General features: G+C 47.6%; 2 protein-coding genes across 2 annotated transcripts; both read left to right on the plus strand.

Annotated features, from left to right (window-relative positions):
• The first annotated feature begins 991 nt into the window (after window positions 1–991).
• FATE1 (fetal and adult testis expressed 1) lies at window positions 992–7,853 on the plus strand. Its single transcript, XM_006216215.4, has 5 exons — window positions 992–1,194; window positions 2,189–2,316; window positions 6,162–6,268; window positions 6,633–6,711; window positions 7,459–7,853. The coding sequence occupies exons 1-5, from the start codon at window positions 1,089–1,091 to the stop codon at window positions 7,588–7,590; spliced, it is 552 nt and encodes a 183-aa protein (XP_006216277.1). The 5' UTR covers window positions 992–1,088; the 3' UTR covers window positions 7,591–7,853.
• Window positions 7,854–20,920: 13,067 nt separating this feature from the next.
• On the plus strand, window positions 20,921–27,206 carry CNGA2 (cyclic nucleotide gated channel subunit alpha 2). Its single transcript, XM_006216202.2, has 6 exons — window positions 20,921–21,055; window positions 21,275–21,367; window positions 21,921–22,091; window positions 23,227–23,334; window positions 25,091–25,197; window positions 25,545–27,206. The coding sequence occupies exons 1-6, from the start codon at window positions 20,946–20,948 to the stop codon at window positions 26,948–26,950; spliced, it is 1,995 nt and encodes a 664-aa protein (XP_006216264.1). The 5' UTR covers window positions 20,921–20,945; the 3' UTR covers window positions 26,951–27,206.
• The last annotated feature ends 43,646 nt before the right edge of the window (window positions 27,207–70,852 follow it).

Raw genomic sequence — 70,852 nt, forward strand, 5'->3', positions numbered from 1 at the left:
AATGGAACCGATAGTATGTATGTGTGGGTCTGTATATGCATATGCTATATGTCTGTGTAGATAGACATTTATTTTTAAAAATTGGCTCAAGCCATTGTGGGGCTAGTGAGGCCAAAATTTGTAGGGAAGGCCAGCAGGTTGGCATCCTAGGGGGAGTTGATGCTGTAGACTTGAGCAGAGTTTCTCTGCGAAACCTCAGTCTTTGCTCTTTAAACCTTCAACTGATCGGTTGAGGCCCACCCACATCATTGAGGATTAGTAATTTCTTTGACTTAAAGTACATTGATTGTACATGTTAGCAACAGCTACAAAACACCTTGATAGGAATACCCAGACTAGTGTTAGATGGAATAACTGGGGACCTTAGGCTAACCAAGGAGACACATAAACCTCACATTGGTCTAATCAGTAGGGAAGGTGAGGGAGAATTTAGACCTAGAGCAGGGAGTGTAGGGCCTGGGGGTGCTGGGGGCTCCAGTGGTTGTAGACAGGACCCTCCTCTCTTGCTCTTTCTTCCTTTGATTCTCATGATTCCTGTCCAGGCTGACAGAGGGCATCAAAAGGCCCTCTCCCCTGTTAGGGAATTCTGGATTGGAGGAGGCAGGGTGTGCTCTGCAGAGGATGCCTTCTGAGGGGCACTGTGGCCAGAGCTGGCTTTGCAGAAGCCTTGACAGGCCTGGGTCTAACCTTGCTTCAGCCCCTGAGTGATTCTGGGGTCCTGTGCCAGTCCCTGCTTCTAGCCAGAAATGATGCAGAGTGGACCTACCAGGTCCCCAGTGGGGCCAAATCAGGTGACCTGAGAGCAAGGGCAGTTCTTACAGGCAAAGCTTCTGTGGCTTATCTCTTCTCTTAAGTTGCTTACAGAGTAGCAGGGGAGAAGGCCTCGAACCCAGCCAACAAGATACAACAGGAACAGAAGGTGCTCGTCCAAGGCCTGAGCCCAGCCAGGGAGTGTGGCTCCACCTCCACGTTCAGATATATCTTCCTTGAGTTTCTACCTCTCAAAGTGCTGATTTTCCAAGTGCCTCCTCTGGGCCCTGCTCCCTGTGCATTCTTGGCCACAGCTTACAAGTGAAGAACTGGTTGTGATGTCAGGAGCTCCCCCTAGCATCAAGGAGGACATAGAAATGTCTGTGGCCGAGGAGCTGGATCCTGGAAGCCAAGGGCCTAGCCAAGAGCACCTGGTGAAGGCAGGTGAGGATCTCCTGAAATGTCCCTTCCCTTGGGTGTCTGCACCTGTGCATGTGTGTTGGAAAATGTGAGTGTGTGGTTGGGCAGACACTCACATGAATGTATGTGTTTGCATGTATATGTGGGTATGTATGCGTGTCTGTCTTGGTGTGCATGCACATATATTTGTGGCTTGAGTGGCAGATGAGCTGGAGGGAAAGGGACTGATGAAGTGAGAATTTGCAGCCTGTTTCCCCTCCCCTACAATCCAAGCCCCCACTGTGTCTATTGCAAAACATTTAGAGAGCTCAATTTATAAAATCAATCCAATCAATTATCTCTCCTAACCCTCCAATGTCTTCTCCTGCCCTTTAGAGTAAAATCCAAACACCTTACCATGGTCTATAAGATCTAGTCAAGGTCAGCTCCTCAATATATTTCATGCTGTGGCATGGTGACCCACACCACACTGCATTTATACCTGTACTTATAACATCCCAATACTAGGTCTTCCTCACATGTGTTCCCTCTGCCTAGAATACTCTTTCTTTAGATTTTCCATGGCGGGGCTCTTTTTTCTTTCAGGTCTCTGTCTCAATGCTTTTTTTTTCCTTCTGACTTTTCTAGGAACAGCCTCTCCATCCTGTCTTGTTGCCCTGTTTTGATTGTCTTGGGAGTATGCATCTCTCAGTCTGAATCTACACTGATGGATTATTTTCTGCCCCCCATCCTTCTACCTATACACACCATCAGTTCCTTGATTGCTACAATCTTGTCTCTTGGCCATTGTTCTCTCTTCAGTAACCTAGCCCTGAGCTTGGTCCTCAATAAACACTTGATAAATTTTGAATAGATGAACAACTTGAGACCTGGGATTGGCCAGTAGACATCAGTGAATGGGTGTTGAGTGATTCCTAAGAAGTTGGGGGACCCCATCCTTTTTCTGGTGTGACCTGTACCCATGAAGTCTTGGTACAGCCTCTGTGGGTGTTCCTGGGGACTCTGTTCTTCTCCCTAGAAATGATGGAACATGGATCCCGCTACTTTGGTGCTTTCCAGCGGCAACAGAAGTTGGATCCAAAGGCTGTTGGCTCTGCTGCAGGCCAGCCAGTTTGGAATATGATGGCTAGCTGGTCCAAGATAGTGGTACTGTATGGGGTCTTTGGCACTTGGTGGCTGGGTTTGGCTTGGGAGTACTGGCTGTAGGGGCTCTAGTCTGAACATGGCAGACCAAACAGGGCAAGATGTTCACTTGGGGGAAGGAAGAAGCTCCTGTGTAGTAGGCAGGCAATAAGTGTAGCAAAGTTTGGCAAGAGGTTAGTGCCATCCTTTGTTGGGTTGGGAGTTAAACCTCAGGGTCCAGAATGCCTGAAGCACATATTGCTTAGGGAGTACATATACACTTTACTCTGCAAAACTCTAGTGTGCATAAAATGACATTTTTCTTTATTAAAAAAATGTACCTATGTTTATGTCTATGTATAGCTATATATCTATATTTTCTCTGCATGTCTATATTTTATATCTATTGGTATATATGAATATATATTTCTACATAGAACTATATAAAATACAAGCATAAATATGTATAAGTATATATAAATTTAGAAATAGATATACATAATCTATATCTATATCTGTATCTCAGGACTGGGACAAAAGTAAGGCAAGTGAGGTTCCTATGCACTGTGGCTATTAGGAAATCCGGTCAGCTGCATCTGATCATTTTGTAGCTGATCCTTTAAGCTATACTCAATATAAGTGATGGAATGTTCTAGGAAAAAATTGCAAAGATACTGGGAAAAGGCAGCCATTTTAGAGAGGAGGGAGACTTAACTGTTCTAGGGAATCATGTGAGTCCTTGAGTTCTGTCATTATGTAGCCAATCTTTTAAGCTACATTCACTTTGGGTTAGGGAATGTTTTAGAAACATGGTTGCTATACTGTTGGAAAAATTATTGGGAAAAGGCAACCAGGTTGGAGAGAAGAGAGACTTGACTGTTGGAGGGAATCACGTGAGTTTCATTTCCTGTAGCCAGTCGTTTAAGGTACTTTCACTGTGGGTGAGGGAACGTTTTAGAAATATGGTTGTTATACTGTTGCAAAGCTTACTGGGGAAAAGCAACCTGGTTGGAGAAAGAGGGAGACCTGATATTATAGGAAACCACCTGAGTCCTATTGTTCTGCACTGAATCCTTTTACCTACATTCACTGTGTGAAGGAATGTTCTAGAGAAAATGGTGGCCACATTGTTGCATAAGATACTAGAGGAGGCAGCCATTTTGGGGAGGAGGGAGAACTGGCTGTTCTAGGGAGTCACTTGAGTCTGATAGTTCCATGGCCGAGTCTGTTAGCTACATTCGTGGATGAAGGCACGCTTTAGAAACATTGGCTATACTGTTGCAAAAGTTGCTGGGAAATTCAACTCAGTTGGAAAGGAAGGAGACCTAACTATTCTAGGGAATGGGTTACAATAAATGCTGAAATGACTCTAGCCCCAATGAATATAGACAAAAAGAACTCCCAGGTCAGAAACCTCCTGGGAATGAAAATAAGCCAGAAATATTGAATTAGCTTCATGTGTTCAAAGGCTGAAGCCAAGTCAAGTTGCTCCAGCAAGTCGGGCTCCAGCTAGCCACCCATGCCCTGAGACTGAGGTGGCAGGTGCTGGGGGCACTTAATTAATCTCTCTTTATTTATTAAATCTAGCTCTTAGGACCACAGGAGTACACTTTTAAAAAATAAAATCATTATATTGAATTTAGAAATTAAACTTAGACATTTAGAATTAAGACATTTAATTTATCAATTCTATTTATCCATTGTTTATTTTTGAGTAAAAAAGGTAACAGAGCTGTTATTGCCTCTGAGAAAACCACAACATGAAAGGAAAAAATATTCATAATATTGTTCTGCTGATTTGAGGGTAAAAAAGTAGTGTGGCTTAAAAAGTAAATGAAAATAAAAACAACATTTTATGAAATAATTACGAGAAAAAAGTTGGGAGTTGTTGCCTTTCATTGATTTTCCTAATCTCCATGTGTATTTAAAAAGTTTATCTTTTATTATGTGTATAATTCTAAGCAGTTTCTAAAATGAAGAACAAAAGAGCAACAAGACAATTTTCTTTGGACTGTTAGACCTGTCTTATGATGGGTGATCACAAACTGTCATCAAATTGCAGATGTTGCTAAATTAATTCTTCTTACATTGATGAGTTAAAAACAAAATATGTTATCTCAAATAAACAAACAAACAAACCCCAGCCACCAGCCACCAGTCACTCATCTTTATTTCGCCTTCAACTCTCTCAAAAAGCTTTTTGTCTTTCTGACCCCAGTCATAGGAAAATCAAGAGGATAGTGTGGAAATTGTTCTAGGAGAAACTCTCCACCAAATTCCCCTTTTATAGTCTGGGAGTCTTCTTGACACCCATTGTCCTTTTAATGTTATTTTTGCAGTATCTTGAGGAAGAAGGAAGAGGAGGGGGAGAGGAGGGGGGTGGGAGGGGGACAGGGGTAGCAGGAGGAGGAGGAGGAATGGAAGGAGAAGAGAAAGAAGAAGACAAGGAGGAGGGGGAAGAATACAAGAAAATAGTATGATTGTGAAGTACTACTGTTCCCTAAAACAGAAAGAAAGAAAGAAAGAAAAAAGGACAATCACACTAGTATCTGTGTGCACTTTTGGGGCAAAAAAAAATCCCTATTACAACAAATGGAGCATGGTGGCAATGTTCCTATGAAAACCCTTTAGACAGAAATTGTTCCACCTTGCAGTTCAATGTTGTCTTAAGGACAGAGGAAGGCTACGGGTCTTTCTCAGGTGACAGGTGAGCCTTGGTTGTCTTTTTTTTTTTTTAAAGAATGGGGTAAATGGAAGAAGCAGCCCAGAACTCTGAGTCTCAGGCCTGCCAGATGGCCGGTTCTACTTCAGCTGTCCTTCTGGGCATCCTTAAACATAGGAATTAAGAGTCTTCTCCTTTGCGTTGCTACCACCTCCGCTTTCCCGCTCATTTAGCTCAGGTTTAGGTTTGAGGGCAGTGCCTGGCTATGAGCCAGGTGGGATGAGAGGGCACGATGACTGTTCTATGTCCAGACCTTCAGTTAATGTCCCTGTTTTCCACACCAGTCCTCAAGACCACCCCAGTGGCCCCATGGACTCTGGGGCTGAGTCTTGTCTGAGTGCTGCTGGGAAGAGGGCTCCCTCCTCAGCTGCTCCCTGTCTGCTCCGCACCTGTTTCTGAGCTACCATATCTTTCAAAATGTGGTGACAGGAATCCGCCTTTCAAAGGGTCTTAATGAGATGTAATGACTTGTTGTTGCTAAGGGCATGGAGGAGGGCAGGGTCTCAGCACGTGGTAAACTCGTGTTAAAGGAGCAGCTTGTGAAATAGCTCATCTTGTGATGTGAACCTAGGCAGCTTTAGCATGTTCTGCTCCCCTGGCCCATACTGGCTCTCCAAGACACCCCTGATCCCAAAGCTCCGGGCCAAGGACCCCTGCTCTAGGGAGCCACTAGAAGATAGATAAAAATTAAGGCAGTGGGGATGATTGGGCTCTCCTGGAAAAGGAGGCTCTGGTTTTCCAGTAGCAAGCATTCTATCCTGAGCTCAGACTCTTACTGTGTGTCCTTCAGAAGTGTGGTCACCTGACTAGGCCTTGATTTCCTTGGTTCTGCAATGGAGGTTTTCCTTTCTCCTTCAATGGTGGCTCAGACTCAGCTGATGTCTGCATGTGACAGTGTTGGCAGAGGACAGGGACCCTGGTTGGCCAGAAGCTACTGAGGAGCATGGTGCACGTGGGGTGGTGGCTGGCAGCTCATGGATGGGCTTCCCAGGCTCTTCTGGTGCCCTGAGGCCACCAGCTTCTGATTCCAGAATATCAGGCACCAAGTGACTCCCGATGGGGTGCACTGTTGGTCCTAGACAAAGTGTGGGCCAGCCACTCAACTGTGCCCAAGGAGCCTACTTTGACGGACTGTTTCCTTCTTTAGGGGCCCCAGCTGCCAACAACCAGAATGCTGAGAGAATACGGCCATGGCAATGCCCATGCCCAGGAGTATCCTGGCAGCTTCCAAAGCATGAGGTTCCAACATGAGCGGTAAGAACAATCCCAGGGACCCTGTGGGAGAGAAGCTGGAGCTCTTCAGGCAGAGACCAGGGCTATAACTAGACTGGCCAGGAAGAAGCAGTCAGCAGCTGGCTTAGTGGCCTCCTCGCCCCAGCCCCTGAGCCTTCTGGCCCCTCACCCATTTGGGGCCTCCTAGCATTCTGCAGCTGGGCCAGCTCCCAGCCCTCAGGGTCCGGGACCTGCTTACCAGGGAAAGGAAGGACTCTAGGCTGCCATTCACTGTCCAGAGAAGCCCCCGACCTTTCCTGCTTGCCTTCAGGGCCCCACTGTGCTCCCTGGCAGGCCCAACCTGGGACCACCAGGAACTCTGACTCTCTCTTTTCTTACTTCCCAGCAACCCAGAGGCAGATATGATTGCTGAGATTGGCCTGGAAGAGCTCACTGGGCTGGAGATGGAAGTCATGAGAAGACAGGTGAGTGTCTGATGTGCCAGGGATACACTTGGAGGGTGGAGGCACAATTGTGGGGCCTTGGGTTGCATGGGCATCGACAGTGATGAGGCCATCCACCTTGAGGATGCACAGGCTTTCTAGTCCTCTTTCCTTCTAGTGGCAGAGGCGAGGTCAGGCTCGCCTCCCCTTCCTCCCAGTCCTCTTGGCTCCTCTGTCCCATCAATGCTGCCTCTCTCCCTGAGATAAGGGGAGTAGGGGAAGAGAAAAGGCAGAGGAGGAGGGAACAGAAGATGATAGGAGAAGTCTATGCAGAGAGAGCAGAGTGGTGAGAAGAGACTGGATGGAGCCAGGGGTCACCTTCTTTCAGACCAAGTGCATGTTTTCTCAGGAAGAGACCCCAGCAGGCATGGACATGGAGGAGCATCTCTCCTCATGGCCCTTTCTGGTCCCTGAGTGTCACCCTACACTGGGGTCATCACTCTGGTGCTGCTGCTACCCCCATGGCAGCCCACCCCAGGACTGAAGTGCCCTTCTCTGGGTCCTGCTGGGCCTGGGAACACAGGCATCCCAGCGCTCAGGTCCCACCAGTCCTGCCCCAAGCCCCTGGTCTCCACTGTTGCTCTGTTTGCTTCTCACCTAGGGACACTGTGGCCCCCCAAAGGACAGCAAAGCCCCTCCCCGTTCTAACGTCATACTTTCCCCCCACTGATGTGCCATTGGCTTCCCTAGAAGAGCCTTGCCCACCAACCAACTCTCATCTCTTTGCAGCTGCAGGTGATCACTGAGCGTCTGCACGCCCTGGAGGACCAGGATGCCACCTGGCGCCACAGGGAAGCCCTGTTCTTCACCATGCTGGTGTCTGTCTGCGTCGCCAACCTGTGGCTGTGGATGCGCCAGTGATGCTTAAGGCCGCCCTACTGTGCAGCTGGAGCCCTCCACTCCTCCCCTTCTTCCCTTCGCTCCCTCAGCCGCCCCTGCCCATCCTCCTTCCAACTCTCAGCAGCCTTTGGCAGCATCAGAGCCATTTTCCAACTCTGCCTGAGTGAGGCCCTGGAGGCTAGGAGGTGTGAGGGAAGTATGGCATTCCAAAGGTCTGGATGGGCTGAGATGCAGCCCCTCTGGAGGGTGAGGAGGGTGGCATCCAGTCCACACAATAACACCAGTGGTAGGTGCTTCCTGCTTGCCTGTCAGGGTTCCACGGTGACCATCTTGGAGCTAGACTTGGCCTCTGGGCCCTCAGTGTCCCTTCTGTTCCATCCTCTGTTGCAGTGGCTTGGCTGCATTTTCCCCATTTTTCTTCAATATTGTGCACAGGGCTCTGCACAGATAATGCTGTCAATAAAAGTTATGTGATAACAGCAAACCCTGGTGGCTGAGCTTCTTGCATCCAGAACTCATGGGGAACAGTCCCTCTGGATAAAGATCCTGGCTCTCTCCCTGCCTCTGCCCCTTCCTCCTCACCATCCCCAGCCCAGGCAAAGGCCCTCCTTAGGGGCAGGATTTGGCCGGGTCCTCCCTGTTGGGCTCCTGTCAGCCAGCGAGGACTCCTGGGGAAGTGGTTCTGCAGCAGCTTGTCCAGGTCAGGCACTGCAAGGACTCAATCAAAGGAAATCTCCTCTTAGACAAGACCAGAAACTTTCCCACTTTCCCAAGAGGAAATTGAGTCACGGAGAGGGGGATCATGGCCCTGGGGTCATCCAGCAAGACTGACAGGGCTGGTTTGGGATGGGTCCTCCTGAGTCCCAGCTGAGGGCTCGGCCTGCCTCCTATAGCCTAGCTAGGGGACAAGTCCCTGACTCAGCTCTGGAGGCTGGATGGGAGGCCACACAGAGGGGTTTTGGACTCTTCTCCTCTGAGTCTACAGCCCTGTTATGTTCACCTCATATAGGGCAGATTGCTGGGTCGGGCAGTGGGACTTGGCCTGAGAGGACAGAAGTGTCACTGCTTGAGGCCTGGCCTCAGGGCAGAGGTGCTGGGCTGCAGGAGGCATTCAGAAGGGCAGCTGCCTTTTCCCTGGGACCCAGGGAGAGACACACATCTCTCAGGGGTGGGGGCTGGAGCAGGGGCCAGGTCATTACACCATCGTTGGCTTTAGTGGTGAACTGGTCCTTACCCAATCCCCCAAGTCTGCCAAGTCTTCTCCATCTATAAAGGTGAGGGAGTATGTTAGTCATTAGATATAAAATAAACATGACTCTGAGTATGTGTGTGTGTGTGAGTGAGAGAGAGAGAGAGAGAGCACACACGCAAGGCTGCGCGCGCACGCAGGGGGGATGGGGGATGGGGGAGGGAGAAAGACTTGACTCCTAGAGCCTGCTCTGCCCCTGCCCCGCCCACTTATGGCCCTCATTGGGCCCCATCAAATGGGAAGAGTCTTCCTCTGCTGACAGTCTGGGGCCTGAAACACTTCTGAGAGCATGGTGTGGGGCCCCTGTCATCCCTGTGCAGTCCCACACACATGGCTGCTGGAGCTTGGGCTCTGCTGAGAGCAGAGACAAGGACATGTGGTGAAGAAACAGTTGGAAGATTCCCTCTCTGGCCAGAGCAGAGAGAGAATGGGGGCCAGAGGAAGGCCCCCTGCAGAGTGGGGAGGGAGCAGTGCCCAGAGCCAAGTGCTTCTAGTCAGGAGGGCCAAGAAGCCCAGGGAGAACCTGGAGCCTCCCTGAATGCTCCAAGTGGGCTCTGGAGGCCCGGAGCCACCCGAGGGCTAGGGGGAAGCCTGAGCCACCTCTGCAGACCACCCCTCTACTCCCATGCCCTTGAGTGCCTCTCCTGAGGCTGCTTTTTGCCCTTTCTTTTGCTCCAACTGGCCACACAGGAAAGCTCTGAGGAAGGGAAGGCTGCTCCAGGGCGGGGCGAGGCCGGGCCTCTGGGACTTGGCTGTGCCTGTGCATGAGCCGATGCAGACATGTTTGCAGCAAAAGATTGGTTGAAAATATGTTGTGAAACAAAGGTTCACCCTGGAGAGCAATTTAGCTGAGATGCAAACAAACAAGGCAGGGGCCCTTGGAGAAATGCCTCCTGGGCTAGGTGAGCAAAGGTGGAAGGTGGAGCCCTGGCCTTGGCCCTGGCCAATGACCCTCTACCCGGGCCTGCAGTGTGTCCGCTGGGCTGCTCCCAGACCTACCTGTCTGCCTTATCTCCAGAGGTCTCCTGCAAGGAACTGAAGCCCGAGCTGCTCTATGCTGGCCTCCAAGGCAGCGAGGGCACCAGGAGGCGGGGGGAGGGGGGTGGCTGTTGTAGGGTCAGTGCCTTGTGCCAGGCCCCTGGAACATCTGTCCCTTTGATGCTCTTTCCCTGCCAAGCTGCCTTGGCCTTGCCTAAGTGCTCAAGCATGAGCACAGCCTTTCTCCCAACAAGCCTTCACCTTCCCCATGAACAAGTTGGGGAGGGGAGGGACTCCTTCATAGCTGGGGGGAGGGGAGGGGGTGCTTCTGCCGCCTCTTGTTTAGCTCCTCTGTGAGACTTCCCATGGGTTGCCCAGGCTTGGTATTAGAGGGGTGCAGTACCTGTCCCCACGCTGGATTAGGAGCTGGTACCCAGCAGAAGTAAAGGGCTGGTAGGATGGTCTCTGACTAGGGTACCCATAGAGCAATTCTCTGCCTAATGGCCTCCTGAAGAGAGGGATGGCCTTGCCTTGGTTATAGGAGCTTGCCCTTCAGGGCATGCCTTCTGTGGAAAATCCTGCAAAAAATGTAAGTACATTCTGACCATTACTTTCTCTGGCATACCCGCTATGGGCCAGCACACTGCATTTTAAAAATGTTTGATAATAAATACTGGAGAGGGTGTGGGGAAAAGGAATCTCTGCTACACTGCTGGTGGGGACGTAGTCTGGTGCAGCCACTATGGAGAGCAGTGCGAAGATTTCCTCAGGAAACTGAAAACAGACTTACCCTCTGATCCGTCAATCCCACTCCTGGGCATATACCTGGAAGGAAGAAGGAACTCTAATTTGAAGAGATACATGCACCCCAATGTTCATAGCAGCACTATTTACAATAGTCAAGATAGGGAAGCAACCTAAATGTCCACTGACAGATGACTTGAAAAAGAAGTTGTGTTGTGTGTGTGTTTATGTGTGTGTGTGTGTGTGTGTGTGTATATACATATATATATATACACATATATCTACAATGGAATATTACTCAGCCATAAAAAGAATAAAATAATGCCATTTGCAGCAACATGGATGGACGTGGAGATTATCATATTAAGTGAAGTAAGTCAGACAGAGAAAGACACATATCACATGGTATCACTTAAATTTGGAATCTGAAAAACAATACAAACTAACTTATTTACAAAATAGAGACACACTCACAGACATAGAATACAAACTTATGGTTACCAGGAGGAGAAGGGGCTCTGGAGGGATAAATTGGGAGTTTGGGATTTTCAGATAGTAACTACTATACATAAAATCCTAATAAGGTCCTACTGTCTAACACAGGGAACTACATTTAATACCTTGTAATGGCCAATAATGAAAAAAATATGAAAAGAAATATATTTATATGCTGTACACCAGAAATTAACACAACACTGTAAATTGACTATAATTCAATTTAAAAAATGTAAAAAATAAAAAATAAAGATGTTTGATTACATAAGTCTTTTTTGACACTGTCCTCCTGAAACAGGCAAAACCATTACAGGTGTAGCTAACAAACCCCTTGTCCCCCACCCCCTGACCTTCAAGCCCATGCACAGAGCTAAGTCCTGTGATTGGCTCTGTGCACATCCTTGCAAACTTTCGATGTGACATGCAGATATGTGTACCTGTATGTGCCCTGGGCTGTGTGCACAGGAGCCATGTAAGCCACCTCACACAGCTCCCAGAGAGAGGGGAGGGCCCCCCAAGCCATGAATGCAGGTAGGGAAAGCTGTGAGCCCCTCGTCCTGCTTGTTCCGCTAGCCAGGCCTCCAAACCCCTGCCAGCCCTGGCAGAAGCTGAAACTTTATACTCCAGTTCTTCTGTTTCAGGTCAGCCTCCCAGCAGCTGGAAGAGGGCAAGCAGGTGGGGTGGGAGATAGGAGTGTGCACAGAGGGGGGTTCTGTTGTACCTGGGAGCAGCCTGAAATACCAGCCTCTTGAGAAGGAGCCTCCTACCTCTTTCCCTTCCCCAGCCCCGCCCCTCTTGGAGACCAAGTCCAGAGAGCCCTGGATGGGGAAAGGAATAGATTGCCAGCAGGTCCCTTCCCCAACCTGCCCCACCCTAGGGACCTCTTGTCTCTCCCAGGTTTCCCACTGGCTTGTTCTCTGGCCAGTTAGGCTGGCCGCGACTGCAAACAAGGCCAGGAGGCAGGTGCACGGGGCGCTGAGCTGGTGGCTTTGAGTCCCCAGACACAAAGCCCTGAGCGATGCATGTTCCGTGGAAGGGAGGGCTCCTCAGGGAGCTTGGGAGGGGCTGGCTCCTAGGTCTGGGCAGACTTGCAGCTTCCACGGCCAGGCAGCCCAGTATCCAGCCCTCTCTTGATGGCAGCCTGGGGTGCGTGGAGCCCACAGTGAGAGTGGCATCCAGCCAGCAGCCAGAACAGCTTCTCCAGGGGGCAAGTGCTACCCTAGGCCAGGGTCTCGAGTTTGTCTCAGCTGTGGGCATGAGCTCCTCTGGGCCAATGCCAGTCTCCCCTGCTGGCCTCGAGCAAGGCGGGCAGCTCTCTGACTGAGAGGCTGTCTACTGTGTTGGGGTTCAGGGACCCCACGGGTGCGGGGACAGGAGCATCAGGTGCTGATGAACCCCGAGGGCTCGTCTCTGTTCGGAGGTTTCACGGACGGACCAACAAATGCTGACTGTGACCAGGGGACACCCTGCCTCTGAAGCCATCTGATTGGTGAGGAAGGGAGCTGACATTGGTCTGAGATGGCCACTGATGGAGGGCTGACACATTCCTGTGGCCACTAGCTGGTGACCTCTGTGGGTTTGGGATGGGAGGCCCTGTAAGTGTGCAGGCCTCAGAGCTGGGCTTGACACGAGCCCCCGTGTGCGTCATCTGCCCAGGGAGCCAAGGGAAAGGGGTTGTGTGGGGAAATTTTCCCCTTGTTGAAGCAGTCAAATGAAATCCTGGGGGTTTAGGAGTGTGGAGGCACTGAGTAAGGCACTGGGTTTGCCTCAAGGCAGCTGAACCTTTGCTCCAAGCCTTTCCAGTCACCCCCCCGCCACCCTCCTAGGAGACAACAGCGCCTGCCTGGCCAGGTGGGGTTAGGTGGGAGAGAGGGAGGAGCCTGTGGGCCTCACCACCTGCATCTGCCTCCACTAGTGGCCTGGCCCAGGGTCTTTCTGGGCATCCAGTCCTCAACGCATGGGGACCATGCCCGTTGGAGCTCCTGGGCTCTCTGCAAATGAGAAGTAACAGATGTAGGGATGTAGGTCATGAACCCCGGCCCCCTCAGGAGACCCTCAAGGTTGGGGGGTCTTGCTGCAGGCCTCTCAGGCTTTGGGAACCAGCCCCTCTGCCATTTGGGCAAATGGATCTACAGTGAAGCTGTTAGAGCTTCTGGCTGAGGGAAGATTCTGGAGCCAGCCAGTGGGCCTGGGACGTGGAAAGGCTCCCCATTTTGACCCTCCAGCTGAACTTGCTCTGCATCTCAGCTTGAGCCCAGACCGGACAAGTGTCAGCTCCATACATGTCAGGCTGTGGCCATAGGAAGCAGCTGGTGTCGTGGTAGCCTTTTCTGTAGACTTCCTGCTGGTGTCCAGTCCCTGCTGTTGGCGGAGCACAGGCAGGGCCCTTAGTACCGCTTGTCAAATGAAGGACTCCAGGGTGGTGGCTGCCTTCTCCAGAGGGAAGGACACTGAGTGCTTATACTGGGCACATGTGCTTTGAGATGAGTCCCAAACAGTGGCTGAAAGGGTGTGGACCCTTAGGTATCATGGGACCTCAGAACTGCCAGGATCAGCCCAGGCCACCCCCTGCCGGGCTCCAATGTGAGATAATCCCACAGAGGGTGAATCTGCAAAGATGGGTGTGGTGAGACCCAGAAAGGGTTTGGATGCTCAAATACAGAGTTTGGAATTGGTAGTGTAGATGATCTCTCAATCCATCCAACCTGTACCTGACACTCTCCTTAGCGCTGGGACCCAGCAGGGAACCAGGCCCAGCTGGTCCCAGCTCATGCGGAGGTGACCATCTTTGCCCGCCTCGTGAGTACCAAGCCTTCTCTCCATCTGCAGCTTGGGGCTGCCTGTCCTCAGCTCCTGTGACTCTCCTTCACTCTACAGTCGGGCCCCCTCCAATTGTCCCTCCAGGCCTGGGGCACAAGGGGTCACTGTGGCTTCAGCTCCACCCTCCAAAGTCAGTCCCAAGAGTCAGCTGCGCCTGGTTAAGCTCTGACCTAACTCTCCTCTTGGTACTCATGCCCAAGTCCCTGGTTCTGTTCATCTTCCTGGCTGGCCCTGTGTTGATGGTGCTATTAGAGTCAGATTGCATAGCTGTGAATCTAGGCAACAGTGGAGTAAGAGCAGCAGCCTGGTTGGGTTGCTGGGAGCATTAAATGAGTTAACTTAGGTCAAGTGCTAATAGCATGTGGCAGCTGCTCAAGGAATGACAAGCTGCCCCCCTGCACCCCCAGGTTCTAGCTTCCTCTTGGCTCTCCTTTTCGCCATCTACCTGCCCGCCCACCTCCTGCTTTCCTGTCTGCCTATCCTAGTGCCCTGCCACCTATGGTGCTCACAACCCTCCCTTTGGCACCATTTTGGCACTTTTCCCATTGCAATGGCCAGAATTAAATATTTAGGGCAGTAGTTTCTGGCTGAGACTTCAAGTCTGCCTCTCTGGGCTGTCAGTCATGGAAGAGTTCCCTTCCCAGTCACAGTGGGAAAACATTGGCTGGTATTAACTTGAATCTGAGGTCAGGATGGCCTGGACTATAAAAGAAGCTGGGACATCTGGTCACCTGGAGGGTTTTATGTGCCCTTTGGGAAGACCCGCTAGAGACAGTCTCACCTACTAGCAGTTCCTTCCTCTGAGCTCTGTCTTCTGAGATTACTAGGAACTGCACCAACGTGTAGTCTTTATGTCTTCCTTGCCCTCTCCCTCCCTTACCCTCTTCCTTCCTTCCTTCTAACAGTATGTACTGAGTGCTTTCCAGGAGCCAGCCCCAGTGCTGTGTGGGGCTGCAGAGCGTAACAACGCAGACACACACAGCACATACGCTTGTGCAGGGGGTGCTGGCAAGAAGGCTGGTATAGCCTCAACTCGGGTGTCACTCCAGGACTTTGGGAACCTGGCAAAGTGGTGCACAGAGAGAATGTGTCTGGAAGTGCTCACCAGGGAGGAGTTTGAGTGTCAAGCCACCCTGAAACCAGAAGCTGAAGGCTTTGAGGCTCAGTCAGTCGTGAATGTCTAAAGGCTGATAGTGGTGATGAATTCAGTGTGACTTGGGACAAGGTGAGCTGCGCCTGTCCAAGGGCAGCCAGAGAGTAACGTCTGACTGGAAGTTGGAAGGAAAGCCTCAAGCTCTTCAAAGAGGCCTTGTTATCCTTATCTTTATCACTGGGCATTTGATGTCATCCTTACTTTTTGTGTGTGTCTGATTTCTCTGGCTACTTCTTTTAAGACTTTCCCATTATCAGTGGATTTGGGCAATTTGATTATAATGTGCCTTGGTACAGTTTTCTTCATACTTCTTGTACTTGGATGTCATTGAGCTGCTTGTATCTGTGGATTTGTAGTTTTTTTTTTTTTTTACAAAATTTGAAAAAATTTTGGCCCCTATTTCTTTAAATATCCTTTCTACCACCTCCCTCCTATGGGAACTTCAGCTGTACTTAACTGAGCCACTGGAAGTTGCCCCACAATTTGCTGATGCTTTATCCTTTCTTTTTCTGATTTTTTTTTCTCTGTGCTTCCTTTTGGACAGTTTTATTGTGTCATGTAATCTCTTCTGTAATATGTGATCTGCTGTTGGTCTCGTCTAATGTATTTTTCATCTCACAATTTGTAGTTTTCATCTTTAGAAGTTTGATGTGGGTCTTTTCATATATTCCATACCTTTACTGAACTTTTTGGGCATATGGAATATAGTTATATTAACTGTTTTAATGTCCTTGTCTGGTAATTTTACATTTGTGTCCGTTCTGGGTTTATTTTGATTGATAGATTGCTTCCTCTTCATTATAGAGAAATTATTTGTATATCTGGTAATTTTTAAGTGAATGGCACACATTGTGAGTTTTACCTTTTTGGATGCTGGATTTTTTTTTATTTCTAAAAATATTTTTGAACCTTGTATGGTGATAAAGTTAAATTACTTGGAAAGAGTTTCATCCCTTTGAGTCTTGCTTTTCAGATTTTTTTCAGTGGGACCAGAACAGTTCTCAGTGTCAAAACTAATTATTCCCCACTTCAGCAACAAGACACTTCTAGATACACTACCCAGTGCATGAACCAGTAGGTTTTCTAGTTGGTGGCATCAGGTACTATTCCAAGCCCTGCGTTAGGCATGGGGATTGTAACCTCTAATTTGGAGAGATGGCTCTTTCCCCAGCATGGATAGCTTCCGCATAGGTGTGTTCTGATAAATGCTCAGCTGCATACTTGAGTGGGGCTCTCTTCAGATCGCCAGAGTTCTCTCTCCTTACAGCTCTCTCTTCTCCAGTGTGTTCTGCAGGCTCTTATCATCTTCCTTGGTCTCCTTGGATTCTCTTCTCTGTTTTCTCAACCCTGGGAATCCACTGGGCTCTACCTGGGTTTTCCCTCTCTGTGTCATGGTCTGGAAACTCTCACAAGAGAGCAATCTGGGTCATTGTAGGGAACACATCATTTGTTTCCTGTCTCTTAGGGATCACTGTCCATTGTTGCCTAATGTCTACTATCCTAAAAACTGTTGTTTTGTATTTTGTCAGAGTTTTTTGTTTCATTCTGGAGGGTATGTCCACTCCCCCTTACTCCATCTTGTCCAGAAGCAGAAGTTTCATATGTTCTTTTAAAATCAACTAATTGTGTAGCGGAGGTCTAAGCTGAGTAATGGAAGTAGAAAGAGAGGGAATAATGAACTGAGAAAAGTACAGTCATTCATTGACTCTTCATTCAAAACTTACTTATTAAGCATCTACTGTGTGCCAGGCACCGAGACAAGATGGTACCTTGGACTAAGATGTTGATGGTGGAGACAGTAAGAAGTGACTGGATACAGGGTGTGTTTTGAAGATAGAGTCCACATGATTTGGACATGTAAAGCGTGAGGGTATGGAAGAAAGAGAGAAGTCAAGGATGACTCTAAGGTTTTTGACTTGAATAACCAGTAGAAGACCATTGCCTTTATTGAGATGCAGATGAGTGCTAGAGGATAAGGTTTGGAGGGAAAGATTGAGAGGTCAGTTGTAGACACATTTAGCCTGAGATGCCTATTCAGCATCCAAGTGGTCAGGTGAGGGAGACAAGCTGGAGTTCAGGAAAGAGGCTGGGCCGGGCTTAAAATTTGCAAGTCATAAGCATATAGATGTGTTTAAAGCCAGAAGGCTGGATGAAGAAATGATGAAGAGAGAAAAGATAAGGAATCTATCCAAACATTTGAGTTCAGGACATCCAAATTTTAGAATCGGGAAAGAAGAGGATGCTGCTTTAGAGGACACTAAGAAGTGGCCAGTGAGGCAGGAGGAGAACCAGGAGAGTGGAACCCATGATTTCAAGAAGGAGAGATTACATAAACTGCATCAAAGGCTGCTGAGAAACAGAATAGACATGGACAGAAAAGCGACTTTGAGGGTGAATTGTGTTCCTGGCTTTCTCTTTTATTCTGGGAGCAACACTGGGGTCAGAGATTCTGCCAGACTCCTGTCTCTAACCTCAACACCTATCAGAGGCCAGTGCACAGCAGGTGCCTTGGGAATGTGCATGGAATAGATGCAGCAGTGAGATGTGAAAGAGGCACAAACTGGAAGGTAGCAATTTAGCTTTTCAGTCCTGTCTTGTATGGCTAACCTGCTCAATCTTAATATTTAATCTTAATGCTTAATATTTCTGGAGGAATTGTCCTCAGAATGCTTTCAACCAGGGTCCAAGAGAGTCCTTGGACAAGGCTGGCTTTTCAACTTGAGAAGCAAAGAGGCCCAGAAGTACAGCATGATTGATGTCAGGCTTTTTACACAATTGTGTCTTGATTTGAAAGTCTCCCTCCTCGAGGATCCCAATTTCAATCTAGGGTCCCCTGCCCATCTCCCTTCTCTTTGCCAACCATGTGGTCCACTGTCTTCATTATCCAGCCTAGCTCTGCCCTCACACTTGCCTGGTTGCCCCTGTGTATCCTTGCAGCAGCGATTGCAAACTTTCTGGCCTCCTCCCAATTCAGCATCTCTGCTGCCTGATGCCTCTGAAGATGAAACCCCCTCCCATTTCAGTAAAAATACTGGGTGTGGCATGAGTGAGCCTCTTCAATTGTCTCTCACTCTCCCCTACCCCCATCTAAAATGTCTGCCTGTCCCCTATTTCCTTCCTGGCCTGCTCTTCAGTAGCCCCTCCCACTGTGTTCCTGCTAAGTCCACTCTCACCTCTCTGGTACCTGGACCCATTACATTCATCTTTCATGAGCTCCAGACCGAACTGGCCTTGGTCACCAGCACAGATATTTTCATTATCTCCTCAATCCCTCCTCAAAACCTTCACACTTGCTTTACTATCTCCTTTCTGTAAAAGAATAACAACAGTGCAACACAAAGGAACCTTCACAATCTCACATCCTCCAGCTCCCACTCTCTTGGTCAAGCTTCTAGCAAGAGTCAGCTACATTCTTTTATCTATCTCTTGCCCCTCACTTCCTGCTACTCACTCCAAAACCCTGCTAACACGCCCTCTCTACTAACACTCCTTGAGTCTGGCCTTGATATGGTCATCACGGGGTATTGGACGTGGGCCCCATCCAGGTCTCATCTCAGAGGGAGGAAGGGTTAGGCTCTGTGAGCAGCCCTTCTCTTCCGGGTGTGGGGGTAGGGCATTGGCCTTGCAGACTCCTCCCTTCCTGAGATGCTCCCTCTCCTGGGGCCTGTCCTCCTCAGACTCCTCCACTTGGTCCACTCCTTCCGCCATTTGTCACCTTTGCAACTCCTCAGGACTCTCCCCTCAGCCTCCTCCTCTGCTCTCGTGCTACGAGGGGCCGCTCATTCCCACTGAGAGGTTAACTCCCAGCAACCTTGATGGTGTCCATGTCTCCCCTCCAGTCCAGACCGCAGTGAGCGCTGGGCCAGTCAGAGTCAGCTGCTGCAAGCCTGGAGAGCAACAGCGAAGGCTGGAGACCAGGCCAGTGCCTTGGGGACAGAGGGCAGTGAGTGGAAAGATTTTTGACCCTTTGTGGGGGTGACAATCAACTGAGGACAGAGGCTACTTGGATGTGATCAGTGAAGCAAACAAGGAGTCATGGTGACATCAGGGTTTCCAGCTTGGGTGATTGGGAAATTGGAGGAGAAGCTGATTTGTAGGAGAAGGTATCAAGTTCAGTTTTACCTAGGTGTGCAGCTTGAAAGCGATACCTGGGCTGGGACGTGATAGTAATGTAGGGCCACTGCTACTGGGGAGGATCAGCAAAGAGAGGAGGGGTCCAAGTGATTGCAGTCTCCCTGGGCTGCCCTGGGCCTCCTCTGCCCCATTCCTGTAACCATAGCTCACTCTGCACTCCGGGTCCAGCCTCCCACACCAGTGTTCCCTCCATCCCTGTAATGGACTTGACTTTTGCTGCCCCTCCTCTGCCCCTGCCATTCATCCACTGAAAGTGCTCTACTGAGCCCCACTCTGGGTCTCTGTTACAGGCCCTCTTCATCTCCAGGCTTCCAGGAGGCCAGCCCTGAGACCCTGATCAATGCAAGGGGCCCCAGCTTTGTTTGCATTGCCTGGAACTTTCTGTCTCCATGGTCTGCCACCTCCAGGGTCCAAGCCGGGACTCAAGGATGCCGGTTCCTCTCCCTCAGGTGCCCTCATTAGCATCCCGGTGTCGTAGTCCCGCAGAGAGCGGAACCAGGTGAGCGGCTGTGAGGCTGCTTGTTATTACCACTCGCCGCAGAGCTTGACGTGCCTGCCATTCACCATGGTGACAGCTTCAGAAGCTGGAACAAGCTGGGGTGGGGGTGGGGGGCTCCAGCAGGAGGGACCACAGGTAATTACTGGGGCGTGCTCATCATTTGTGACTGAATCTGGCGGGGTGTGCTAACCAGCCTCAGCAGGGAAGAACTGTCCCAGCCCCCCTGACCCCATGCAGGACACACAGTAGAACACAATCTCCTGTCTCACTTCTGGATTTTTTCCCTCTCAGTATGCTCAGCTCTGAAGTGTTGGGGCTCTCCAAGGTTCTTCTGCATGATCCCACCCACTTGTTCTCTCTACTTCCCACACCCAACCCATTTCCAAGCCCCGTCCATTCTGCCACTTGTTTCAGGCTCCATTGGCACCATCTTCTCCAGACTCCTCCACCTCACCTCCACCATTGCTTGCCCGCTAATCCAGTCTTTACCCAGCAGTCAGAAGGCTCTTTCTGGAATATAATGCTGTCTTTGTCATGCTCCTACTTGGTCCTTCCAAGGCTCCCCATAGCCCAGAGGAGAGAGTCCTGACTTGGACCATTGCTTACAGAGCCCATGAGAGCTCTTCCTTCTCTCCTCCTCACTCCCTGCCCCACCCACCAGACTACTGTTTGTTCCTCGGGTTGGATGTGCTGGAGGAAATGTGATTGATGCTGAAAGGAAGGGACCCCAGAGACAGTGCCCCTGGTGAAGGTGTCAGTCAGACATGGGGCTCCAACTTGACAACCATGAGCTCTGAGGTGGTCTCAGGTGAGGAGAAGCAGAGAGATGGGGGCAGGGTGACAGTTGCTTTGGGCCAAGGAGATATATCACCTGCCATGGGGCAGGAGTCTGGAGGCAGCATAAGTATGTGCCAGCGATCTGCAGAGCAGGGACACCATAAGATGGCTTAAACAGTTTTTTGTTTGTTTTGCTTTGTTTTACCTTCGATAGTTCATATGTCAAAAAAACTCACTGGGGTAAAAGAAAAAGAAACACATTTTGCAATTTAGCACTGTATGCCTTTTAAATTAGCTGCCAGGGTGGGTGAACACCATCATCTCCTTGGTGCTGGGAGCAGGCCACCTAGGCAATGCAGATCCTCTTGGCCTCCATGGCCAGGGAAGCTTGGGTTTGCCATGTGGGCCCTGGTTCTGTTCTTTGTGCTCATCTGCAACTCTCCTGCCTCATATGGGGACCAGGGTCTTCTGTTACCTTCCTCTTGGACATCTCCCTGGCAGGTGAGGGTCCTGATCATACATGGAGGATGACAGAAAAAACCAATGGTGTGAAGAGCTCCCCAGCCAATAACCACAATCATCATGCACCTCCAGTCATCAAGGCCAATGGCAAAGATGACCACAGGACCAGCAACAGGTGAGTCTGCTGAGGCTGGGTCATTTCAGAGATGGCCTTGAGGCAGCTACTTCCTCCCAGCTCTGCCTCACTGGCACAGAGCAAATGATCTTGGGCTCCAGGACACCCTCTAAAAGGACCACGGTATTTCTAGGCATCTCCCAGGAGGGGAGAGTGCTAACAGGAGACAAGGCATGCCCAGAAAAAAAGCCTTGATTAATTCTGCTCCTTCCTCTGCAGGCCACAGTCTGCGGCTGATAATGATACCTCTTCAGAACTACAGAGGCTGGCAGAGATGGATGCCCCCCAGCAGAGGAGGGGTGGCTTCTGCAGGTGGGTTTCACCACTGCCCTGCTGCTACCCCCTCCCTCCCAAGGGCCTGTCAGATCAGGGACCTTCTCCTCTCAATCCCACTGGGCCTTTCTACCAAGACCTCTGTGAAGCACTGTCAGCGCTGTCCTAGCTCAACATTTTCCTTTGGAGGAGGCTCCTGTGAGCAGGCTTGGAGTGGCTGGTGGAGGTTTCCTTTCAGACTTGTCTGTGGCAGCGTCAAGAGGAGATCCTTCCCAACAGCGGGGCCTGGGTAGAGGGCTCTGTGGTCTGCATCCCAGACTCACAGGCTGAATGGAGAAATCAGGAAGCCTGAGCCAACTTTCTTCCTGACCTGCCCTCTCTTAGCACAATCTCCATCTTGCCCCAGAAACCTTCTGTTTGTTCTTCACAATCAACTGACACTTCACCTCCTCCAGAAAGTCTTCCCAGACTAGCCCTTTATCTCTCAGGCTGCATTCAGAGTCACGCCCGAGCCCCAGCCCCTTGCCCTCTGTGCAGGTCCTCTCCACACAGCACAGTTCTCTCTATCTCATGCTTCCTCTCTCACCTCTAGGATCGTCCGCCTGGTGGGGGTCATCAGAGAGTGGGCCAACAAGAATTTACGTGAGGAGGAACCTAGACCAGACTCATTCCTTGAACGTTTCCGTGGGCCTGAGCTCCATACTGTGACAACACAGCAAGGGGATGGCAAAGGCAACAAGGACGGCGAGGGCAAGGGTACCAAGTATGGCCATCCAGCCTTTGGGGCTGGAAGGGCTTCCAAGCATGTGATTGAGGGCTTCCTTATACCGCAGCTGGGGACTGACCAGGGGCTCACCAGCCCTGTCCTGGCAGGAAAATGGGTGGGCAGGGGAGACCTGCTATGGTTTTAACTTGAGAAAATTTCCATCATTCTCCATGCCTGCCTCCTTTCTGTCAGTGGCCCACCTGCCATGGGAGCCCCTGCTGGCTTTTATTCCCTTAGCTGCCACTGGCCAGATGTCCTCTTGCTGCTGCTCATGAAGCAAGTGTCAGGGCACCCGAATGTGGGCTGGAGGGGGGTGCTCAGCCAAGGCTGCTCCAGCTGCAACCTTGGTTCTAGCAGTCAGTGGATGCAGAGGAGGGTGCAACCAGGGAGTGCGGTCCAGGGGATGCCAATACCAGAGCCCTTGTGGGTGCAGAGGTGGGTCTCTGAAGAGGCCATACAGAGGGCTGCCTGGCAGGGTAAGTCCCAGGAACAACTGAGCTAGAAGGAGGTGGGAGGGCAAAGAAGGCAGAGCTAGTGAACCTGCTCTTTGAGGAATGAGTAGGCGACTGTGGATGTCTGGCCAAGCTGACATTCCCCACTTTGGCCACTAGAGGAAGAGAGCTCTTGCCAAGGCAGGACACAGCATCTGGGAAAGTGATTTGGGGGCTGGAGGCGGGGAGGATCAAGCAGGGAGGGTGAAGGGGGGTTTGGGGGGAAAGGCAGTGCAGGAAGCACATGGTGGTCACTTGCTTGGAGTTCCTGTCTCTTCCCAGGAGGGAGGGGTGTGGGAAGGGGCCCTGAGCCCTCATTACCATCTTGTGGAAGCCCCTCCCTGGTGCCTGAGGGCCCTCTTCGTGAAAGTGCTGCCCCCTCTCTGTGCTCTCTTTGCAAGAGGCCTCCAGAGGGTGTAAGAGCCAACAGGCGCATGTGCGGTCAAAATGGGATGAGGGATATCTCTTACCCATCTGAGCTCTGACGCCCAGTACCACGTTGTGGCTTCCTAAAAAATGAGGCCTTAAGTCAACCCACTCTTCACCCTGCACATTCCCTCAGGGGTTGCTTTTTTAGGGCCTCTTGGAGCTGGGGTGCTGACAATCTGGTTTCCCAGCCTGTCCTCTGTCTATCTCCTCAGGAAGAAATTTGAACTGTTTGTCTTGGATCCAGCTGGGGACTGGTACTACTGTTGGCTGTTTGTCATTGCCATGCCTGTCTTCTACAACTGGTGCCTCTTAGTGGCCAGGTGAGCAGGGGGTAGTCAAAGCAACCCAGTCCACAGGTCCTGGGGTTGAGCGCATACCAGTCCCAGTTGTGGGCACACAATTCACTCCAACCCAGTCCTCTTTCTGGATTCCCTGCTTGCCAACAGCACCCTCTCTGCCCTATTAACCCCCAACTCCTCCTACCCCAACGAGATGTAATATGCTGCTAAAGCTTCATGTCTACCCTTTTCCTGGTGTCTGTAATCTCTTCCTACCTCCTCCTCCACATCAGTACCGTCCCAGGTGAGGTAGCCCTCCTCTCTCCCTGGAACAACTGCTATAGCCCTGCAGCCGTTCCTTACAGACACTCTTGCCCCATCCCGTGCACCCTCCACACTTGCAACCAGCATGGCTGATAGAAACTGGGATTTGATGGTGTCACCCCTCCCTCACAAACCCTTCAGTGGTCCCTCATTGACCACAGGATGAAGTTCAAGAGCTCAACACCGCCTTCGAAGTCCTCTGGACCCAGCCTTCTCTCTAATACCACCTTCTGGACATACCCCAGCCCCAGCACACAGTACTCTTGGCTCATAACATGCTGTTCCTCAAGAGAAAATTCATTTTCCCCATTTTCAACCTATGGAGATTCTTCTTGCTTTCCCATTTCCGAAGCCACTCTACCTGGAGCTTTTCTTTACAGCATTTCCCACCCTACACCATCCCCCCACCTCAGTCATTCGCTCAACAAGGATTTGACTGAGCACCTGTTCGGTGCAAGGTTCTGTTATCAGTGCTGGGGATGCTGTTGTGAGCAAGACACACGTGGTTTCTGTGCTCCTAGAGCTCTCAGGCTAGTGGTTGCCACTGACAGTAGACATGAAAAAACCAATGCTCAAGGTGACCCCAGGGACTGAGGCAGGGAGCTACTAGATAAAGGGAAGTCTGGGAAGACCTCTCTGAGGAGGTGATACCTTAGCAGAGACCTGAGTGGTAAGAGGCAGTTGCCTATTTATATGCCTGAGGTTGGTGGAGGGAACATGCTGGAAAGAAGGAACCACACAGCGCAAAGACCCTCTTTCAAGATGGCCTATTGTGGCTGGGGGACTGCAAGTGAGGCATCAGAGAGGTCAGCACAAACCAGTTATGCAGACTTTGTGCACCAGGGGAGGGCGCTGGGGCTTTGTTCTAAGTGTATCCAAGTAGTCAGAGTCATCATCCTGGGTTCTACCTCTTCCTCTGCCGTCTCCGTAGACCCCTACCCATTCAGTCACCAAGTCTTGGCCATTCCTCCTAAAACCCTCCTGCAGCCCCCAACCTCTCTTCGTCCCCACTGCCTCTAGTCTAAGCCCAGCTACTGCTCTCAGCTAGGCTGGCCAGAGCTCCATGTTGGGTTCTCAGTAGATATATGTTGAGGAGATGAGCGTGGAGGCTCTTTACTTGTGTGTTGTAGGTCATTCTTCCAACAACTCATTTTTTATTCAGCTCATACCTGTTGAGCACTTGAATCTTGGTACTCTGGGCTAGGACACAGGGCATGCAGTAATGACTAAGTCTCTATCTTCTGGAAGGTCACAGTTTAGTGGCTGTGACAGACAAGCAGTGGTCCATGATGCTGTCTATGTAGTGAAGTCTGTGTGATAATATAGGTTGGAGTAGTAGTTGCTTGTATCTCCTTGGTGTGTCTCATCAGTGCTTCTGGTGGCCATCCAAAACCCTGCTCACAGTGGGCAGTTTGGGGACTTCAGAGGATTCTGGCTGGCTTTGAGGGTAAAGCCCAGTCCTGTCTTCTTGCAGAGCCTGCTTCAGTGACCTCCAGAAAAATTACTACCTAGTGTGGCTGGTGCTGGACTACTTCTCAGATGTGGTCTACATCGCAGACCTCTTCATCCGATTGCGCACAGGTAAATAAGCAACCGGGATGCACAGGCAGGAGCATCACTCATAAGTCCAAAGGCTTGAGTTCAAATTCTCAGGAAATCATCTTGACATGATGTTAGCCTCAACTGTCTGGCTGGGACACAGGTTGGTGCCTGTCCCTTTTGAACCTCATGTTCCCTACATGCTTAGTGTGTTTCAGACCTGGAGGTGATCGTTTAGGGTACTTATGGCCAGCCATGCTATATGAGTTTCCTATACCCCTCCTTGGGAGTGAGGGTTGAGTAAGCAGTTTGTTCCTCACTGAGCATTAGTCTATCCAGAAGGACAGGCTTGAGGGCAGAGGTGATATGTTGGCTTGTGTCTCCACTAGGCTTCCTGGAACAGGGGCTGCTGGTCAAAGACACCAAGAAGCTGCGGGACAATTACATCCACACCCTGCAGTTCAAGCTGGATGTGGCTTCCGTCATCCCTACGGACCTCATCTATTTTGCTGTGGGCATTCACAGCCCTGAGGTGCGCTTCAACCGCCTACTACACTTTGCCCGCATGTTTGAGTTCTTTGATCGCACTGAGACACGCACCAGCTACCCCAACATCTTCCGCATCAGCAACCTCATCCTCTATATCTTGGTCATCATCCACTGGAATGCCTGCATCTACTATGCCATCTCCAAGTCCATTGGCTTTGGAGTTGACACTTGGGTTTACCCCAATATCACTGACCCTGAGTATGGCTACTTGGCTAGGGAATACATCTACTGTCTTTACTGGTCTACACTGACCCTCACCACCATTGGGGAGACACCACCCCCTGTAAAGGATGAGGAGTACCTATTTGTCATCTTTGACTTCCTGATTGGTGTCCTCATCTTTGCCACCATCGTGGGAAATGTGGGCTCTATGATCTCCAACATGAATGCCACCCGGGCTGAGTTCCAGGCCAAAATTGACGCTGTCAAACATTACATGCAATTCCGCAAGGTCAGCAAGGAGATGGAAGCCAAAGTCATTAGGTGGTTTGACTACCTGTGGACCAATAAGAAGAGTGTGGATGAGCGGGAAGTTCTCAAGAACCTGCCAGCCAAGCTGAGGGCAGAAATAGCCATCAACGTCCACCTGTCCACACTCAAGAAAGTGCGCATCTTCCAGGATTGTGAGGCTGGCTTGCTGGTGGAGCTGGTATTAAAGCTCCGTCCTCAGGTCTTTAGCCCTGGAGATTACATTTGCCGCAAAGGGGACATTGGGAAGGAGATGTATATAATCAAGGAGGGAAAACTGGCAGTGGTGGCCAACGATGGTGTCACTCAGTATGCTCTGCTCTCAGCTGGGAGTTGCTTTGGAGAGATCAGTATCCTTAACATTAAGGGCAGCAAAATGGGCAATCGACGCACAGCTAATATCCGCAGCCTTGGTTACTCAGATCTCTTCTGCTTGTCCAAGGATGATCTTATGGAAGCTGTGACTGAGTATCCTGATGCCAAGAAGGTCTTGGAGGAGAGGGGCCGGGAGATCCTGATGAAGGAAGGTCTGCTGGATGAGAATGAAGTGGCAGCCAGCATGGAGGTCGATGTGCAGGAGAAGCTAGAGCAGCTGGAGACCAACATGGAGACCTTGTACACTCGCTTCACCCGCCTGCTGGCTGAGTACACAGGGGCCCAGCAGAAGCTCAAGCAGCGCATCACAGTCTTGGAAACCAAAATGAAGCAGAATAATGAGGACGACTACCTGTCAGATGGGATGAACAGCCCCGAGCCAGCTGCTGCTGAGAAGCCATAATGGCTTGGGCCCAACTGCCTCTCCAGCCTTGGCCTTAACCCCAGGAGCTAGAAGAGCTGTGTAGGTCCCCACATATACATGCATTACTCTCATGTCCCCTTGAATTCTCCCAGAAGCCTCTTGGTCCACAGCTTTTAGGCTCAATCATCCAGAAGCCCTTCTCCAAGTCCAACTAACAGCCAATCGTGTGCACAGAACAGACTGTGTTTGGCTCTGCTTCCAGAAGCTTCATCCTGTCCTAGTCTGAGGGGAGCAGCTTCACTGGCCTGCAGAAGCCCATCTGCAGGGTGGTGTGCACCCCGCAGCAGTGCTCCCATCTCTCTGGGCTCCTTTGCCCCTAGCCACTTCCCATTTGGTTCTGGCCCTTGCTTTTTTAATATGTGTTCTGAATATCTCCATCTCCCTGCACACGTGTGTAGTTCAAGCTTTGGCCGCAGACATTCAGCACAGGTACCCATTGTCTGTCTCTCAAGGGAGGCAAAAGGTGTGGAGGGGACAGGTAGGAGAGTGCTCACTGAGCACTGCCTCTCCCTGTCACACCCTCGAAGTCCAGCCCTCTTGACCTGTCTGTCTGCCTGCCAACCAAGAGTGGGACCTCTGCAGTCTCCTCTGGACCAGAGGGATGATGCTGCTCCTGGTTCCTGGTCCATGCCAGGACACGGAGTGAGGAACGAGCTGTCAGCAATGCCACCTGAAGAAGGAGGTGGACAAGAGCATTTCTGAAGAGGCCTTGAGGTTGGTGGTGGGTGGCAGACTCTTCATGTTAACATCTGCAGTAGAGGCATTTACAAGTTAATAAATTCCTTGAAACTCTTTGTGGTTATTGCTCAACTCTGCTATTAACATTCTCTGCCTTCCTCCCTCAACCCTTCTCTTTTCCTCCTATTTCTCTTCTCCCCTTATCCATGACTCATTCTGCCTGGAATACCCTCCTCGCTGTCTTCAGCTGCCTGCCTAAGCCCTAACGGTCCTTTTCAGAGACGGCTCCCTTCATAGAACCCACTCCCACACCAGGCAGTAAATCACCCCTCTCTAGGATGCTTGTGAGTCTCCATCCTGGCTCTTTATTATACCATGTGGTCCATTTTGATGGTTCTGGTTTCCCTTCCAGATTGTGGGCTCTTTGAGGGCAGGGCCGAGACAGCCTCCCTTACTGCTCTGCCTGCAGCCTTTGAGACATGTCTGGCACAGAGGAGGCACTCGGAGAATATTTTTTCACTCGGACAGTAAGTGAACACACCAAAATTCCTATGCTTTCACTGCCAGCAGACATTCTTTCCAGTAACACCAGTTATGTCTAGGGATTTGGGGAGGATCTCCGGAAGGAGCAGATGTTTGAGTGGGCACCACTGGACGATTAGAGGCCCGAAGGACAAGTGCTAATTAGTAGGCAAGAAGATCTAGGTGAGGAGGGAGGGTGTAGTTCAAATGGTACAGCACATGCCTAGCATGCATGAGATCCTGGATTCAATCCCAAGTACCTCTATTAAAAAGAAAAATGATAATAGTAATAAATAAATAGAACTAATGATCTCCCCCCATACAGTAAATAAATAAATAAAAGAAAGAAAGAAAAAAAATAAGACCTAGGCACAGACTCAGACGCCTTCGTGCATACCAGTTATCTCTCTATCTCTCTGTTAATTGTGATATGATACACATAAAATTTACTATCTTAAGTATTTTTAAGTGTACAGTTTGGTAGTGTTAAGGACATTCACATTGTTGTGCAACCAAGCTCCAGAGTGCTTTTCAATCTGTGAAACTGAAACTCTGTCCCCATTAAACAACAACTCTTCATTCTCCCTTCCCCAAGCCCTGGCAGTCATCATCTTACTTTCTGTCTCTGTGAATCTGACTACTCTAGATATCTCATGTAAGTGGAATCAGACAGTATTTGTACTTTCATGACTGGCTTCTTTCATTTTGCATAATGTCTTCAGAGTTTATCCATGTTGTAATAGGTGTCAGAATTTTCTTCCTTTTTAAGGCTGAATAATATTCCTTTGTATGGACAGACGACATTTGATTTATCCACTCATCCATCAATGGGCACTTGGGTTGTTTGCATCGTTTGGCTACTGTGAAGCATGCTGCTATGCACCTGATGTACAAATATCTGTTCAAGTTTCTGCTTTCACTTGTTTTGAGTATATACCAAGAAGTGGAATTGATGCATCATACAGCAATTTTATTTTTATTTTATTGAGGAATTGCCATACTGTTTTCCATAGTGACCATACCATCTTACATTCCCACCAACAGTGCACAAATTTCCATTTCTTCACATCCTCACAACACTTATTGTTTCCTGCTTTTTTTTTTTTTTGGACAGTAACCATCCTGATGGGTGTGAGGTGGTATCTCATTGTAGTTTTGAGATTAATTTCCTTGATGATTATTGATGTTGAGCATCTGTTTGTCTGCTTTTTGGCCATTCGTATGTCTTCTTTAAAGAAATGTTTATTTAGTTCTTTGCTCACGTTTTAATTGGATTATTTTTATTGTTGTTGTTGAGTTGTAGATCTTTATATATTCTGGATATTAACTCAAAACAGACATATTATTTTCAGTTTTCCCCCATTCAATAGGTTGCCTTTTCACTCTGTTGATTGTATCCTCTGATGCTCAGGAAATTTTAATTTTGATATAGTCCAATTTATTTTTTCTTTTGTTGCCTGGATTTTGGTGTCACCACTCATTTTTTATTGGAGTTCATTTTTATAGCCAGATTTCTTTTAAAATTTAATGTAATTTCCTGGCCTCTTCCTTAGCTTATGGTGATAAAACTTACTCAGGGGAAGATTCACACTGAGAGATCTGGAACATTCCCCATGCCTGGGTCCTGGTCTCTGAGAGTGGCAGTACTAGGGAGGCAGCATTTACAGTGTTCTGTGTATGCTCTTCCTTTGGGCTTTGGACTGGAAGAAATGGCTCTAAGCCCCTTCACTCGCAGAGAGATTAGGCCACTAGGAGGCAGAGTCCTGGGAGAGCCAGCCAGCTGCTTGCCCAGATGCTTAGTGCTAAGGTTGCATGAAGGAGTTCAGTTTCCACCATGCGCTGGAAGTGGCCTAGATGTTAGTTTCATAGCCCTAGGATAGCACTGGGCCCAGAGGCAGGGAGATGACTGCATTAAAAAGTGTTGCCTTGGTTTCAGCAAGAACTCTATAGCATTTCTCCCTGGAGCCTGGTTCACCCTCAGTCCATCAGCAATGGATGCCTGATTGCCAGTCCACATCAGTCATCTTGGATCTGATTTTCCCCAGGGCAAAGCAGATGACATATCTGGGTCACAAGGGGGAAGACACCAGTTTGAGACAGACTTTGGGGCTCAGCTCCCACTCTCTCCCCAGCTTCCTTCTTCCCAGATAACCTTGAGTCCAATTACCCAAAACTTTTTGTGATCCCTCAGATGGCTATGTCTCAGGCTTCTAGGATTTTTCTCATGCTGCCCCCTCTGCCTGGATCACTCCTTTCTGCCTTTTCTTGGTCTAAGACTCAACTCAGAGACTCCTTCCCTGAGCCCCAACGCAGCCTTCCACACGAGACTTCCTTACACACTGGACTGCAAGTGTCTGTTTAGCAATTGATCTTGTCTCATCTAAACACAGTTTGTTCGTTGAGGAAAAGATGAAGGAGTGACAGAAGGAATACCTGTGTGGCATGGTACGTGTGTGTACCTGTGTGTGTGCACACGTGTGCATGTGTGTATGTGCTCCTATGTGCACCCCTGTGTGGACGCGGTGTGGGATGCCTGTGTAAGCACAGGGATGCCAGTCTAGACAGACAGTGCTTCTCTCTGCCCCTCCCCCAGCCTGCCCAGCCCCCTCTTCAGTTGCTCTCCCCGAGAACCTGACTCTCCTGCCTGCCACTGGCCGCCACCCCCGCTTCTCTCCCGTAGCTGCCTGTAATATAAGAACTGAAGTACATTTTCCATTATGTGTCATATTTATTCGGCACAGTCTGATGTTCCCTGTTCTTAATTTTAAAATGTTTAAATTGGAATGTTTCTTATTTTCCTCTGAAAATACCCACCTAAGATAAATTGCCCTATTTGCACATGGCCATCCATTTGCTTCTCTCTGCAGTGGTGACCTTCTATAGAATACAGGAGCCCCTCCTCCCACAAGCCACTTCCCCTCCCCATTTGGTCTGACCCTTGGTGGCCCCTGCCTGGCCAGCAGACTGCCGCCCCCACCTCAGCCCAGCTTGAGTCCAGACTCAAGACCATCTAACAGTCCCTCAGCCTGGAGCCTAAAGCTAATCTCACTTCTTGCCCCTACCTTGGTTGGGTGGGGAGACCAAAGCAGAGGGTCCCCTTCTTCTGTGTAGTTTGGAACCAGGAGCTTAGAAGACCTCCAGTGCACAGGGACAAGTAACCCAGCCACCAGAGGGCGCATGAACTTAAGGAAAGGGTAGTGGACTCTGCTCAGTGACCAACCCCCCCACCCCAGCCAGTCACACCAAACAGAGGGTTAAGCAGGAATCCGTGAGGGCTCACGGTAGGACCACGTCTCCCTCCCTGAATACCCTGCTGTGATCTCTTCAGATGCCCTCAGATGTTCTTGGGTGCCAAAGCCAATGGCTCAGTTCAAGTCTGTGTGTGCTAGGTGCCCAGCCTCCGCAGAGGTTAGGTATGGAGGAAGTGTCAAGGTTGAACTGCAAGGGGACGTGGGAACTGTGGTTGTTATTTCAATGTATATTTAGAAAAAATACTACTAATCCACAAAACTCTTGATGTTATGGATACTATTTCTTAGCATGGAGTTAAAGAAAAAAGTGAGTTGATTTAAGGTTGATTTAAACAAAATGATTATGTAAGTAACCACTCCAATGGCCCATGAAGGCAGAGCACAGATGATGGTGAAATAGCCAAATGCCTAGCAGACACCACCATGGCATTCCAAAATGAACACCAACATAGCTCACCTCTTCATTACTTTTCTCCCACACTAGCTCTCCCCTAGTCTTCACATGTCAGTGATGGCACGAGCACCTTTGCAGTTGCTCAGGCAAAACCCCTGCAGTCTCTTTCCTTCATCCACCATATTCAGTCACTCTCAGGATTGGAACCACTCTTTACTTAACTTTCCAAGTGAAATCAGAATCCATGCACTTCTCCTGCCTCCACTGGCCCCACCCTGGTCCAGACCACCATCGGCTCCCTCCTGGATGGCTGCAGTCACCTCCAGAAGGCTGTCCTTAATCCCATCTTGCCTCCCTGCAATCCTCTCCACCCACTCACAGAGGTTTTCAAAAATGAAACTCCAATCACATCACTTCTCTGCTGAAAACCTCCCAATGGCTTTCTATTATTCTTCTAATTAAATCCAAACTCGTGACTGCGGTCTCCAGCTCCTGTCCATACGTGTGTCTCTGACCTTGCCCACTCTTTCTCTCCCCCTGCTTCTCTCCACTCCAGGCGCTCCAGTCTCCTTTGAACTCCTTGCACACTCGTGCTCAGCATCCTTCTGTTTTGGGGGCCTTGTACTTGCTGTCCCTCTGCCTTGATCCCTCTTCCTCTCACCTTGCCCTGGCTGGTTCCTTGTCTTTAGGGCTTTGAAGAGGTCCTTGCTGAGATCCACAATGAAAATAGCCCCCATCTTTTCTGTCACGATCTGTTTTATCACCCTGTTTGACTTTCTTTATAGTATTTATCACTCTCTCAGCATCTTGCTTGTTTTTCTCTTTATTGTCTATTTCAAACTCCCATTTGACTGTCAACACCCTGAGGCAGACATTATTGCTGGTCCCCTTGGATCACTAGTACCTCTAGTGGCCATTGGCCTCAGAGTACTTTTTAAATGTTGAACGCCTGGAACTCCCTGAGGGGCTAGCTCACTTCCCTCTCTCTAGTGGATTAGATCATGGGTGGTGTCCTCAGCTTCTCTCTCTCTATGCCCATCCTTGTATACCCTGGGAGTGCTACAGCCACTGACAACTCCCTGACATTCCATAACCCACCTGAAGCTGTCCCACAGGGAACTCAGCTTACACCTACTTCTTTCCCCTGGATCTCTGCCTGCAACATCCTTTTCATCCTTCAAAGTCAGCCCTGAGGGAATGAAAACCAGTGCCACCCTGACCTCCCCATGCCACATGCTTTGCTCTGGAGGAAACTTCTGGTAGAGGTACTGCAGTGGTTAAGAGATGGACTCTGAACTAACCATATGATTTCCTCACCATGTGACCTTGTGCAAATTCATTCACTTCCTTGGGCCTCAGTTTCCATAACCATAATATGTTCAGTAAATCTGTAAAACATACAGTATTTGCCTCAGAGAGCTTTTGAGGGCCTCCTGAGCCAAGACATACATAATGCCTGGCATAGAAATAATCCTCAAAGTTACTTTAATTACTGTTTCTAAAAAAAAAAAAAGTTGGCCCTAATGCCACCTCCTCCTGGAGGCTTTCTCTGATCCCTTACAAGCAAGTGTATTGTCCATGTCCCCAACACTGATCTGCATTTGTGTCCGTTCATCTCCTTGCTCCTTGGGAAGAGGTCTATGTGGAATCTGTCATGCCTTCCCCATAGCCGGGGCTACTTGGGGCTGAGGCTGTGGGCAGGGACTTGGTCCATAGAAGGCCCTGCTAAAGACAGAGTTCCACAGCTGAACAGGCATGGCATGCCATCTGGTCCCAGCAGGAGGAACGGCTTGCCATGCTGGTGCTGTGGGTTCAGTTGCAGGTCACCTTCCCCCTGGCAGGGACAGAGCTGCCAAGGACTAAGTGGCTTTGCATCTCTCAAAGGCAGACATTTCCCTAGAAGGACAAGCCAGCCCTTATTTATGGCCCGACACCAAGCCCGCTACAGCCAGCCACAATCGGGAGAGTGGTGAAGATGCCCTTCCAGTTAAAAGCTTTCTACGCACCAGTCCAAAGGGGCTCAGTGCTGTGGCTGGAACTACGGCCGTGCCCGTGGAGGGCCTGACAGGGGCACTGGCCTGGGAGCCCAGGAATGTAAGCTGGGTTCTGTTCCACCCTTATTTGCTGGGGACACATAAATTTCTACCCCTGGAAACCTGAGACATAGCACAGCGGGGAAGTTGAAGAAGAAGGTATTACTTTTATTTCCAATGAAACCATTCTTTCTTGGCTCCTCCAGGCTTGATGAGGCTCTGTTCTTTTCCAGCACCTTCCACCTAGTCGTACTCACATGACTCAAACTCTAAGCAGTGATCTAAGATGCTCTGAGCAAGCTCCTGTTTTGTCTCCATGGACAGATTTGTCCTAGAAAACCTGGTATTTGCCTAGGATACTGAAGGATGCAGAGGAGCTGTCTGGGCAAGCAAGATGGTGTGCCAGATCTAAGCCCAAGGAGCCAATAGGGCAAGGATGTTGAAGAGCAGGGCCAGGGGCCCCAGTCTGTGGCTGGAGTAGAACATGAACTCAGTGCTCTCTTGGGCTTCACAGACCCTGGAATTAACTTGGCCTCCCTGGTTGAACTTGGACAAGTTTCTTCCCCTTTTGAACTCAGTTTCCAACTTATTTTAAGAAACGAGTTTCTCAGGGCCCCTTGCAGCCCTTCTAGGGGGATGGGAAGAGAATAGGTTTGTCTCATCTCAACCCATAGCTTTGCATCACGCAAGCTTGTCGAACCACTAACATCCAGGCAGATCTTCAGAGTTGCCAGCTTCTCTGGATCAATGTATTTAATTAGATGGGTTCTCTTTTTTATTGTTTTATTGAATTGAGTAAGCAAATTAAATTGGGCAATTTGTTGTTAGGTCATTTAGATGCCAACTCGGTTTCATAACCTGAGCTTGTGCCACATCCAAGTGCTTCCAACTTCTTCCTGGAGTGGTGAAATCAGAAGCTGGCTGGAGTAGTAGTTATCCCTGGGATTGGTAGGGCCCTTGAGGGTCTGAGTCCCTGGGGTATAGCCCAACTTTCTTTGTTGATCTAAGAGGGCAAGGTGGGTGAATAGAGGGGCTACAGGACTAGTGTTGGATGGGAGCAGCAGTGAGATGATAATAATCAGAAATCCTTAGCATTGCTCATGAAAATGAGTGTGCCTTGAATTTTCAGCCTCTATTTTCCTGTCTGTATAATAGGAAAGGTCTCTGGAGACACTTCTGTTTTGGCTTTTGGAGGCAATCTGCTTCTAGGAAGGTGGGGACTGCCTCAGTCTCACCAGGGTTTAGCTGGTCTGTCCAGTGCTGGAAGGAGATGACAGCCTTTGGGACCCAGGTCTGGGAGATCCATCGAGGTGGTGTGAGAGGGAGGCTGGGTCTCAGACTTGCCGGCGCCTCAGGCTCAAGATCGCTCGGCCAACTGCTGTTCCGCCTTCGGCCGCAAAACAGGGTGGGGGCGCTCTCGCGCCGTGAGTTAACCGCGCCACAGCGCTTTCCAAGCCCTTGCCCAGCCTCCCCTTAGCGGGAGCCGTTTTCCCCATCCCCTCGGTCCCCTACTGTTCCTGCCCGGGACCCTGAACACACCTGCCAGCAACACAATGCCACGCTGCAGAGCTGTTGCTGGCATCCTCTTCCCTTTCTTGCATTAGGAAAGGCAGGAGGGGTATAGCTGTGTAACATTCCCCTCTGGGACCTGCTCTGAGAGGGGGTGGGGCTGGGCCCACTAGGCCACCTTTCTAGCTCCTGGGGCCACAGAAGTAAGCAGGCAAGTCTGTAGATAGGCTGCCCAGACCTGTCGAATTCAGGGAGGCAGTGACAAGATATGACAGGCGTACAGAGACAATGGCTGGAGGGCTCTAGTAGGGGCTGGGGACAGGCATTTGGGGCATCGGGCTTGGTAAATAACATTAACAAAGTGACAACCTGAGCAGGAAAATTGGGAATGCAGACAGGTCTCTGTGACTGCGCTGGCTGTCTGCCTGTGAGTCACCTCTGCAGATCGATTTCATCCAGAGCCCCTGGATACGCAGTGTGCTTAGAAAGAGCAGCTCAGTTAGAGCCCTTTGTCAAGATAATGGAACGTTTTGGGGTGCACCGCAGTGGCCCAGGAACCTTGTCTCCTTGTGCTGGACCCAGAAGCCATGGCCCTTGTCTCCTCCCCTCCTTGGTGCTTCTTTTGCAAGGGCTGGGACCAGTCCCTCCCTCTATTTTCAAGTTGAAATTGACCTTTCCTAAAACCAGCCTGATTTGAGGGGGGCTCCAGAGATCCCCATCCCCACTTGATCAAGTCACCTCTTGCGACTCCATCTCCTTGTCCTCGTTCAGGGCCCGGTCCAGGGTAAATGCTAATAAGTAGTTGTTGAAAGAATGAGGAAACCAGTGCCTTTCTCTATTTTTCAAACGTGCTTGGATTTGTCTTGTGTTTTCTACTAAACCGAGGAGGTAAAAGTACAGCCCTTTAGGAAACAAGCATGTGTCCAGTGTGTTCAGAGCACAGCAGTGGTTTCAGGAAATATACCAGTTCTGTGCAGAGGTGGGCCGGGGAGTGGGTGGACAAAGTGTCTGGGAAAGAGGAAGTCTGCCTGAAAGGAGTCCCGGGAACACAGCTCATTTTACAGGCGCGATCTCGCGTGTCCTTTTCTGTTCTGACCCTGTGGGACAGAAAACACTTTTCCTTGGCTCAGAGACAAGGTAGGTGAGGTCGTGAGTGTGGTGCCCAAACGGGCTGAGAACTCATTGTGCCTGTTACAAGACAGCTCCACACACTCTGCAGAGATCCCCGTGGTGTGGGCAGGTTGGCGACCTGGTTGCTAAGCACATGTGACCTGGAGTCTGCTCTGGAGCCTGGAGATGACAGCAGCCCCCAACTGAGCCACTGTGGGCCCCCCAAATCCAGATTTCTGGTGGGTTGTTTACCTGAGTGCAGAGATAACATTGCAGCCAGCTGGAATCAGCACTGGTTTGTGACATTTGAGGATTCTGTTAGATCTGGCTGGAACTTGATTTTTGTCTATTTTCAAATCTTATATTGAATCATTTCTGAATGGCATGAAAATCCTGTCCACTAGTTTGCATTTGCCTGTTCTTTTAAGAAGGCATTTTTCATAGTGAGTGACCATAACTAGTGCTGTGTCATGCACTCCTTTACATTTGGGGTGACCTAGTCCTTTGGACTAGTGGCCCTACAAAGCCACAGCTTGGAGCTGGAGACACTTTACCCCTGTTACACAAAGGAATGGGGGCTGCAGGCTGTGAGAGAGTGTGGTGCACGTGCCCAGGTCCTCTGTGGGGCTCACTGGGGCACTGAGGGACTTGGAGGAGAGGTCAGGCTGTGGGCAGTTTTGAGTAGAGGAAGAAAGAAGGAAGGAGGAAAGGAGAAAGGAGAGGGGGAGAGAGAGGAGAGGGGGAGAGAGGGGAGAGGTGGGGAGGTTTCTGGGCCCTATCCTGGTGACTCATGGCCACAGAGTTATGACATCTGGCAAAGCTTAGTTGCCTCTCAAGCCAGGTAGCACGCAGCTCGGAGGGGTGGTAGGGCTGGTGCAGGTGTCACTCGTGGAGTAGAGAGGGACATGCCGCAGTGTCTCCTGGGAGCTAGGCCGGCAGGCCATTGTCACACCCTCTGTGAAGTGGGTCTTCACGGCTTGACCAGTCATCCCTCACACTCAGGTCCCAGGTGCCACCTGAAGTGGTCTTCCCCTGCCTTTAACCCTCTTTGGTTTCCTTTCCTGGGATCTTTCTGAGCTTTGCTCTCTCCCCTCTCCCTCCTTTTCTTCCCACTGTCTCCCTCGCAGCCTCCCACTCTCCTCTTTCTTCCTCCATCGCTCTCCTTCCGGCCCTTTCGTTGGCTTTCTGCTGCTCCTTCTTTCTCTTTCCCCTTTGCTTCCCTTTTCCTCCTCCCCCTCCTTGTCTCCTCCCCAGGCTGTTCTCCCCACTTACTCTTTGCTCCTAGCCTCTTGTCCTCTCTTCATCTTTTTTTTCTCTTTTTCTTCCCCTGCCTCTCATCCCTCTCTTCAGAATCCTTTCCCTCCCTTGCTGTCCTTCGGTTACTCTTTCAGTGTGTCTCTGCCCTCCTTTCCTGTTCTCTTCCCTCCCGCCCCCTCTCTTCCTTGGAGCTCTGGCGTCTCGACCGGTCCTTGTTCCTGCTGCTTGGTGTTGGTCTCTCTCTGCCTCCACCATCCCTCCTTCCCTTCTCACAGCTCTTCCCTCCACCATCAAGCTCTCTTCATCTTTATTCTCTCCCCCAAGCTGCCCTTCCAACCTCTTCTCCTCTCCCTTTGCTTCTCAGTCTCTCTCCTCCCTTTTCTTGAACTGCTTTCTCCCCTTGACCTCTCCAGCAACTCAAGCGGCAGAGTCCTGGGAAAAGCCTTTGGAGTTGATGAGGATTTTGCCTTGAGGGACTTTGCACTGAGCCCAAGGGCCTGGACCCTGTCCTCCAACCCTAACCCTACACCTCTGACTGTCCTGAGCACTGCCTCAGGGACGAGGATTTGAGAGACTCGAGGAGATGCAGGGAAAAGAGCAAACCCTCGGAGTCAGGCATGCTGGAGTAGACCAGCTTGGAGCCAAGATGCCAAATGGGGGTACTGATACCTGTCTGGACAATGGTGAAGGGGATCTGTGAAGGTGGCTTTAGCCAGGTCCTAGTCAGTGTGCCTTCAATAGGAGTTGCTTCTGATGGGCACCCAGAACGATGAGCCATCTGTGAGGGGGCAAAGTCATGGGCTGAGCCCCAGGCAGACCTCATGCACGATGACCCTTTTGTCTTCCTCTTGGAACCTCCCTGGGCTGGGTGGCCCTCCATCCCAGCCTCCTCCTGTAGGGCCTGGCCATCCTTGCCCATCATCTGCATCTTTAGCTGCCCATTGCCCCTGCCTGTGTCTCTCAGCCATGGGGCCCACATCCTGGCCCTTCGTTTTCCTCCTGCATCCTTCTCTGCCTCTGCCCGGTGTGCTACCCTGCCCCTCTGCTCCCAGCCGGCTGACAAGCAGCAGAGGAAGCCTCCTTGGGAAGCCACTGCTTCTGCTGCTTATCATAAAGGAGGCAGTGGGGGAGGGGGGGTTCCTGCAGGTGGTGGGGACACCAGTACAACCCAGTCAGGAGCGCTGCAGCCGAGCAGGAAAAGCCATCAGTTCTCCGCCACTACATCCCCAGCCTTCACAGAGATGGCCAACTGGGCCCAGGGGAGCTCCTGCAGACGTAGTGTGCAGATCACCCACTGGGAGTGTTTCTGCCATTGTATCAAGGTCTGCCAGAGGACAGTGACAAAGCATTCTGGGGACTCAAGGAGTACTCAGGGGAGTAGGGGTGAGGGTGGCTGCACAAGCACTGTCTCAAGCTTCTTGTACAGGGGACACTGAAGACCACCCAAAATTCTGTATTCAGGCAGTCCAAGAAATCAAGCCACAAGCAAATCTAGGGTGACACTGAGCAAGCCCAGGTCTCAGGATCCCCATAGTAAACAGAGGACTGGACTTAAATGGCCTTTCAGCTGTAGTGATATTGGCTTACCAAGGCCCAGTTTTCTTCAGACACTGTACATATGTTGTTTCATTGAAGCCTCTCATTAACTCGAGAAGCTGGGTTTCCTCATTTTGCATGTACAATAACCAAGGCACAGGAAGTTCAAGTGATTGGCCCCAGATGCACAGTAAGTCAGTGGAAGAGCCAAAGTTAGGACATGGGTCTACTGGCTCCACATCTCCTTGGCCTGCAGTATCATGGTACTTCCTGTTAGAGTCCCAGACCCCTGGCACTCTGAGCTCTTGCCCAGCAGAAGCAACTTGACTGGTGAAAAGGCAAACCTGACGGGGACAAACCTCAAAACTGCTCAAGGGCAGTAGCTGCCTTTGCCAGTGGTTTTCCTTTCATCCCTGCCACAAGCTGGGAGGCAGGGCACCTCCCCCAAGGCAGGATGTATTTTATCACAGTTTCATGATTGCAGAGGCTCCTGATGTTGGTTAGTCACTTGCTGTTCCTGTTGTCTGCATCCTCTGTCCCCCAATCTCTACCTTACTGGCTCCTTGACATTCAATTATCAGCTTAAATGTCATCATGTTTGGCCACCGAGTCTAAAGTGGCCATTCAGCCACTCTGTTACATCACCCATCTTAATTTCCTGGCTGCACCGCTCACTTATACTGTCTTCTTTTACTTCTTTCTTTGTTCAATCTCTCTCTCTCTCCCTCTCTCTCTCTCTCTCTCTCTCTCTCTACTAACTATACTGCCAGCTTTGTGAGTGAGGACCATATCTGTCTTTTTTAAAAAACTTTATTGACATATAGTTCATTTACAGTGTTGTGTTAGTTTCAGGTGTACAGCAGAGTGATTCAGATATATATATATATCTTCTTTTTCAGATTCTTTTCCATTTTCCACAATAGGTTATTATAGGATATTGACTATAGTTCCCTGTGCTCTACAGTAGGACCTTGTTGTTTATCTATTTCATAAACTGTACTTAGTATCTGCTAATCCCAAACTCCTAATTTATCCTTCCCTACCCTTTCCCTCCCCCCTCCCCATAACCATAAGTTTGTTTTCTATGTCCATTAGTCTATTTTTGCTTTGTAAATAAGTTCATTTGTATCACTTTTAGATTCCAGGTATAAGTGATATATGATATTTGTCTTTCTCTGTGGACCACATCCACATCTGTCTTGATCCCTTTTGTACTCCCAAGGCCTGGCACTGTGCTTGGCACCCAGCAGGGGCTCAATGAGCATTTGCTGCAAAGCCCAGGGAAACAGTGACCAGCCCTGTTTGGGAGAATTAGGGACAGTATTGAAGGTTGACTAGAAGTTTTCCAGGTAGAGCAGTAGGACAGGTTATTTCTAGTAAGGGAATCATGCCTTGAAATTTTAGCACTACCAGCTTCAGCCTTGACCTTCTCTGACCAAAGGTGCTGGACTTGAACACCAAGACCTCAGGTAGGGCTGCCTTCTTAAGCACCCTGAAACCCAGGGCACCAGTGAGGGAACTGCAGGGGCCTTCAAACAAATAAAGAGCTGCCAGCACCCCTCTAAAGAAAAGAAATGTCCTAACGCCTCCCACCAGCTTGTCCTACAGTCTAGAAGTGTCCCACCCTACCAGTGCTAGCCCCTCTGAAGACATCTCCATGCAGCGGGAGGGTTAAGGCCACTGGGCACACAGCATGATGCACAGACCTTAACCTGCACACGTGCACTGTAGGCTTGGGGCTCTGAGATGAAGCAACCTTTGTTTGAGGAGCTGTCCTGTGTCTGAGTGATGGGCTCTAGCTCTGGCCCCTGCCTCCCCCACTCCACTGCGTGCCTCTCCATTGTTTTAATCTGACATCAGGAGGAATGACCACATCTTTGGCAAGCCCTGGGAAACAGTGTAAGGATTGTGATATTGCATCCTCAAAGTCCCAAGTCACTGAAATGGAAATTGGCTGCCATGTCAGGAAGGAATAAGGGAGAGAAAATTGCCTGGTGAGCAATTTGGCTTGGTCATAAGTATCCCCAGTAATCCTTCACACCAGCACTATGCTCTGGCGACCACTGAGCTCTTTCCCACACATCAGCCTCTGGCATCTCTGCAGAGGCCTGTGAGGTGAACAGGGCCAGGACTAGCTACCCAAAAGCCCAAAGCACTGCAGTCTATGTCATTTTTGCACAGTGGACAGGAGTTGCTGTTGTGATAAGGACAGCTGAGGGGCGAAGGGTGTGTTCTGAGAAGCCCTGAATGGGGGCTCTTCTTTCTTTCTTCTCTTCCTCCCCCAGCCTTTGGTTTGTCTTGTAAAATTCACATAATACGAAATTCACTATTTTAACCATTTTAAAGTGCACAATTCATTAGCCTTTAGTACATGCACAACGTTGTACAACCATCCCCCGTCTAGTTCCAAAACATTTTGATCACCCCAAAAGTAAACTTCATATCCATTAAGCAACCCCCCCACCAATTTGCCTCCCCTTTCTTTTCCCTTAAAAAACGTATTGCTAAGGCTTATTTGTGGTCTTCAGCTGCAGAGAGTTGAGATCAAGCCACCTCTCATTTCAGGGCTGGCTACTAGAATCACCTATGGGGCACTTTTTATGTTATTTCTCCTTTATTCCAGATCCTCACATCCTTCCGCCTCCTCACCCATGGGCACCCATTCTAATGCATTTGAGATGACTCTCTGAATATGTATGTGTTCTTGTAAAATATAGTGTTGTTTTGTGTATGTGTTCTTAATTTGCATAAATATTATTGTGCTATAAATCTTGTTCTGTTTCTTACTTTAAAAAAATCAGCACTATAATTTTGAGATCAGTCCATGTTGCACACACATCTAGTTACTTCAAATTGCTGCTCAGAGATCTATTTAGACTCTCCATTCTCCTGGGGATGGAAAAATGACCTGTCCCCAGTTCCATGCAGTACCACAGAGGCCATCCTTGGACATGTCCTGATGGGACCTGCATTAGGATCAGCTCCCAGATGTGGGCTCAGCAGATCAGAAGGCATATGCCAGTTTGCTCTCCAAAATGGTATCGCAGTCTATAGTCCCACCAGGAGGATATGGGGGCTTTAGTTCCACCTAGTTCTTGCTGACACTTGGTATTTTCCAACTTTCTAATACTTGCCACATTGATAGGGGCCAAGAGAGTCTTACTGTCTTTTTCAGTTTGCATATCCTTGATTACTGGTGAGCTTCAGTATCTTTTCACACGTTGATTGGCTATTATGTAAATTGCCTATTCAAATTGTTTCTCTATTTTTGTTTTTAATTTGAATTCCTGTCTTCTTTCTGAATGATCCCATCTTGTTGTTTTGGTTTTAGACATCACAAATGTATTCACCTCTTGGCCATTTACCTTTTTTTTTATGCTATCATTTTGTGAACAGAAATCCTTCCTTTTGTTTAGTCAAATTGATCAATTTATATGATTGAAGGTTTTATTTTAGGTCTGATCCTTGCCCTCTCCAAGACCTAAAGGTAGTCAACATTTTCTTCCAATATCTTCTTGTTTTTACTTTTTATATTTAGGTTTTTAATTTACCAGAAACCACTTTTTATTTGTGGTGTGAAGTGAGAATCTAGCCACATTTTTGTATTGTATCTTAGTATCTGGTAGAACAAGTCCTTCTCTTTGCCCTTCTTCTCTACACATGGGAGCTAATGCAAATTTCTTTTAGGTCCCTTGTTTTATTTCAGGACCCAAAAGAAACCCCTGAGGAAGGTAACCTCATTTTATAGAAGAGGACATTGAAGCTCAGAGGGAATCAGGGATTTCCAGAGATGCACAGTGAGTTGGTCAGAGTGGTGGGACTTGAACCCATGCTTCCTGAGTCCCTGTCCTAGGCTCTTATCACCACCCTGTACTCACATACAGTGTTCAAAGACAACAGACACCTCCCCCTCCAAAGCCCAAATACTTGCCACCGCCAGTCTCCACCCAGATGAAAAGTCAAGGGACAACGTGGCCAGAATGGCTTTAAAGAGGCAAAAGCTAAAGACCCATAGGCATTTCAAGGGAGGCCACTAAGCATAGTTGGGAGGCTGTGTTCAAAGCAGAGGATGGTTTGGGAGATAGTGGAAGGAGTCCTGGAGCCAAATGTATGGACATTGCAGGGGTGGACATGGTGACTCAGTGCCAGTGACACTGAAGTTGGATGGATCTTAACAAACCAAGTTCTCCTATACTCCAACAGGCAAGCAGGGAGCATGGGTCAGAAGGAAGAGAAAAGGACATGGTGCTACCAGTGACAACAGTGAGGAAACCAGCAGTAGGCTCTGCAGGTGGACACAGTGTACACAGCAGGGGTTCCTTGAAGAGGGCCTGGGGGTCTAAATAGGGCTCAGCCTGAGCAGCAGATCAGTGGAAAGACTTGATCCAGACACCCTATGACCATAGACATTGCCCCAGTGGAGTCCTACAGGGTCCCAGCTACCCAGCTACCAATCAGCACTCCATCCCCATCTGAATAAGCACCTTCTCAAGGCAAGGTCAGAGCCACTGCCTCAGGATGGGCACCCTCCTTGGCCCTGGAGGTGTGCAAGGACTTGTTGTGAGTGGTCATAGCAAGGTAGAGACTGTACATGTGTTTGGGGGTGTAGACTATTCTAAACCACGTGGTCTACTGGCTCACAATGACTTGGGCATCACCTTGGGGGATGGGTAAAAACACAGATGCCAGTTCCTATCTGGCTGACTCACTCCTAGGCTGGAGAACCAGTAGTTAGAGCAGTGCTTCTCACACTGTCTGGGATGAAAGGACTAGTTTTTCAATTTCCATTTTGTCACAATCTATACTTTTATAAAACACAAAGTCACACATTTCTCTGTTGCAACCACATCAAGTTGCTAAAACAGCACCTGAATGCCTCCTCCCATTGCTGTACTGATCAACTAGCATGCGGACCACATATAGCATAGCATGAGTTCAGAGGACCATGCTTCTAGAGATCTCATCCAGCCTGGAGGTTCTAGGCCACTGTGACTCTGCTCTTGGTCAGCAAAGGCTTTCCTGCCTCTATTCCAACTTGTAAGGCCCCCCTGGGGCCAAGACCTTTGGCCTTGGTTCACCAACTGGGAACCCAGTTGCCCCTATGTTTGTCTTAGCTGCCCAATTTCCCAGTCTCTACAAAGGTGACAGATGACATAGTTCCTCCTCAGAGTCAAAGACCAATGGAGCAAGATGCTTGTCCGGTCTTTTTCTTTTAGGGGGCACAGGCCTTCCCATTCTGCATTGCAAGGGCTAAACAAAGTGTATATTGACTTGACAAAGACCAGGCCTGTGCCAAAGGTGTCCACTGTGTTCTCCAAAGTGGAGTTCCCAAACCAAAGGCCTGACCTCTCTGGCTGCACTCCAGAGGCTGTTGTCCAGAAGGTGGAAGGACTTTCAGGTGGGTGTGAATGCAGAGTAACAGCTGCACGAAGGCTCCTAGGGCAACCCAAGGAAAGACTGTGTCAAGGGAAATGGACCATTTGATGTCAAAGGAATGGAATGTGCCACAGTGATCACTGAGGCTCTGTACCACTTGAATATTTCATGGCTCAAAACTGGATGTTGGCTAAGATGCCTGGTGTGACTGATCTATGTTCACTTTCTCTCATGACCACCAAGACAAATTCATTGTGTCAATATTTACTTAACATCTTCTAGCTGCTAGTTCCTGTGCTAGGCCCTGGGTGGGAGGTTAGTGAAGAATCACACATTGCCCCTACTCTGGAGATGCATGTGGCTCACAGTCGGTGGGGAGATAGAAAATAAGCTTTCCTAGTGGGATACAATCAATCACCAAAGCATTGACCAAGCTGGGTTGTCAGTTCCATGAGGGCAGACATTATCATCTGGCTTGTTTACTACTGTATGCACAATGCCTGGAGATTAGTCAATATTTGTTGAATGAAAGCTCTCTAATGTTCCTAACATGGGCACTGTGGTTGATGGTCAGTTTTATGTATCAACTTGGTCAGGTTATGGTCCCCAATTACTCAGTCAAACACTAATCTAGATGTAGCTGTGAAAGTGTTTTGTAGATGTGGTTGACATCTGTAGTTAGTTGAAGACTATCCTTGATAACGTAGGTAAGCCTCAGACAATCAGTTCATAGACCTTAAGAACAAAACTCAGGTTTCCATGAGAATGAAATTCCACCTATGGATGGCAGCATCAGCTGCTACTTGGAACTTTCCAATCTGTCCTTCCTGATGGCCTGTCATATGGATTTCAGACTTGCCTAGCCAGCCCCACAATTGAGTCACAAATTGACTGCAGTAAACTGAGTAAGCCAATTCCTTGCAATAAATCTACCTTTATCTCTATCTCTCTATTGTCTGTCTGTCTGTCTGTCTATCTATCTATCTGTCATCTATCTAAAGGATTCTGCCAGTGAAACAGAATCAGCATATATATATACATCAATGCCCTGGGACCACATCTCAACTCCAGATCTAGCATCACTTGATCTGACTGTGAGTTCTGCTGTCTTGACCAGCAGTCTGTGAACCACTGAAGGCAGGATCCTACTTGCCCTCATGCCTATAATCATTGTGTCTCATCAGGGATTCGTGATGAGTGGTACTCCTGAATGATTTTTGGATGAATGGATGTGCAGATGCCAGGAAGCTGAGGAGAAGGTGTAATGGTGACTTCTCCCTAGGCCAGCTCATCCACCTTTTATAACTTCAGTGATGACCTCTATGCCTGTGACTGCTAACCTCCAGCTCCAGCCCAGACCTCTCTTCTGAGCACTAGACCCATAGCTCCAGTCACCTACTAGGCAATGGTAAGGCCACAAACAGTATGAGCAGCAGCTGAGCCTAGTACTTGGGAGTCCAGACTCATGGGCCCAAGTGCCCAGTTTGAAACTTTGCTCCTTCACTGACTAGCTTTGAAATTATTTAATCTTTGGGACTCAGTTACCTCATTTACAAATGAAAATCATCATCATCATCATCATCATCATCATCATCATCATCATCCTCATCATCATCATCATTACCATCATCTATCTTATACAGTTTGAGGAAGGGTGAGGAAATACATATAAAATGTAGGGGAAGGGCCCTGGAACACAGAATGTTCTCTACTGCACTGAAGACCTATTAGCTAACATTATTATGTCCCATTCCAATTGGTCTAAAGCAAAATTCAATTTCTTCTCTGAGTTTTTTCTCCTCTTGTATTCTCCACTCAATGAATGTCTCTACCATCCACACCTCTTCTACTTCCCAATATATTTTAATTACATCAATTCTAATTCTCAAATATCTCTTTTCTCCATCCTTACTGCTACCATCCTGGTCCCAGCCACCACCATCTCTTGCTTGGATGGCTGCATTAACCTCCTAAATGGGGTCCCTGCCTCTGTCCCCACTCACTTCCTCAAAGTCTACTCCCTACATAGCAGCCAGGAGAATCTTTATAAAGCCTGTAACTCCTGCTTAGAACCTTCCAGTTCTTTCCATGTTGTGAAGAATAAAATCCAAACTCTTATCTCTGGCCCCCAAGCCCTGCCTAATTTGGCTTCTGCTCACCTGTCTGACCTCATCTTCTGCCTTTCTCCTCATCCTACACTGTGTTCTGGCTACACCGGCTCCCTAGCTTTCTGCAACACAGATGAGCATCCCACTTCAAAACCTCCGCACATATTAGTCTCCTTGGCTATTTTTGCCTCAGTTCACATATTGTCTCTCCAAGAAAGACTTCCCGATTTCCTGTACTAGATCAAATTCTCCATTATGTGTTCTCATTGCATCCCAGCTGCTCCTTTATAGCTCTTATCCCAGATGTCATTATACCTTTATTGGTATGCTTATCTGATGAATATCTTTCTCTTTCACTAAAGCTAAACATTTTATAAGGGCAGAGACTTTGTCTTGTTCAAATCTGCTTCCAGTAGCTAGAAGAGTATCTAGCACATGGTAGACGTTCAATAAAAAGTTATTAAAATACTGAATAATTAAGGCAACTTTTGATTTGGGCTTGGGAAATGAGCAGACTTTTTTTTTTAATGAAGATACTGGGGATTGAACCCAGTGATACAGGAAAAATGGGGCATGAGAAGATGGCCATGTCCCAGGTCACAGGTCCCAGGTGAGTCCCCTGATGCACCCCCTCAAGTGAGGGTCCTTGGCTTCGCACAGTAAAATATTTAAGAGCAAGTCATAGTTGGATAAAAGTAGATTAAGAGAGATGCATGCTCCATAGACCGAGTATAAGCCATCACAGAAGGCCAGAGAGGCCACAAAGCATGGGGGTGGGTGTTTAAAGTAAAAGTAGATACAAACTCCACAGACAGAGTGTGGGTCATCACAAAAAGCAAAAGAAAAGGCCACGGGGTGTGGGGTTGTCAGTTTTTATGAGCTCAGTTATTTCATATGCTAACAAGTGGAAGGATTAGTCCAACTACTTTGGGGAAGGGGTGGGGATTCCCAGGAATTGGGCCCCTGCCCACTTTTTAACCTTTTATGGCTAGTCTCATAACTGTCATGGCACCTGTGGGAGTACCTTTTTGTATGCTAATATATTACAATGAGTGTATAATGAAGCTCAAGATCTACTGGAATTCAAATCTTGGGCCTCAAGCTCTATTGGGAGTTAAATTCTCCACCATCTTGGTGCTAATTGCTGTGTCATTCTTTTAGTGGTTGTGCTCTGCCCGCCTCCCTCTTGTCTCACCAGGACCTCATGCATACTAAGCACACACTCTGCCACTGAACTATTACCCTCCCCCTGAGCAGACTTCTTAAAAAAATTAATTTACAGGAGATTGTCAGTTGGGTGATATAGAAGGAGGAAAAGGGATTCTAGGTGAGTAAACATGAGCAAAGGCATGAAGCCATGGAAATGGAGGGTGGGTTAAGAGAAAGATGCGGATCTTCGAATGATTAAAGAAGGTCTATGTGGAGCAAGCTGGGAGGTGAGGTCAGAGATTATAGCGGGGGCATGACACACCAGACCTTGTGCTCCAGGCTAAAGAGCTTTATTTTTGTCTGGAGGGCAATGGGGTTGCTATGGAAGGGGTGTGCTATGGGGAAGAATGCCCCCAACCAAAGACTCTGCCTCCTTCATCTGGCCCCAGACATCTCCCGTTATAAGCCATCTCCAAGTGCTCAAGGTGCCTTTTTACAAGCCAGGCTAAGCCCCAGGGAGTCCCAGCAGTGCACTTTCTTTCTTATGTTACATTTTCCCAAGCTTAAGAGTACTTTTTTCCTTTGAGAAAAGCGTGTGCTAAATCCTCAGCACCAGATATTCCATTAACGGTCATTGTTCAAAGTTAGACAACTGGGGGCAAGGGCTACAGCCATAAGTTTGGAGGGAAACTGTTAGTGCTTCTGAGAGGGGTTAGTGTCACTATAACCTCCAGACTTCAGGGCCTGGGAGATGGCCCTATGGCCAGAGTGAAGAGAGACAGAATGAGAAAGAGACAACAGAGAGAGAAAGACACAATCTGAGAGAAAACCAGAGAGAGAACGAGACAACAAAGATGCCCAGGAAAGACTGAGGCAAGATGCTAGAGACATAGAAATGACCATGAAGGCCTAGGAGCTAAGAGCGATGACACTGGTGAGGAAGGTCAGAGGCCTGCTTGGAAGCACAAACATGTGTGACTAACAAGTTGGCTCACTCAGCTTCTGATAAATAATTCTTCCTTTCAGTGAAAGGGATGAATGGGCTCTGAAGTTAAGTGAAAAAGAAAGAATACCAAGGGAAGCCAAGTGAAAAATAAGCTTGTCGGCTGGTTAAGAAGTTTACCGGCAAAATGTTTATATCCATTGCTTTTCTTCCTTTCAAGCCTAGACTTTGAAAAGTATGCATGAAGGTAGGTATGCAGGCTTCTCACCCTCAGAGAGGAGCTCAAAATAACTAATGGTCTCCTGGGCACCCTGCTGAAGGTTTTGCCCCTAATCTGCCTTGGCATTGGGAGCTCCTTGTAGACTCCACTCAGGCCCGGTGACTGTGTATCACACCTCAGCCTTGACACTGGATGTGTGAGAGCTGGGTGACATTCAACGCCAAATGGAAAGAAAGGATGATGTTTTCTGGGTTTTTTACTGCTGTACTGGAGAGGGGATGGTGGGACAGCTCGTCTCTGCTTTTATTTTTAATGTCAACTAGAAGGGAGCTTCACATATTCTGGTGCTGGAGACGATACTACTGTCCACTGACCCCTTGTGAAGGGAACCTGCAGCAAGGCAGGGAGGACAAGGTCTGGATCACCTGGAGAAAAGACTTCATTCTGTTCTGCCACACTGGTGGCTTTGGGCAGCCTCCTCTCTCTGAGCTCCAGTATTGCCTGTCCAACAAAGAAAAGGGACAGGTGATCACATGTGACATTCTAGAAGTCTCAGTGTTTTAAGGCACCCAACCAAGACTCTCTTGACTGTCTCAGAAGTATGAGTTGAATGTTTGTACCACTGGGGGACTCACAGCTATCTGAGCAACTATACCAAAAGGGTGTGCATTGAGAGTTGGGGTTCAACACGGAATAGCGATTAAATGTGCCATGTCTCAGAACTCTGTTCTTGATCTTGATCAGTCCCCAATTTGAAGATGTAGAAGGTGTATTTACTAAATTTACCAATGATGCAAGGCTTGGATCAAAGTGTGTAGCCATTGTTAGCTATAGCACTCTGGCCAAACACAACAAGATGACTTTTTAAAAGGTCACATAGAAAGCCATCATGTTTTTTAAAAATAAATTTTATGCCCCTGATTAAAGATCTCTGGCTCTGAAGAAACTCCAAAGAAAAATACCCAGTAGGGTTGACCACAAAACTCCAAAGGGGCCCAGAGTGTGATGTGGCTGGAGACCGAGCTGCCCCAGTAGCTGGATGGACCATCCAGGAAGGGGGCACCAGTGACTCTCAGAGTCTTGAGCTTACTTCTGGACCCCGCATTTGAACATGGTTAGGGGACAACCTGGTGTGTGAAACAGAAAATGAGGAGGATGAGTGAAGAGAAGAAATGAGTGGAAGGACCGCTCATCTAGGAGAAGAGCAGATCCCTGGGGGAATACAGCCATGCTCCTGAGCTTTCAGAGTCTGTCCCGGGCCCTAGAAGGAAATGCTAAGATGAGCCATCAGGCTGCAAGTTAGAGGAAGCAGTTGGCTCCCGGAAGGCTGTTATGTCAACATAAAAAAAAAAAAGTGCCTTCTGCGGTCCCTGATCCCAGTAACAGATTGGACTGCCTCACGATGATATTTGGGCAGTGAGTCTGAGAATGTGTTCCCTGATGACTGTGGGACAGGTGTCAGGGATCCACTGGCCAGTAAGAGAGGCTTAATGAGTGAGCTATAGCCCTCAGAGCCTGAGAAGTTTTTTTTCTTACACTCTGGGTCAAGCATTTATTTATCATTCATTCATTTGTTCATCATTCATTGATTCAACAACCCTTTCCGGAGAACCAAGGAGGAGTCAGACCTTATCAACAAGGAGCTTCTGGGCCAGAAGCCTTCCTATAGAAGCAAGATGACCCCTGAGTCATGCATCACTAAGAAGAGTATTGAGAGTAGAGAAGCCTTTACACAGATGTACAAGTCCCTGTGGTACAAGTCTCCTGTGCTGAATGCCACCTGTTGGCAGGAGAGGTGGCTTAGCTTGGGATGCGGTGTGGAGCCCCACAGTAGCTATGCTCAACACCCTGCCTGGGGCTGAGCCATGACCTTAGCATCGTTGGCACCGTGGTGTTTGCAGCATTCCCCTCCTGGCTATTGTCAGAACCACAGTGACACTTGGTGGCATCACAGGCAGCAGAGACACCAGAGAGCCCTCCCTCAAGGTGGTGTGACTCACCAAGGGTGAGAATGGCCAGATTTCAATGATGCAAAAGCCTTGGAGATGAACTTGCCAATTAATATGGAAAAGAATGAGGTCCCAGGGGCTTCAGAAGTTTGAATCTTCCCCTTCACTTTCAGAGCAGCAGGAATTCTGGAGGCAGTCTGGAGTCCCTCATGAAGCAGGAGAGTCACTGCAGGCCCCATGGGGACAGAGCTGTCAAGCCACAGCATGAGCCTCCGCACTCCTCAGAACTTAACTGGCAAATTCATGTACTGTGGCGCGGAGGTGGATTTGGTTACCAGGGATGCTGTAGGAATGCACGAATGTGGAGCTCGCTTGTCAACCCCGCTTTCCACAGGGCTCCATGCTGCCTTCTCCCACTGGGCTGGGGTAGAGGCAGCCAACAGCCCCTTACTTCATACTTTGCATCCATCACTCACTGTCTTGAGAGCCGATGCTGAAAGCCCAGGTTTATGTCCCTTGGGGTTGGGGGCTCCAGTGTTGCCTGGGCATGCCAAGAGAGGAATTATAGGTATCTGCTCTCCTAGGGCTACTGGCTAGCCAGGGCATCAACAAACTTCACCAGCATCCTTCCCTCTGACCTGACCTGTGAGACTGGTGGACCATAGGGGAGCTTGGGCACAATGCTCTAAGGTGACTCGGCATTTCTGTCCCTACTGCAGAGACCATTTATCAGCCTGATAGCTATTTAATCTGCAACCAGAGCAGCAGGCACAGGGAGAGCTATAGATAGAGGCAAGGGGAGACTCACAGTCCACGTTGATGGGACTGGCTTACTCATGGACAAATAGATAATGAACAAAGATGATAGCGAAGGTGCCTTTATGATCAGCATGAAAAGCTCCACAGCTCTGCAGTTCTGCAGTGTGCTGTATACTTTTAAACGAGGAGACAAGCAGCAGGCAAGCAGGTGAAGGGGCTGGGCAAACTAGGGAAGGGGCTGAGGGCCTTCTGGGACAAGCAGAGGTCCACCTACAGAACGTAGTAAGGAGGACCACGCCCTCCATTCTTACTACTGCAATTGTTACCTCCACCACCACCACCACCACCACCACCACCACCACCAGGACCTTCTCCGGGCTCCCTACATCTACCAGCACATACCAGGATTTTCAGAGTCTTCCTAAAGACTCCAAATCTCCTGTTCAGGAAGGAAGAGATAATGTCCACTGATAAAGGTTCAGAGGGTTTAACTGGTTTTTCTTGGGATGAGTTGAGGCAAAACAAACTGCAGAGGGTGGATCTTGGGGCCAATCAGGTTCTGCCTTTCATGGCAGGTGGGTGGAAAATAGACTCACAGTTACTTCTAGAAGACCAGAGTTCTCCTTACATAGGACACCTGTTTAAAGTTTCAGAACTAGCTAACTGAGAGGGGCCACTGCCTTTACAAAAAGACCACCATGGGATATTTAGGATGAGATCCAATGTTCCTTTTTCATTCTGCACTGCCATTAGACAAGAGAAAAGATGAGAGGACAAGAAGCCAGGGCAAATACCTCCTAGGGACAGAGGGCTCTCAGGGAGGCCAAGCATAGTCATCCCGCAAGTTATCCAACCTGCCACCAAAGGTCTGTCCAGCAGGACTGAGACTGAATATTGGCTGGTTGCCTGGGAATATGACTTGATGAAAAATGTCTAGTAGGCTTGAAGCCTTCCAGAGGCAACCCTGTGGGACCTTCTCTTCAAGCCTGGCTGTATCATTTGCTTGGTGGATAATAGCAGGACGTTGGTGATTGGGGACCTACCTTTCTTCATCTCTGTGCATTTAGAATCCTGTATCTAATAAATATTTATACTTACCTGTTTAAATCAGTAATAGTGATTCTGGACTAAGTGACTTTCAAATTTCAGTACAAGCTTGAAATTCTCATATTATATTTTGTGCTAATAAAGTATTATGGATAAATGGAAACACAGGCTACATTTTCTTTGATCCGGTTAATGATATTTGTGAGAAACCAAGCTGTTAGGTCCATGAAGCAGTCACCTAAGCCCCACTATGCCCTCAAAGTTTATATTTAAATTGGAGCCAAATACTGGCCAAAGCTCAACTGTTTCTGCTATGTTTATCTCATAATTGACAGGGAGGGTCAAGAGCTTTTGTAGACCCTCTCTCAGAGGACTGGCCATGCAGCATGTCCTTGGAGATGCTTGTGAAATAAATAGCTGAATGAACGTCCAGCCCATTAACCCCAACTCATTTCTTTCCCAGGAAATTTGACTGTTTCTCTCAACATCTTTTCTCCCATCTGCCAGCTTGTCCACAATAGTGGAGGAATTGGAGAATAAGGCTGATTGAGATGGCAGGATAATCTAAACTCTGTGTCTAAGTCATCATTTCACTTTTTTAAATAATGTTTCCTTTTTTTTTGAGTTGTTTTCTTTTTTTAAAACATTTTTTATTGATTTATACTCATTTTACAATGTTGTGTCAAATTCTAGTGTTCAGCACAATTTTTCAGTCATACAGGGACATATACAAACTCATTATCACATTTTTTTCCTCTGTGATTCCCTGTGCTATACAGTGTAATCTTGTTTATTCTACAGTTTTGAAATCCCAGTCTATCCCTTCCCACCCTCCGCCCCCCTGGCAACCACAAGTCTGTATTCTCTGTCTATGAGTCTATTTCTGTCCTGTATTTATGCTTTGTTTTTGTTTGTTTGTTTGTTGTTTTCTTATTGGGCTTTTGCTCCTTCTTTCACATTCCAGGTTCTTTGAACACTTTACCCTCAGATTTGTATGGGGCTTGGAATTGACGGAGTCCTTAGGCTCCTGGCTTCAGCCCTCCTTAATTGAGCTTGGCTAGCAAGGTCACATCAGCCCTGAGATCTCACACCTGGAAGAGCAGCAGCTGGATTTGTCCCCTGCTCACTTCCCAACAGCCACTGTCGACTCTACAGGCTCACAGACACCCTGTGCTCAGAGCTCATCTTGGACCCAGAGGGCCTACAACTGAAAGAATTCCAGGTATCTGGTGTCTGGCCCCAGTTGAATCTCCCACTGACATTTCCCACATAATCAACTCTACAAGGGCTTCCCCTAAGGGCAGCTTGTGTCCGCCAATCTTTTTGTGTTTGCAATGGCCTTTTCTTCTGCCTAGACTGCCCTCTTCGAAATCTATTAACAGAGTTTCCATTTTCAAATCTCAGCTCAAATAACCACCTCTTCCTGGAGCCTTCCTTACTCCTTAATAGATTCAAAGAATCTTTAAGTTGGAAGAAAGCTTTGAACTCATCTGATCTGATACCCCATTATACAGATGGGAAAATTACCGCCCAGGGAGGGTAAGGCAGGCCAAACACCACAGAGCACCTCAGAAGCACAGCAGGGACTCAAATGACACTCTGCTGACATTTACATTGCCTCATTCTGCTCCCTCCTCCTCACCTGGTTGCAAGTTGTCACTAAGCAGTAGAAGTAAAGCAAACACATATAAACCCTCACTGCTCAGAAAGATTAGATGAAATATTGGAAGAAAACATTTCACAATATTAATCGTGGCTATCTTTGGGTGGGTGGAATGTAGATGACATTTTCTGCTTCTTTCTCTTATTTGCAATGTTTGAAATGTTCTTTAATGAGCATGCATTGCTGCTAAAATGGAGCAAGTCAATACATATGCAAAGATGGAACAGGAATAGGAAGAGGAGGAGGAGGAAAAGGAAATGGCTTGTAAACCTGGTGTGGGTATGGGAATGTTTTGGAGAGCTCAGGGCTTCTTTCATGGGTGGAGGAAACAAGCCAGCTCTCCTTTAGATTAAGAAACATACAGGTCTCACACTGGCCCCAGCCCCAACCCCAGCTGTGTCCCAGGGGAGAGGCTGCCTGTCCCAGAATGACTGATCTCCTGACCCATATCTGCAGTCGTGGCTTCACGCTTCATCTTCATAGATTACTTGGGTTATGGGGCCCCCTCGTAAACACTGAGCTATCGTCTCTTCAGGGCCAGGTTCTAGGGTGTGGGCTCTGGGATGAGTGTGATAGAAACAGGAATCAGATGCCATTGCTGGTCTGGAGGGACTCTTAGTTAAGTGAAAGAGACAGATGTATACACAAATGAGGAGGCAAAAACAGGATGGAGGGGCCTCTGCAATCCCACCCAGATGCCTGGGGGATGACATCAAGCCTCCCTGCGAAACACAGCTGTCTTCACAGAACAACATCGCAGCAGCTGCTAGAATCAGCCCAGCTCCCGCCTGTTGAGCTTGGCATGTGCAGGGTGGGCCCTTATAGGCGTGTGCAGCCCCTTTTCAGAAGGCCTGCATGCTGGGACTAAGACCTCATCTCCCCAGTCTTCTACCCACCTAATCAGGGGTGACAAGGGCTTATGTCCAGATGGGGCAGGGGTTCTGTGAACAGCCTCCATATAAAATTGAGACAGGAGGGAAAGGGGCAGAACAAAACCCCTGAAGGAATGACCCAGCAGTTGAGGACAGGACAAACTGATTAGAACCAAGATGGCACAAGATCTGACTTCCAGTAGACCTCGAGTCTCATAGCACATCAACAGGCTCCATGACACTTCCTAAGCTGAACATAAAAGGTCAAAAAGGGGGTGGGGCCCAATTCCAGGGAATCTCTGTCCCTTCCCCAAAGTAGCTGGAATAATCCTCCCACTCCTTAGCAAATGAAATTCCCGAGCTCATAAAACCTAACGACTCTGCACCTCATGATCACTCTCTCTCTTGCCTTCTGAGACGGCCTGCACTCTGTCTATGAAGTGTGTATCTACTTTTACTTTAAACTAAACACCCCCATGCCTCATGGCCTCTCTCCCTCTCGCCTTTCTGAGATGGCCCATATTCTGCCTAAGGAGTGTCTAGCTCCTAAGCCGCTTTCCCTTCTGAGTGAGATGGACCCCACTCTGTCCATGGAGTGTGTATCTCTCTAAATAAACTTACTTTCACTTTATCATGCCGTGCTCTTGAATCCTTTCCTATGTGAGGCAAGAACCTATTCTCCCCCAACAAAGTAGTCAAGCAAACAAGCTGAGTAGCCTTGAGCAGTGGGATGGGTCACTTATTTAGCTCTTGGTTTTGTCTCTTTGTCTCCCAGTGCACACACCCTCCCTCAAGCTCACTGCTCCTATGGGTGTGACTGCCACAAAGCTGCATTCAAAAGCCTTTCCTCCCTTCGTCTCTTCTGCTGCCAGAGAAGCATTCACAGCCCTACCAACTCTCTCCTTATCCCCAGGAGTGAGGCCCCTTAGCAGCTTGGCAAACATGGACCAGCCCCCATTCTGCTTCTGAAAGCCAGGGAATAGCAGATCCTCAAAACTATCTTTCCAGGCCCCATTCTTGCTCATGGCTAGGTGGGGCAGGAGGTGCACATGTCTGCTTTCTAGTACAGGAAAATTGGAAAGTAGGATTCCAAGGACAGCTGCTTTGGGAAAGTAGGAAGTGGAGCAGGAGGGAGGGTGGCCACAGTCTGATTTCACGTGCTGCTGGGACCACCCCAGCCCATGGGGCTGTACTCAGGGCAAACTTAGTTTCCCAGTGTGATTGAACTCTGTGCTGGTTGAGAGTAGGGAGTGGGGAAACCAGGATTCTACACTTTGGGCTGGGGAGTTCAGAGTAGATGTCATTTGATTCTGCTCAAACCTTTGTGCAGCAGTGAGGATTGGAGCTGGCCCTTGGAAAGTGCCCAGGCCTTCCAGAAAGGGTGAAAGAGTGGTGTGAGCAAAGGTCTCTGGGAATTGGAGCTTCAGTGCATCACACATGCCAGCTGTGGTATAGGAGGAATATCAAAAAGGTGTGGAATAGCTCGGGTCCCATTGGGTTGAGATTTGCAGTCTTCTGGCCAGGCCTTGTGGGCAAAGCTGGCCTGTTCTACATGGCACTACCCCTCAGGTAACTGTAGCCCAAGGACCTGGGGTGTTGCAGAGGAGGGACCGCCCTTATGCATCCCCCAAAGATGTCATCTCCATCCTCTGGTACTTCTGCCTGGTGTGCTGGATGTTGTGAGTGATGGTAAGCCCCGACTGTTTTGTTTGAGTTACTGGGGCTTTTCAGCTGAAGGGCATGAAAGACAATATTTACTGCACTGGCACTGAGCCAGAGTAGTGGCTGTGTGTTTTCTGCTGCTGGAAGTATGCCTTCTACTTGGTTTTGGGTTAATTACGGCCCTCGGAGGCATGTAGACAGCCAACTTGTACACCTGAGAGTAGGAGCCTTTCTTCACTGGCCACCATGCCACGTGCCACACATCATCCATGTGCGCACCCACCATCATGGAAGGGAGGGAGGGCCCCAGCTTCCTGAGAGCCCTCAGAGGCCTCAGTTGGGCTGGGGGATATGGAAATGGGAAGCAGGGCCTCCTGTAGTCAGTACTCTGAAACAACATCCCATTGTTTTCAGGAGGGTAGGAGGTAGGAGGAAGGGGAGAGAAAGAAAAATGACTTGTCCTTCGCTAGAGATGGGGTTAGGAATCATATTTTAATCAATGCCTCTGTTATGGGCTTAATTGTGTCTCTCTAGGATTCATATGCTAAAGCCCTTACCCTGGGTTCATGCTCAGGTGATGTGACTTACAAGCCTGGGACACTGTCTTCTCTCCCTGCCCTAGTCATTCTTGCTCAAGAAGCTCCGCAGGGGAGCCTGAAACATGTCATCCCTGGGCCACACATTGAGAAACTAGGACTAAGATATTGGATTTGGACTCAAAAGTACTGGATTTGAATCACAGTCCTTAAAACTCCGTCACTTTGTGACCTTGGTCAAGTGAGGTTGCTTTCTGGGCCTCAGTTTCTTCTGCTGTTAAATGATGTTAACACTTCCTTTCATACCTAGCCCCCAGGGATGCTGATGAGCATGTGTGCAAAGGGCAAAGCTCTGGTTTTCTATCGGTGTGATGTCTTAGCTGGGACTGACATAACAAAATACCATTAACTAGATGGATTAAACAATAGACATTTATTCCTCATAGCTCTGGAGGCTAGAAGTCTGAGATCAAGGTGCTTGTATGCTTAGTTCTGGTGAGGACTGTCTTCCTGGCTTATAGATGACCAAGTTCTCACATGGCAGGTGGGTGGTGGGGGGAGAGAGAGGGGTGGAGGGAGAGGGGGAGAGAGGGAGAGAGAGAGAGAGAGAAACATTGAGAGAGAACAAGCACTCTCTTATGTCTCTTCTTAAAAGGGAACTAATCCCATCGTGAGGCCCCACCCTCATGACCTCACCTACACCGATTTATCTTCCAAAGGCCTCATTTCCAAATAACATCACATTGCAGGGTCAGGGATTCAACAGGTGAATTCTAGGGAAGACACACTTCAGTCCCTTTCAATGGTATCAGTGAGCTTGCAAGTCCAACTTAGGTCCTATATGTGACTCCTCAGATCTCTGAGACTCAGGGTCTGCATTTCAAGTGATTACAAAGGTGAGCTTAATCCTGAAGCCTTGCTCCCTCTTTGACTTTTCCTTGAGGTTGCTCACCCTTCCAGAGCAGAAGGGCTTCAGTAGCCTGTTTGCCCCAGGATGGGGGATACAGAGATAGGCATAGGTGAGTAGCTGGTGGGCCCTCACACAGGCCAGACTAGTAAAACTCTCCTGTATGTAACTCAAAGGTGCTGGGGCCTCCTTGAGTGACACCTGCTCTGGCACCAGGCCCTTCTGGAGGGCTGCTTCAGCATGTTTCTCAGACCTCAAAAGGGACAAATCCAAAAGCAAATGCACTGACAGTTAATATGGTATTACACCAAAGACTCCAAGGAGAGGCCAAGGAGATATTCTATATATAAAACAACATTTATTAGGTAACCTCTTTAAACATCTTGGCTCTTTTGTGAAAATCCATCTTCTATGGTGGCTGCCTCATTCCTCCTTTCTCTCCTCCAACACTTTCCTCCTCAGCCTTCCTAACCTCCCAGGCCAGTGTCCAGCTCAAGCCTTGGCACAGAGTGTGTTCTGACTCAGAGACTACTGCATGCCCATGAGGGTCTCAGGTCCCTGTCTCCTAGTCTTGCTTCATGGCTATACTTCCCACTTCATATGCCCAGTTGGCTCTGGCTATGTTGTATGAGTACAGAGCCCTCGACCGTGGTCTTTTTCATAGTGGAGACCGTCACCACGCCTCAGTTCCTGCATGCCAACTCCCTGTCTGAAGCCCACTCCTTCCCAGCTTCTGCTTTTGCTACAGCTCAGCCATTCATCCAGTCCAGTACCACCCCTTATCTCAGAGGTCATGAGACAACATTGCTGGAAGGTTCTCAGTCAGGAGTAAAGCAAGCGAGCATGGAAGAATTTGGGCCCAGGAATAGGAAGGATCTTCCCCAAGGCCCCCCAGCAGGGTAGGCAGAGGATGACTGCAGAGGTGGTGACCAGTGCCATCTGGGCTTTCACACTCAGTTCAGAGGCGTGAAGGTATTGAATGGGAGCAGTTAAGTGACCTGGGTCTGTAGGGGCTGAGAGTTGGTATGTCTGAAGCACCTTCCAGAAGCAGAGCTAAATCTTCCAATGTTTAATCAAATCTGGCCCCTCCTCACCCACCAAGTCTCCAATGGTTCCAGGTAACCAGCACTCATTCTGGCCTCCCTTGCAAATCTCCCCTCCCCTCACCATCCTTGCATACCATGTTCCCTTTCACACCATCTCTGGTGTTCACCTAAGTCAGTCTGGCTCCTTCCCTATACTTCTTATTCTCTAATATACATGGCAAGGGGTAGAGAAATTGGAGCCTGAAGGCAGGATGCGATGGACATGGCAGGGAGGTTTTTACTGCTGAGGTGGCAGGAGAATGAAAGGGATTTGTTCTGCTGGGAATGTGGGCTTGGCAAGAAAATTGTGGTTTCCAGCTTCAAAGCCATTCTCCGACTCTTGGTTTCTCTCTTGGAAAGGTCTGGCAACACTGTGGGGTGGAAAAAAGCATGGGGTTAGGAGTCTGGAAAGCTGGATTCAGGTCCTGGGTTGGCTTCCAGCCTTTAATATGGCCTTGGGCATGGCCCAGATCCTCCTTGGGCCTCTTTCCTGCCTTCCTGGTGGGGCAAGTCAGACAGAGCCCCTGTACAGACTGGGGGTGGCAAGCAACAAGAAGTAGGGAAAGAAGCATCCAGTCCTGTGCCTGCATGCAAAGGTCTTGCCAATCTGCCAGCCTAGGCTCTTCTAGACAGTGGTCAGAAGACATGATGAGGGGACCTCAGGACTTTTGGCCTACAGGAGATCTTGGGAAGAAAGTGCCCAGTTGGTGCATTTCTAGCACAATGACATTGAAATGACATTGGTATGGCTGAGATAGACTGAAATCCTAGGGATATTCAGGGGGTCCAGGAATCAATGCTAGAGTGATGGTGGGAGGAGGGATCTCTATCTCTTGACTCCCTGTTGCATTCACCTTCTTTTTTTTTTTCACACTCGCCTTCTTGCTTTCAGGTGGACCTCTTAAACTCTTGGAGGAGGGAAGGAATTGTCACAGCAGAGATGTAGCAGCAGGCCTGGCAGGAGGCCTCTGAGAGGGTTCCCAGCCTATCACAGAGCATCCTTGTTAAAGCCACTGTCACCTCTCCCTCTATAATGGGTCTCCCTGTGCTAAGGACTGCATGTTTTCATCCTCCCAAAATTCCTGTGTTTAAGCTCTACCCCCAGTGTGATGGTATGAGGAAGTGGGGCCTTTGGGAGGGAATTACATCATGAGAGTGGAGCCTCGTGATGGGATTAGTGCCCTTATAAGAGGAAATATGACAGAGCTGGCTTCCTCTCTGTCTGCTCTCCAGCATATGTGGACACAGCAAGAAGACGGCCATCTGAAAACCAGGAAGAGGGCCTTCACCAAGAACCCAACTGTGCTAGCACCCTGATCTAGGACTTTCCATCCTCCAGAATTGTGAGGAAAAAATCTGTTGTTTAAGCCACTCAGTCCGTTGTATTTGTAACAGCAGCCCGAGCAGACTAATACACTCTAACCTTGACTCCCAATCTATTCTTTGCTCAGCAGCTAGAGTGATTTTTTTAAAGCACTTTATTGAGTTGAAATTGACTGACAAAAATTGTACATTTTTAAAGTACACAATTTTATGATTCTGGATTAAGTATGCAGTGTGAAATCTTCACCACATTCTATACCGCAAAAATATCTGTCACCTCCAAAAGTTTCCCCCTGCCCTATCTATCTATTTTGATAAGAACACTTAAAATAAGATATACTTTCTTAGCTAATTATTAGGTATACAATACAGTAATGTTAGCTATAGGTACTATGCTGGACAGTAGGAATCTAGGGCTTATTCATCTTGTATAACTGAAACTTAGTACCCCTTGACTAATAACTCCCCACTTCCCACTTCCCCCAGACCCTGAAAGCCACCAGTCTGCTCTATGCTTCTGTGAGTTTGACTGTTTTATTCCTCATATAAATGGTATTATGTAGTATTTGTCCTTCTGTGTCTGGCTTATTACACTTAGTATAATGTCCTCCAGGTTCATCCATATTGTTGCAGAAGACAAGTTTTTTTTCTTTTTTTAAGGCTAAATTATATCCCATTGTATATATATTTATATACACCACATGTCTTTATCCATTCATCTGTCAGTGGACATCGAGGTTGCTTCTATGTCTTGGGTGTTGCAAACAATGCTGCAATGATTGTGGGAATACAGATATCTCTTCAAGATCTTGATTTCAGTTCCTTTGGATATATACCCAGAAGTGGGATTGCTGGATCACAAGATAATTCTATTTTTGGTTTTATGAGTGACCTCCATTTTGTTTTCCATAGTAGCTGCACCAATTTATATTCCCACTAACAGTGTACATCTTTACCAATACTTTTTTCTCTACATCCCATCCTCATCAATACCTACCATCTTTTGTTTTTTGATGACAGGCATTCTAACAGGTGTGAGGTGATATCTCATTGTGGTTTTGAGTTGCATTTCCCTGATGATTAGTGATGTTGAGAGCCTTTTCATGTACTCATTGGTCATTTTTCTTTCTTTTTTTCCCATTTTTTATTGATTTATAATCATTTTACAATGTTGTGTCAAATTCCAGTGTAGAGCACAATTTTTCAGTTATACATGAACATATATGTATATTCATTGTCACATTTTTTTTCTCTGTGAGCTAACATAAGATCTTGTAAATATTTCCCTGTGCTATATCATTGGTCATTTTTATGTCTTCTTTGGAGAATAAATGAATTTCACGAAGTTGCAGGATACAAAGTACAAAAAAATCAGTTATGTTTCTATACACTAACAATGAATTATCCAAAAAGGAAATCAAGGAAACAATCCCATTTACAGCAACATCAAAAAGAATACAATACTTAGTAATAAACTTAACCAAGGAGGTGAAAGACTTGTATACCCGAAACTGTAAAACACTGATGAAAGAATTTAAAAATATACAAATAAATGGGAAAATGTACCATGTTTATGAATTGGAAGAATTAATACTGTTAAAATATCCATACTACCCAGGGCAATTTACAGATTCAATGCAATCTCTATCAAGCTCTCGATGACATTTTGTACAGAAGTAGAAAAAAAAATCCTGAAATTCATATAAAACCATGAAAAACCCCAAATAGCCAGAGCAATTTTGAGCTAGAAGAACAAAGCTGGAGGCATTACACTTTCTGATTTCAAAACATATTACAAAGCTACAATAATCAAACCAGTGTGGTATGGGCATAAAGGCATACATACAGGTCAATGGAATAGAACAGAGAGCCCAGAAATAAACTTTCACATATATAGTCAGGTGATTTTTGACAAGGGTGCCAAAATACACAATGTGGAAATGCTACTGGGGGAAATGGGTTTCCCCACACAAAAGAATTGAATTGGACTTAATCTCACACTATACACAAAAATCATCTCACAATGGATTAAAGACATGAAACTGTAAAAGTCCTAGAAGAAAACTTCGTAGGGAAAAAACCTTCTTGATATTGACCTTCAGAATGATTTCTTGGATAAGAAAACAAAAGCAAGGCAGCAAAAGCAAAACTAGACAAGTAGAGCTCATCAAACTAAAAAGCTTCTGCACCACAAAGGAAACAGTCAACAAAATGGAAAGGCAACCTATAGAATGAAAGAAAATATTTGCAAACCATATATCTGATATAGAGTGACTTTAAAATCACTATCCTGCTCACAAACCTCCATGGCTGCCTATTATAGAGAATAAAATTCACCCTTCTCATCCTGACCTCCAAAGCTGCAACTTACCTGACCCCACCTACCACTTCAGCCTCATCTGGTGCCACTTTCCCCTCATTCCCCATATGCCAGTCCCTGGGGCTTTTACCCCCTCCTTTTCCTAAAACAGACCCAGCTCAGTCTCTCTTTAGAGCCTTAGCATTTGCTTTTTCACTTGGTTGAAGAGCTCTACCTCTCAGATCATAATGTGACTGGCTTCTTCTAGTTAATCACTCTCAACTCAAATGTCATTTCCTCAGAGAGACCTTCTCTGAACCGGCCAACTTAAAGCAGCTACGAAACTATAAGCACATTGCCCTGAGCTTTTCTTCCTCATGACAGTTATCACTCTCTGAATGATCTCTGTATGTGTTTGTTTACTTGCTTTTTGTGCATCTCTTCCACTTGGATGTAAGCTCCACAGGTCCAGGACATTGTCTCCCTTGACCTTCACTGTATTTCCAGTGCCCAACATTCAGAAGGCACTCAGGAAATGTTTGGGAAGGGAATGAATAAATGAATGAATGAATGATGTGTAGAAGTTTTTCAGGGAAAGATAAAGATGAGGAAGGCAACCTTATACAATTCCCCAGGCAGAGTTAGACACTCTGATCTCTTAGCCCTCAGGCTGTAAATCACAATGTGTCATAATGTGTTTGCCACATGGCCACCTACCCCCAAAGCTGCTAAACCCCATGAAGGCCAGGGTCATTTCTGTCTTATTCACCACTATATACTTTGTATCTCAGTGTACCTGGCACAAAGGAAGTCCTCAATAATTTTTTGTTGGTTGATTAAATCTATCCTCCTCCACTGATGGTGCATAGATGGAATGAAACCCAACACAGCTATATTTTACAAATGAGAAAAATGATGCCCAGAGACTTGTCCACTGTCACACCCAACTCAGGCCAGAATGCGAGTCTTAGCAGCAGAAGTATTTTCCTGTAAATGATTTAAAAGTTAGCGTAACTGAGATGGCTTTTCAGAGCTGAGCAACTAAGCAAACAGAAGGCTGATCCATCATTGTTGCTTGGGGATGAAGGGAATCTTGTTACAGAGGCAAAGGGCATACTCGATGAAATGCCACATCATCCAGGACAGGATTAACCTGGGCAAGATACAGGAATAGAGCAGCTATGTTGAGCCCTGGTATGCACCTGCCCACACTAACAGGATCTAGACTATCTTTCCATTCTGCCATTGCCTCCCCTTCCCAGAAACCCGTCGGGTGCTCCCAACCTGTAGAAGGTGTTGCCACAAGCTTGATGTGGGGGTCACTGGTTAGGTCTATGTTTGCTGAAGCAGCCTTGTTGAGTTCTTAAGAAGATCTTAAGAAGACAGGCTTTAGAGCCAAACATATCTAGATTTGAATCCTGTATTTTCTACTTATAAAACTTGACCATGGTCAAGGGATTCACCTATCTGAACCTCAATTGCCTCCTCTGTAATTTGAGGATAGTAAGAAGAAGATCTATTATGTAGGGCTTAGTGAGAATTCAATGAGATAACATGAGTATGTAATGCAGCTCTGTGTTAATGTTCTTCTTGAATCTCTAGATGCCTGCCCACTTTGTATTCAAGTGATTGCTTATGATCTTTAAGGTTAAAGCTGTTATTTCATCTCTAGGCATTTCATTGGTGCCCAGTACAGAGCTGAGTGCAGAATGGGTACCAGTGCAGGCTGTTGCCTGTCTGGGATCTAAGACTCAGTGAGGATAGGGAGAGCTGTCAGCAACAGTCTGGCACACTTGGCTTTTTACACGTGTGTGGTTGAAGTAGTGTATACCATGCCTAACTTTAAGCGGACAAGCAGACTAAACTTCTAAGGGGATAGGAAGCAGGATGGTTTGTTTGCAGTTTGCCCATGGCAGTTACAGTACATGAAGACAATTCCAATACTGGGTCCACGGTGCTTTTCAGAATAGATTCATAGGTAGGTATATGCAGTTACTAAGCACTATCCCTGCCTCAGCATAAGTCAGTTCTGAGGACCTAGCCCACTAGATGTCAACCTAATGGGAATGGAGATGGGCCAGGAAGCCATGGGTCCTGTGATCTTAGCTGCTGGAAGGAAGTCCTTGGCTTGGTGATCTGAAACACAGTCAAGGGAAGAGACAAGATTGAGGTTGTGGATTGTAGAGAAAGGATTGGTCTAGGACACTGTTGCATTAAAGGTTTTGCCTAGGAAGGAGCCAGAAGCAAAGTCTGCTCTTTGGCTGCAACCTGGGCTACAAATTACCACCCAATCAACTCAGAATCACTCAAAAAAACAAGACTGCAATAGATTCAAAAGCTGCTTTTTCATTGCCTGAAATGGAGGCAGGACTGACTTTGGAGAAGATGCTTATTTCATTGGAAGCATTACTCTGAGCAGCTGTACCGATTGTGTCCATAGTAAAGACTGAAATGGCAAATCCCTATCCAAGACAGAAATACCAGAGTAATCTAAGTTTCCATCATCTTTCTCATTCTTCATATCCAGTCATCAAGTCGTGATAATTTTTAGAATGCATTTCCTAATTTCCACTTGACCACTGCATTGATTCTAGCGTATATTTTCTAAGGACCACTGCAATAGCATCCCAAGTGGTATCCATGCTTCCAGTCCATTCTATATTTCATATTGCTACAAAATTAATCTTCCTAAGGCACAGTTCTGACAAGGACAGATTATTAAAAAACCATTATAAAGAATATGAAAATGAATATATGTATATTCATGTATAACTGAAGAATTGTGCTGTACACCAGAAATTGACACAACATTGTAAACTGACTATAACTCAATAAAAAAAGTTATAGGAGTGGAAAAAATAATACTATGATGTTATTTGTGAGATGTCAATTGTCACAAATTGACATATATTAATAGATTTTATTTATAGATTTAAAGATTTAGCACAATCATGTCATAACCATGACAGTTTTTTAGTAGAAATTGACAAATTTTTTCTAAAATTTATATGGAAATGCAAAGGACCTAGTAAACCTAAAGCAGTATTGAAAAATATGAGCAAAGTTGGACGAGTGACCTGACTTCAAGACTTTCTTTAAAGTTCTATTAATCAAGATAGTATATTACTGGCATAAGTATTGACCGATATATCAATGTGACAGAATAAATATCCCAGAAACAGATGCCCACTTCTACAGTCATTTTATTTTTGACATTGGTGCCACAGCAATACAATAAGAAAAAAAAATCTTTTCAACAAAATGGCACTGGAATAACTGTCCATCCATACAGATAAGTGAACCTTGGGCCTAGCCTCACACCATAGATGAAAATTAATTTGGCATATCGATCAGGTACCTAAACATAAAGTAAAATACCATAAACCTTTTAAAGGAAATTATAGAAGAATATCTGTCATTTGGAGGTAGGCAAATGTTTCTTAGCCAGGACATAGAAAACAGAAGCAAAGAGAAAAATTGATAAATTAAACTTTATAAAAATTGAAAACTTCTGCTCATCAAATGACATTGCTAACACAGTAAATAGGTAAACTATGTAAGCTATGTAAGGTCAGCTACTGGGGAAATTTATTTTTAAAAATCTTATATTTGACAAGGGACTAGAATTCAGGATATGTAAAGAACTTCTACAACTCAATAATAAAAAGACAAACAAACAATTAAAATGGGCAAAAAACATCGAACAGATCCTTCACGAAAGAAGATATACAAATGGCCAATATGCACATGAAAAATTGCATACATCATTAGTCATCTTGGAAATGAAAATTTAAATGACAATGAGATACCACTACACACTCACCAGAATAGTTAAAATGAAAAGACTGACAACACCAGCTGTGAATGGGGATGCAGAGGAGGAACTGTTACACATTGTTGGTAAGAATGTAAAATATGATCATGTTTGGAAAAATGTCTGGTAGTTTCTTATAAAACTTAACATCCACTTATCCTATGACTCAACCATTCAACTCCTAGGTATTTACCCAAGAGCCATGAAAATACATGTCTATAAAAAAATCATACAAGAATGTTCATAGCAGTTTTACTAATAATAGACTAAAACTGGAAGGAACTCAAGTGTTCATTAACAGGACAATAATAAACAAACTGGTTAGACTTGTATACACAAACTGGATAAACAAACTGTGGTATATTCATCCAGGAAAGCACTGCTCAGCAATAAAAGAGAATTACTGATGCACGCAACGGCATGGATGAATCCCCAAAGCATCGTGCTGAGTGAAATAATCAAGACACAAAAGAGCGCATTGTTCAGATTCAGAGTTCTACTTTCTCCAGATGACACTGTAAAAGAGGCTAGTATTAGATTGTGGCTTCACTTTTTTTCCCTCTACATGACAAATCTAAGTAATTTCCCACCCCCGAAATACCTATCCATTTATCTCAACATTATTTACATACTGATTTGAGATGCCTCCTTTATCATATACTAAATATTCATGTATCTGAGTCTACTTCTAGATCCATTCTGTGCACTAATCAGTCTCTTCCATCACATCTCATTGTAATTACTGTGACTTCAGAATACACTTTAATATTACAGCAAGTGTCCCTTGTTTTTTAAAAAATATTTCTGGCTATTATCAATTGTTTATGTTTCAGATCAACTTTAGAATCATCCTGTCTAGACCCCTCAAAATCCATCTGGGATTCTATTTAAATCTGTAGATTGATTTAGGGAGAGATGATCTTTCTTTGATAATGAGGTTTCCTACATAGGAATAAGCTCTCTTTCTTTATTTATTTAAATCTTCTTAAATGACAATAGAAATTTATAATTTTTTTCATAGAAGCGAAAACTGAAATGGCCAATGAGGTAGGGATATAGCAAGGCAAGGTAAGACCAGCAGTCCAAAGCTCCTCACTGAAAAGACAGCTAGCCTGGAAATAACAAACTTTGAGGATCCCTAGCTTTCTCACTGTGTAGCACCAATCCTTGTCTCATCTGCACTGTCCAATACGGTAGCCACTATTGGACAATGAGGACGTGGGACACTGGTTTCTAGGTAAGCCTGGGAGTTGGGAAGTGGTATGGAGATTCTGATTATTCATATGAATATTTGGGCCACCAAAACTACAGCATCAGGAGGTTCTTAGCTGTCTTTAGCCCCAGTGCGCTCATTTCATTTATGGACAGGCTCCTCTTGACTTCTCTAGCTGGATCTAACCTTTAGCTATATGAGTGTTCCTGAGACAATCCTGGTTCAGTTAGAGAACTCTCTTATGACTCTTTACACAGAGCTCTCTAGCCTCCTTAGTTTCACTCATTATCTCTCATCAGACTTGGGTGCTGTGAGCCAGGGACTTGGATAATTTGCATTCCTGTAACCCCCACATGAAGGCGAGAGCATTGTCACTGCCACATAGGCTGACTGGAAAATGGGAAGAATTTCCAAAGCTGAGGTAGAGGTCTGTACACTGACATCTGGGCTGAGGCCTGGACTAGGGAAGGTATCCAGGAACTTGAGGCCCTGTCCAACTGCTGCAAGTAATCAGTGAAGGGGTCCAGCCAGCGGTCAGTGCCATGAGTCACAGAGCATACAGAGCTAGGGCCAAGCTACAGGTCAGAAATGAGACACTGAGGTTCTGGAATCAGGCAGCCCCTGCATAGACTTGGCCAGGAGAGGTAGCAGGGGAGGCTAGAAACAGAAAACAATAAGGAAAAGAAGGGATGCTGGCAGATACCAAACTTCTGGGTATCCAGAGTCACTCCAAAGAGGGTTGGTCATTTGTTCTAGAGAAGGGCTCACTTGCAAGGCTCTTCAAAGCAGGTCAGGTGAGTCCAGAAGCCAGAGTGACTGAAGTAGGAGGGGAACCATAAACAGCAAAGTTAGAAGGAGACAGACCACTGATGTAAAATAAAGGCTTCTCTGAGTCTGGGCTGGAGATCTAGGTTTCTTGGTATGGACCTCTGTCCAGACAGAGGCTAATTAGGGAGAAGAGTGGTAAAGAGATAAGCCTTGTGGGAGAATCCATACCAATCCAAAGTAGGCAGAGCCCTGATAGAAGCCAAGAGCTCCAGACTGTTATGGTAGCGATGCCACGTGAGGTTGTAAGGTCTCAGATCATACTGCTGACACTTAGGAAGTGACAGAGGGCTCGCAATAATTGCTATGTTCTGTGAAACATATAAGGTGTGTCTTAGAACCTGTGATCGTTCCTAGAACTCCTCTTCCTTCCTGCTGTTCCCTTCCTGTTGGCTCTGAGGCCACTTTTTTTTCCATTCCTCTTATCTTGCTTCTTTGGGCTTCTCTCCTTCATTTGGGCAATGATCTGGAAGAGTCTTCCTGCCCCTCCCCCTTTCATTTCTCCTGTCCTAAAGAACTCATCAGCCTTTTGTATTAGGGACTTCTGGGAAATGTTTTGGAGTCTTCCAAAGGTCTCCTATACCATCCTTTGTCTCTGGTCTTCTTCATCTATTCCCTCTTCCCAAAGTTCTCTGTGACTGTGCCCAGATGCTATGCCTCCGGGTTCCTTGCCATCACGGAGGGGAAACTCATCACATCTCCCCCATTTCTCAGCACTTCTCCATTCTCTGTATCTGCAGGTTCTTTCCTCCAAAGTCTTCTTTCTAAATGACCTAAACAAACAAACAAAAAAAGGATGCCTATCTCCCAATCAGACTCAGGTGAGTCTTTTCCATCTCAGGATCCATAGGCCAAGCAACCCCCAAGTTCATGGGTCCCTAGCCTCACCTTACAGAACAAAATCACAATTGGTCATTTCCTACAAGGAGCTATGGTGGAGGACTCTGACGTCGGGTCCGATTTCACAGCACACATGGAAAAAGTATTTATATATGGTTGTTTAGAAATCTGCTTATGCTCTTGGAATATTCTTTTAAATATTCAATTTTGGCATAATTCCGTTTCTTGAGTCCAAATCCTAACAGAAAACAGTCTGAGGAGTGGTGATTGCTAAGGAACGATCCAACGTATATTATGAATACCATACGCTCTGGCTTTAGAAGGCAAAGAACTTAGCTTTGGAGAAGGAACATTTAATCCCTCCTGACTGGGGAAAAAGACAATCACAGGGCTTCATGCTGGGAAGCAGCCCATACCTGGCCATCTTTAATTCCCCTTTGGATTCTTCCAGATTCCTTGGAAACAAACACAGAAGCGCTGTAATGGGGAGAAAACGGCATCTTTGATTAATAACTTGAGTACAGCAGACTGTTAGGAAAGAGCCACAGAATGATTCCTTCAGCGTCACAGTTCATGATGAGGGGGGGTGGTGTCAAAGGAGAGATGGCCAAGTTGTTCTTCTTCCTCAGGTTATTTGCTTGAGATAACAGACAGTCAGAAATCTGAAGGAAGTTCAGCATAAACCTGACATAGAAACCAGCAGATTAAAGAAAGGGGAAGAAGAGGAAAGTCCCAGGCTGATCAGTTTAGGTTTAGCAAGGAAATCTCATTAAAGTTCTCAGGGACTTGTGTTTTCCTAAACCTTGCTCTAATTGTGTATCCCATTTAGTCATTCTAGTTTATCTTGATGCCCACCTGTATTAATTAAGTGGTCTCCTTTTTAGGTTACAATTGAGCAGCAAAGCTTACTAATTTTATTCACTTAGCCATTCCCCCAAAGAGTCTAGCTGTTTTTTACCAGAAGGATGTAACCAAGACTCTGATACCTACTAGTTGGTGAC

Source organism: Vicugna pacos, chromosome X (genome assembly GCF_048564905.1).
Source record: "Vicugna pacos chromosome X, VicPac4, whole genome shotgun sequence".
Taxonomy (NCBI): Eukaryota; Metazoa; Chordata; class Mammalia; order Artiodactyla; family Camelidae; genus Vicugna; species Vicugna pacos.

Excerpts from the sequence above, each read along its gene's own strand:
- FATE1 (XM_006216215.4), top strand. The coding sequence starts at position 1,089 with ATGTCAGGAGCTCCCCCTAGCATCAAGGAGGACATAGAAATGTCTGTG. Across the intron at positions 2,317-6,161 it reads CTAGCTGGTCCAAGATAGTG|GGGCCCCAGCTGCCAACAAC; the intron begins GTACTGTATGGG and ends TTCCTTCTTTAG. Across the intron at positions 6,712-7,458 it reads TGGAAGTCATGAGAAGACAG|CTGCAGGTGATCACTGAGCG; the intron begins GTGAGTGTCTGA and ends ATCTCTTTGCAG.
- CNGA2 (XM_006216202.2), top strand. The coding sequence starts at position 20,946 with ATGACAGAAAAAACCAATGGTGTGAAGAGCTCCCCAGCCAATAACCAC. Across the intron at positions 21,056-21,274 it reads GACCACAGGACCAGCAACAG|GCCACAGTCTGCGGCTGATA; the intron begins GTGAGTCTGCTG and ends CTTCCTCTGCAG. Across the intron at positions 21,368-21,920 it reads AGGAGGGGTGGCTTCTGCAG|GATCGTCCGCCTGGTGGGGG; the intron begins GTGGGTTTCACC and ends TCTCACCTCTAG.